Below are 72,089 nucleotides of genomic sequence, written 5' to 3' on the forward strand. Positions count from 1 at the left end.
GATTATCACATTTGATAAATGTCCATAGGTGAATTATTACAAAACAAAGCTGCAGAAAGCTTCTCTCACGGTGCTCGCTGTTTGTGTAGTTACTACAAGCCACGAACATCGCATTTCCTATATAACCATGTAAGAACGATTTCAGAAAGGAGCTGCAGAGTGCTTCTGTCCCACTGCTCTCTGAAGGTAGGGTTCGACAACGCAATGATTATCACATTTGATAAATAACCATTGGTGAGTTATTACAATTCGAAGATGCAGAAAGCTTCTCTCACGCTGTTCGCTGTTTTTGTAGTTACTACAAGCCACGAACATCGCATTTAATATATAACCATATAAGAACTATTTCAGAAAGGAGTTGCAGAGTGCTTCTGCCACACTGCTCTCTGAAGGTAGGGTGCAACAACGCCAGGATTATCACAATTGATAAATAACCATAGGTGAAATATTACAAACCGAAGCTGCAGAGAGCTTCTCTCACGGTGCTCGCTGTTTGTGTAGTTACTACAAGCCACGAACATCGCATTTCCTATATAACCATGTAAGAACGATTTCAGAAAGGAGCTGCAGAGTGCTTCTGTCACACTGCTCTCTGAAGGTAGGGTGCAACAACGCCAGGATTATCACATTTGATAAATAACCATAGGTGAAATATTCCAAAACGAAGCTGCAGAAAGCTTCTCTCACGGTGGTCGCTGTTTGTGTAGTTACAGCAAGCCATGAACATCGCATTTCCTATATAACTGTGTAAGAATTACATCAGAAAGGAGCTGCAGAGTGCTTCTGTCCCACTGCTCTCTGAAGGTAGGGTGCAACAACGCCAGGATTATCACATTTGATAAATGTCCATAGGTGAATTATTACAAAACAAAGCTGCAGAAAGCTTCTCTCACGGTGCTCGCTGTTTGTGTAGTTACTACAAGCCACGAACATCGCATTTCCTATATAACCATGTAAGAACGATTTCAGAAAGGAGCTGCAGAGTGCTTCTGTCCCACTGCTCTCTGAAGGTAGGGTTCGACAACGCAATGATTATCACATTTGATAAATAACCATTGGTGAGTTATTACAATTCGAAGATGCAGAAAGCTTCTCTCACGCTGTTCGCTGTTTTTGTAGTTACTACAAGCCACGAACATCGCATTTAATATATAACCATATAAGAACTATTACTGAAAGGAGCTGCAGAGTGCTTCTGTCACACTGCTCTCTGAAGGTAGGGCGCAACAACGCCAGGATTATCACAATTGTTAAATAACCAGAGGTGAAATATTCCAAAACGAAGCTGCAGAAAGCTTCTCTCACGGTGCTCGCTGTTTGTGTAGTTACTACAAGCCATGAACATCGCATTTCCTATATAACTGTGTAAGAATTACTTCAGAAAGGAGCTGCAGAGTGCTTCTGTCCCACTGCTCTCTGAAGGTAGGGTGCGACAACGCCATGATTATCACATTTGATAAATAACCATTGGTGAGTTATTACAATTCGAAGATGCAGAAAGTTTCTCTCACGCTGCTCGCTGTTTTTGTAGTTACTACAAGCCACGAACATCGCATTTAATATATAACCATATAAGAACTATTTCATAAAGGAGCTGCAGAGTGCTTCTGCCACACTGCTCTCTGAAGGTAGGGTGCAACAACGCCAGGATTATCACATTTGATAAATAACCATAGGTGAAATACTCCAAAACCAAGCTGCAGAAAGCTTCTCTCACAGTGCTCGCTGTTTGTGTAGTTACTACCAGCCACGAACATCGCATTTCCTATATAACCATGTAAGAACTTTTTCAGAAAGGAGCTGCAGTGTGCTTCTGTCACACTGCTCTCTGAAGGTAGGGTGCAACAACGCCAGGATTATCGCATTTGATAAATAACCATAGGTGAAATATTACAAAACGAAGCTGCAGAAAGCTTCTCTCACGGTGGTCGCTGTTTGTGTAGTTACAGCAAGCCATGAACATCGCATTTCCTATATAACCAAGTAAGAACTATTTCAGAAAGGAGCAGCAGAGTGCTTCTGTCACACTGCTCTCTGAAGGTAGGGTGCAACAACGCCAGGATTATCACATTTGATAAATAACCATAGGTGAAATACTCCAAAACCAAGCTGCAGAAAGCTTCTCTCACAGTGCTCGCTGTTTGTGTAGTTACTACCAGCCACGAACATCGCATTTCCTATATAACCATGTAAGAACTTTTTCAGAAAGGAGCTGCAGTGTGCTTCTGTCACACTGCTCTCTGAAGGTAGGGTGCAACAACGCCAGGATTATCGCATTTGATAAATAACCATAGGTGAAATATTACAAAACGAAGCTGCAGAAAGCTTCTCTCACGGTGCTCGCTGTTTGTGTAGTTACTACCAGCCACGAACATCGCATTTCCTGTATAACCATGTAAGAACTATTTCAGAAAGGAGTTGCAGAGTGCTTCTGTCACACTGCTCTCTGAAGGTGGGGTGCAACAACGCCAGGATTATCACATTTGATACATAACCATAGGTGAAATATTCCAAAACGAGGTTGCAGAAAGCTTCTCTCACGCTGTTCGCTGTTTGTGTAGTTTCTACAAGCCACGAACATCGCATTTTATATATGACCATGTAAGAACTATGTCAGAAAGGAGCTGCAGAGTGCTTCTGTCACACTGCTCTCTGAAGGTAGGGTGCAACAACGCCAGGATTATCACATTTGATAAATAACCATAGGTGAAAAATTCCAAAACGAAGCTGCAGAAAGCTTCTCTCACGGTGCTCACTGTTTGTGTAGTTACTACAAGCCACGAACATCGCATTTCCTATGTAACCATGTAAGAACTATTTCATAAAGGAGCTGCATAATGCAGCTGACACACTGCTCTCTGAAGGTAGGGTGCAACAACGCCAGGATTATCACATTTGATAAATAATTATAGGTAAAATATTCCAAAACGAAGCTGCAGAAAGGTTCTATCACAGTGCTCGCTGTTTGTGTAGTTATTACAAGCCACGAACATCGCATTTCCTATATAATCATATAAGAACTATTACTGAAAGGAGCTGCATAGTGCTTCTGTCCCACTGCTCTCTGAAGGTAGGGTGCAACGACGCCAGGATTATCACATTTGATAAATGTCCATAGGCGAATTATTACAAAACAAAGCTGCAGAAAGCTTCTCTCACGGTGCTCGCTGTTTGTGTAGTTACTACAAGCCACGAACATCGCATTTCCTATATAACCATGTAAGAACGATTTCAGAAAGGAGCTGCAGAGTGCTTCTGTCCCACTGCTCTCTGAAGGTAGGGTGCGACAACGCAATGATTATCACAATTGAAAAATAACCATAGGTGAAATATTACAAACCGAAGCTGCAGAGAGCTTCTCTCACGGTGCTCGCTGTTTGTGTAGTTACTACAAGCCACGAACATCGCATTTCCTATATAACTGTGTAAGAATTATTTCGGAAAGGAACTGCAGGGTGCTTCGTTCACACTGCTCTCTGAAGGTAGGGTGCAACAACGCCAGGATTATCACATTTGATAAATAACCATAGGTGAAATATTCCAAATCGAAGCTGCAGATAGCTTCTCTCACAGTGCTCGCTGTTTGTGTAGTTACTACAAGCCACGAACATCGCATTTCCTATATAACCATGTAAGAACTTTTTCAGAAAGGAGTTGCAGAGTGCTTCTGTCCCACTGCTCTCTGATGGTAGGGTGCAACAACGCCAGGATTATCACATTTGATAAATAACCATAGGTGAAATATTCCAAAATGAGGGTGCAGAAAGCTACTCTCACAGTGCTCGCTGTTTGTGTAGTTACTACAAGCCACGAATATCGCATTTCCTATGTAACCATTTAAGAACTATTTCAGAAAGGATCTGCAGAATGCAGCTGTCACACTGCTCTCTGAAGGGAGGGTGCAACAACGCCAGGATAATCACATTTGATAAATAATTATAGGTGAAATATTCCAAAACGAAGCTGCAGAAAGCTTCTCTCACGGTGCTCGCTGTTTGTGTAGTTACTACAAGCCAGGAACATCGGATTTCCTACATAACCGTGTAAGAACTATTTCAGAAAGGAGCTGAGGAATGCTTCTGTCACCCTGCTCTCTGAAGGTAGGGTGCAACAACGCCAGGATTATTACATTTGATAAATAATTATAGGTGAAATATTCCTAAACGAAGCTGCAGAAAGCTTATCTCACGGTGCTCGCTGTTTGTGTAGTTACTACAAGCTATGAACATCGCATTTCCTATATAACCATGTAAGAACTATTTCAGAAAGGAGCTGCAGAGGGCTTCTGTCACACTGCTCTCTGAAGGTAGGGTGCCAACAACGCCAGGATTATCACATTTGATAAACAACCATAGGCGAAATATTCCAAAACAAAGCTGCAGAAAGCTTCTCTCACGGTGCTCGCTGTTTTTGTAGTTACTACAAGCCACGAACATCGCATTTAATATATAACCATATAAGAACTATTTCATAAAGGAGCTGCAGAGTTCTTCTGCCACACTGCTCTCTGTAGGTAGGATGCAACAACGTCAGGATTATCACATTTGATACATGACCATAGGTAAAATAATCCAAAACGAAGCAGCGGCAAGCTTCTCGTGCGGTGCTCGCTGTTTGTGTAGTTACTACAAGCCACGAACATCGCATTTCCTACATAACTGTTTAAGAACTATTTCAGAAAGGAGCTGCAGAGTGCTTCTGTCACACTACTCTCTGAAGGTAGGGCGCAACAACGCCAGGATTATCACATTTCATAAATAACCGTAGTTGAAATATTCCAAAACGAAGCTGCATAAAGCTCCTCTCACAGTGCTCGCTGTTTGTGTAGTAACTACAAGCCACGAACATCGCATTTCCTATATAATCATGTAAGAACTAATTAAGAAAGGAGATGCAGAGTGGTTCTGTCACACTGCTCTCTGAAGGTAGGGTGCAACAACGACAGGATTATCACATTTGATAAATAACCATAGGTGAAAAATTCCAAAACGAAGCTGCAGAAAGCTTCTCTCACGGTGCTCACTGTTTGTGTAGTTACTACAAGCCACGAACATCGCATTTCCTATATAACCATGTAAGAACTATTTCAGAAAGGAGCTGCAGAGTGCTTCTGTACCACTGCTCTCTGAAGGTAGGGTGCTACAACGCCAGGATTATCACATTTGATAAATAACCATAGGTGAAATATTCCAAAACGAAGCTGCAGACAGCTTCTCTCACGGTGCTCGCTGTTTGTGTAGTTACCACTAGCCACGAACATCGCATTTCCTATATAATCATGTAAGAACTATTTCAGAAAGGAGCTGCAGAGTGCTTCGGTCCCACTGCTCTCTGAAGGTAGGGTGCAACAACGCCAGGATTATCACATTTGATAAATAACCATTGGTGAGTTATTACAATTCGAAGATGCAGAAAGCTTCTCTCACGCTGCTCGCTGTTTTTGTAGTTACAGCAAGCCACGAACATCGCATTTAATATATAACCATGTAAGAACTATTTCATAAAGGAGCTGCAGAGTGCTTCTGCCACACTGCTCTCTGAACGTAGGGTGCAACAACGCCAGGATTATCTGATTTGATAAATAACCATAGGTGACATATGCCAAAACGAAGCTGTAGAAAGCTTCTCTCACGGTGCCCGCTGTTTGTGTAGTTACTACCAGCCTCGAACATCGCATTTCCTGTATAACCATGTAAGAAATATTTCAGAAAGGAGCTGCAGAGTGCATCTGTCACACTGCCCTCTGAAGGTTGGGTGCAACAACGCCAGGATTATCACAATTGGTAAATAACCAGAGGTGAAATATTCCAAAACGAAGCTGCAGAAAGCTTCTCTCACGGTGCTCGCTGTTTGTGTAGTTACTACCAGCCACGAACATCGCATTTCCTGTATAACCATGTACGAACTAATTCTGAAAGGAGCTGCAGAGTGCTTCTGTCATACTGCTCTCTGAAGGTAGGGTGCAACAACGCCAGGATTATCACATTTGATAAATAACCATAGGTCAAATATTCCAAAACAAAGCTGCAGAAAGCTTCTCTCACGGTGCTCGCTGTTTGTGTAGTTACTACAAGCCACGAACATCGCATTACCTATATAACCATGTAAGAACTATTTCAGAAAGGAGCTGCAGAGTGCATCTGTCACACTGCCCTCTGAACGTAGGGTGCAACAACGCCAGGATTATCTGATTTGATAAATAACCATAGGTGACATATGCCAAAACGAAGCTGTAGAAAGCTTCTCTCACGGTGCCCGCTGTTTGTGTAGTTACTACCAGCCTCGAACATCGCATTTCCTGTATAACCATGTAAGAAATATTTCAGAAAGGAGCTGCAGAGTGCATCTGTCACACTGCCCTCTGAAGGTTGGGTGCAACAACGCCAGGATTATCTCATTTGATAAATAACCATAGGTGAAATATTCCAAAACGAAGCATCAGAAAGCTTCTCTCATGGTGCTCGCTGTTTGTGTAGATACAACAAGCCACGAACATCGCATTTCCTATATAACCATGTAAGAAATATTTCAGAAAGGAGCTGCAGAGTGCTTCCGTCCTACGGCTCTCTGAAGGTAGGGTGCAACAACGCCATGATTATCACACTTGAAAAATAACCATAGGTGAAATATTCCAAAACGAAGCTGCAGAAAGCTTCTCTCACGGTGTCCGCTGTTTGTGTAGTTGCTACAAGCCAGTAACATCGCATTTCCTATATAACCATGTAAGAACTATTTCCGAATGGAGCTGCAGAGTGCTTCTTTCACACTGCTCTCTGAAGGTAGGGTGCAACAACGCCAGGATTATCACATTTGATAAATAACCACAGGTGAAATATTCAAAAACGAGGCTGCCGGAAGCTTCTCTCACGGTGCTCGCTGTTTGTGTAGTTACTACCAGCCACGAACATCGCATTTCCTATATAACCATGTAAGAACTATTTCAGGAAGGAGCTGCAGAGTCCTTCTGTCACACTGCTCTCTGAAGGTAGGGTGCAACAACGTCAGGATTATCACATTTGATAAATAACCATAGGTGAAATATTAAAAGCAAAGCAGCAGAAAGCCTCTCTTTCGGTGCTCGCTGTTTGTGTAGTTACTACAAGCCACGAACATCGCATTTCCTGTATAACCATGTAAGAATTAATTCTGAAAGGAGCTGCAGAGTGCTTCTGTCATACTGCTGTCTGAAGGTAGGGTGCAACAACGCCAGGATTATCTCATTTGATAAATAACCATAGGTGAAATATTCCAAAACGAAGCTGCAGAAAGCTTCTCTCACGGTGCCCGCTGTTTGTGTAGTTACTACCAGCCACGAACATCGCATTTCCTGTATAACCATGTAAGAACTATTTCAGAAAGGAGCTGCAGAGTGCATCTGTCTCACTGCCCTCTGAAGGTAGGGTGCAACAACGCCAGGATTATCTCATTTGATAAATAACCATAGGTGAAATACTCCAAAACGAAGCTGCCGAAAGTTTCTCTCACGGTGCTCGCTGTTTGTGTAGTTACTACAAGCCACGAACATCGCATTTCCTCTATAACCATGTAAGAAATATTTCAGAAAGGAGCTGCAGAGTGCATCTGTCACACTGCCCTCTGAAGGTTGGGTGCAACAACGCCAGGATTATCTCATTTGATAAATAACCATAGGTGAAATACTCCAAAACGAAGCTGCAGAAAGCTTCTCTCACGGTGCTCGCTGTTTGTGTAGTTACTACAAGGCACGAACATCGCATTTCCTATATAATCATGTAGGAAATATTTCAGAAAGGAGCTGCAGAGTGCTTCGGTCCCACTGCTCTCTGAAGGTAGGGTGCAACAGCGCCAGGATTATCACATTTGATAAATAACCATAGGTGAAATATTCCAAAACGAAGCTGCAGAAAGCTTCTCTCACGGTGCTCGCTGTTTGTGTAGTTACTACCAGCCACGAACATCGCATTTCCTGTATAACCATGTAAGAACTAATTCAGAAAGGAGCTGCAGAGTGCATCTGTCACACTGCCCTCTGAAGGTTGGGTGCAACAACGCCAGGATTATCTCATTTCATAAATAACCATAGGTGAAATATTACAAAACGAAGCAGCAGAAAGCTTCTCTCATGGTGCTCGCTGTTTGTGTAGTTACTACAAGCCACGATCATCGCATTTCCTCTATAACCATGTAAGAAATATTTCAGAAAGGAGTTGCAGAGTGCATCTGTCACACTGCCCTCTGAAGGTTGGGTGCAACAACGCCTGGATTATCTCATTTGATAAATAACCATAGGTGAAATACTCCAAAACGAAGCTGCAGAAAGCTTCTCTCACGGTGCTCGCTGTTTGTGTAGTTACTACAAGCCACAAACTTCGCATTTCTTATATAACCATGTCAGATCTATTTCAGAGAGGAACTGCAGAGTGCTTGTGTCCCACTGCTCTCTGAACGTAGGGTGCAACAACGCCAGGATTATCACATTTGATAAATAACTATAGGTGAAATATTCCAAAACGAAGCTGCAGAAAGTTTCTCTCACAGTGCTCGCTGTTTGTGTAGTTACTACAAGGATCAAACTTCGCATGTCCTATATAACCATGTAAGAACTATTTCAGATAGGAACTGCAGAGTGCTTCTGTCCCACTGCTCTCTAAACGTAGGGTGCAACAACACCAGGATTATCACATTTAATAAATAACCATAGGTGAAATATTCCACAACGAAGCTGCTGAAAACTTCTCTCATGGTGCTCGCTTTTTGTGTAGTTACTACAAGCCACGAACATCGCATTTCCTATATAACCATGTAAGAACTATTCCAGAAAGGAGCTGCAGAGTGCTTCTGTCACACTGGTCACTGAAGGTAGGGTGCAATAACGTCTGGATTATCACATTTGGTAAATAAACATAGGTGAAATATTCCAAAACGAAGCTGCAGAAAGCTTCTCTCACGGTACTCGCTGTTTGTGTAGTTACTACAAGCCACGAACATCGCATTTCCTATATACCATGTAGAACTATTTCAGAAAGGAGCTGCTGAGTGCTTCTCTCACACTGCTCTCTGATGGTAGGGTGCAACAACGCCAGGATTATCACATTACATAAATAACCATAGGTGAAATATTCCAAAACGAAGCTGTATAAAGCTTCTCTCGGTGCTCGCTGTTTGTGTAGTTACTACAAGCCACGAACATCGCAATTCCTATATAACTATGTAAGAACTATTTCAGAAAGGAGCTGCAGAGTGCTTCGGTCCCACTGCTCTCTGAAGGTAGGGTGCAACAACACCCGCATTATCACATTTGATAAATAACCATAGGTAAAATACACTCCTGGAAATTGAAATAAGAACACCGTGAATTCATTGTCCCAGGAAGGGGAAACTTTATTGACACATTCCTGGGATCAGATACATCACATGATCACACTGACAGAACCACAGGCACATAGACACAGGCAACAGAGCATGCACAATGTCGGCAATAGTACAGTGTATATCCACCTTTCGCAGCAATGCAGGCTGCTATTCTCTCATGGAGACGATCGTAGAGATGCTGGATGTAGTCCTGTAGAACGGCTTGCCATGCCATTTCCACCTGGCGCCTCAGTTGGACCAGCGTTCGTGCTGGACGTGCAGACCGCGTGAGACGACGCTTCATCCAGTCCCAAACATGCTCAATGGAGGACAGATCCGGAGATCTTGCTGGCCAGGGTAGTTGACTTACACCTTCTAGAGCACGTTGGGTGGCACGGGATACATGCGGACGTGCATTGTCCTGTTGGAACAGCAAGTTCCCTTGCCGGTCTAGGAATGGTAGAACGATGGGTTCGATGACGGTTTGGATGTACCGTGCACTATTCAGTGTCCCCTCGACGATCACCAGTGGTGTACGGCCAGTGTAGGAGATCGCTCCCCACACCATGATGCCGGGTGTTGGCCCTGTGTGCCTCGGTCGTATGCAGTCCTGATTGTGGCGCTCACCTGCACGGCGCCAAACACGCATACGACCATCATTGGCACCAAGGCAGAAGCGACTCTCATCGCTGAAGACGACACGTCTCCATTCGTCCCTCCATTCACGCCTGTCGCGACACCACTGGAGGCGGGCAGCACGATGTTGGGGCGTGAGCGGAAGACGGCCTAAGGGTGTGCGGGACCGTAGCCCAGCTTCATGGAGACGGTTGCGAATGGTCCTCGCCGATACCCCAGGAGCAACAGTGTCCCTAATTTGCTGGGAAGTGGCGGTGCGGTCCCCTACGGCACTGCGTAGGATCCTACGGTCTTGGCGTGCATCCGTGCGTCGCTGCGGTCCGGTCCCAGGTCGACGGACACGTGCACCTTCCTCCGACCACTGGCGACAACATCGATGTACTGTGGAGACCTCACGCCCCACGTGTTGAGCAATTTGGCGGTACGTCCATCTGGCCTCCCGCATGCCCACTATACCCCCTCGCTCAAAGTCCGTCTACTGCACATACGGTTCAAGTACACACTGTCGCGGCATGCTACCTGTGTTAAAGACTGCAATGGAGCTCCGTATGCCACGGCAAACTGGCTGACACTGACGGCGGCGGTGCACAAATGCTGCGCAGCTAGCGCCATTCGACGGCCAACACCGCGGTTCCTGGTGTGTCCGCCGTGCCGTGCGTGTGATCATTGCTTGTACAGCCCTCTCGCAGTGTCCGGAGGAAGTATGGTGGGTCTGACACAACGGTGTCAATGTGTTCTTTTTTCCATTTCCAGGAGTGTATTGCAAAACGAAGCTGCAAAAAGCTTCTCTCACGGTGCTCGCTGTTTGTGTAGTTACTACAAGCCACGAACATCGCATTTCCAATATAACCATGTAAGAACTATTTCAGAAAGGAACTGTAGAGTGATTCAATCCCACTGCTCTCTGAAGGTAGGGTGCAAAAACCCCAGTATTATCACATTTGATAATTAACCATAGGTGAAATATTACAAAACGAAGCTGCTGAAAACTTCTCTCACGGTGCTCGCTGTTTGTGTAGTTACTACAAGCCACGACATTCGCATTTCCTATATAACCCTGTAAGAACTATTTCAGAAAGAAGCTACAGAGTGCATCTGTCACACTGCTCTCTGAAGGTTGGGTGCAACAACGGCAGGATTATCTCATTTGATAGATAACCATAGGCGAAATATTCCAAAACGAACCTGCAGAAAGCTTCTCTCACGGTGCTCGCTGTTTGTGTAGTTACTACAAGCCACGAACATCGCATTTCCTATATAACCATGTAAGAACTATTTCAGAAAGGAGCTGCAGAGTGCTTCTGTCACACTGCCCTCTGAAGGTTGGGTGCAACAACGCCAGTATTATCTCATTTGATAAATAACCATAGGCGAAATATTCCAAAACGAAGCTGCAGAAAGCTTCTCTCACGGTGCTCGCTATTTGTGTAGTTACTACAAGCCACGAACATCGCATTTCCTATATAACCATGTAAGAACAATTTCAGAAAGGAGCTGCAGAGTGCTTCTGTCAGACTGCTCTCTGAAGGTGGGGTGCTACAACGCCAGGAATATCACATTTGATAAATAACCATAGGTGAAGTATTGCAAAACGAAACTGCAGAAAGCTTCTCTCATGGTGCTCGCTGTTTGTGTAGTTACTACAAGCCACGAACATTGCATTTCCTATATAACCAGGTAAAATCTATTTCAGAAAGGAGCTGCAGAGTGCTTCTGTCACACTGCTCTCTGAAGGTAGGGTGCAACAATGACAGGATTGTCACATTTGATAAATACCCTTAGGTGAAATATTCCAAAACGAAGCTGCAGAAAGCTTCTCTCACGGTGCTCGTTGTTTGTGTAGTTACCACAAGCCACGAACAACGCATTTCCTATATAACCATGTAAGAACTATTTCAGAAAGGAGCTGCAGAGTGCTTCTGTCACACTGCTCTCTGAAGGTAGGGTGCAACAACGCCAGGATTATCACATTTGATAAATAACCATAGGTGAAATATTCCAAAACGAAGCTGCATAAAGCTTCTCTCGGTGCTCGCTGTTTGTGTAGTTACTACAAGCGACGAACATCGCATTTCCTATATAACCATGTAAGAACTTCTACGGATTGGAGCGTGGAATGTCAGATCCCTTAATCGGGCAGGTAGGTTAGAAAATTTAAAAAGGGAAATGGATAGGTTGAAGTTAGATATAGTGGGAATTAGTGAAGTTCGGTGGCAGGAGGAACAAGACTTCTGGTCAGGTGACTACAGGGTTATAAACACAAAATCAAATAGGGGTAATGCAGGTGTAGGTTTAATAATGAATAGGAAAATAGGAATGCGGGTAAGCTACTACAAACAGCATAGTGAACGCATTATTGTGGCCAAGATAGATACGAAGCCCACACCTACTACAGTAGTACAAGTTTATATGCCAACTAGCTCTGCGGATGACGAAGAAATTGAAGAAATGTATGATGAAATAAAAGAAATTATTCAGATTGTGAAGGGAGACGAAAATTTAATAGTCATGGGTGACTGGAATTCGAGTGTAGGAAAAGGGAGAGAAGGAAACATAGTAGGTGAATATGGATTGGGGGACAGAAATGAAAGAGGAAGCCGCCTGGTAGAATTTTGCACAGAGCACAACATAATAATAACTAACACTTGGTTTAAGAATCATGAAAGAAGGTTGTATACATGGAAGAACCCTGGAGATACTAAAAGGTATCAGATAGATTATATAATGGTAAGACAGAGATTTAGGAACCAGGTTCTAAATTGTAAGACATTTCCAGGGGCAGATGTGGACTCTGACCACAATCTATTGGTTATGACCTGTAGATTAAAACTGAAGAAACTGCAAAAAGGTGGGAATTTAAGGAGATGGGACCTGGATAAACTAAAAGAACCAGAGGTTGTACAGAGATTCAGGGAGAGCATAAGGGAGCAATTTACAGGAATGGGGGAAATAAATACAGTAGAAGAAGAATGGGTAGCTTTGAGGGATGAAGTAGTGAAGGCAGCAGAGGATCAAGTAGGTAAAAAGACGAGGGCTAGTAGAAATCCTTGGGTAACAGAAGAAATATTGAATTTAATTGATGAAAGGAGAAAATACAAAAATGCAGTAAGTGAAACAGGCAAAAAGGAATACAAACGTCTCAAAAATGAGATCAACAGGAAGTGCAAAATGGCTAAGCAGGGATGGCTAGAGGACAAATGTAAGGATGTAGAGGCCTATCTCACTAGGGGTAAGATAGATACCGCCTACAGGAAAATTAAAGAGACCTTTGGAGATAAGAGAACGACTTGTATGAATATCAAGGGCTCAGATGGAAACCCAGTTCTAAGCAAAGAAGGGAAAGCAGAAAGGTGGAAGGAGTATATAGAGGGTCTATACAAGGGTGATGTACTTGAGGACAATATTATGGAAATGGAAGAGGATGTAGATGAAGATGAAATGGGAGATACGATACTGCGTGAAGAGTTTGACAGAGCACTGAAAGACCTGAGTCGAAACAAGGCCCCCGGAGTAGACAATATTCCATTGGAACTACTGACGGCCGTGGGAGAGCCAGTCCTGACAAAACTCTACCATCTGGTGAGCAAGATGTATGAAACAGGCGAAATACCCTCAGACTTCAAGAAGAATATAATAATTCCAATCCCAAAGAAAGCAGGTGTTGACAGATGTGAAAATTACCGAACTATCAGCTTAATAAGTCACAGCTGCAAAATACTAACACGAATTCTTTACAGACGAATGGAAAAACTAGTAGAAGCCAACCTCGGGGAAGATCAGTTTGGATTCCGTAGAAACACTGGAACACGTGAGGCAATACTGACCTTACGACTTATCTTAGAAGAAAGATTAAGGAAAGGCAAACCTACGTTTCTAGCATTTGTAGACTTAGAGAAAGCTTTTGACAATGTTGACTGGAATACTCTCTTTCAAATTCTAAAGGTGGCAGGGGTAAAATACAGGGAGCGAAAGGCTATTTACAATTTGTACAGAAACCAGATGGCAGTTATAAGAGTCGAGGGACATGAAAGGGAAGCAGTGGTTGGGAAGGGAGTAAGACAGGGTTGTAGCCTGTCCCCGATGTTGTTCAATCTGTATATTGAGCAAGCAGTAAAGGAAACAAAAGAAAAATTCGGAGTAGGTATTAAAATTCATGGAGAAGAAATAAAAACTTTGAGGTTCGCCGATGACATTGTAATTCTGTCAGAGACAGCAAAGGACTTGGAAGAGCAGTTGAATGGAATGGACAGTGTCTTGAAAGGAGGATATAAGATGAACATCAACAAAAGCAAAACAAGGATAATGGAATGTAGTCTAATTAAGTCGGGTGATGCTGAGGGAATTAGATTAGGAAATGAGGCACTTAAAGTAGTAAAGGAGTTTTGCTATTTGGGGAGCAAAATAACTGATGATGGTCGAAGTAGAGAGGATATAAAATGTAGACTGGCAATGGCAAGGAAAGCGTTTCTGAAGAAGAGAAATTTGTTAACATCCAGTATTGATTTAAGTGTCAGGAAGTCATTTCTGAAAGTATTTGTATGGAGTGTAGCCATGTATGGAAGTGAAACATGGACGATAAATAGTTTGGACAAGAAGAGAATAGAAGCTTTCGAAATGTGGTGCTACAGAAGAATGCTGAAGATTAGATGGGTAGATCACATAACTAATGAGGAAGTATTGAATAGGATTGGGGAGAAGAGAAGTTTGTGGCACAACTTGACCAGAAGAAGGGATCGGTTGGTAGGACATGTTCTGAGGCATCAAGGGATCACCAATTTAGTATTGGAGGGCAGCGTGGAGGGTAAAAATCGTAGGGGGAGACCAAGAGATGACTACACTAAGCAGATTCAGAAGGATGTAGGTTGCAGTAGGTACTGGGAGATGAAAAAGCTTGCACAGGATAGAGTAGCATGGAGAGCTGCATCAAACCAGTCTCAGGACTGAAGACCACAACAACAACAACATGTAAGAACTATTTCAGAAAGGAGCTGCAGAGTGCTTCTGTCACATTGCTCTCTGAAGGTAGGGTGCCACAACGCCTGGATTATCACATTTGATAAATTGCCATAGGTGAATTATTACAAAACGAAGCTGCAGAAAGCTTCTCTCGGTGCTCGTTGTTTGTGTAGTTACTACAAGCCACGAACATCGCATTTCCTATATAACCATGTAAGAACTATTTCAGAAAGGAGCTGCAGAGTGCTTCTGTGACACTGCTCTCTGAAGATAGGGTGCAACAACGCCAGCATTATCACATTTGATAGATAACCGTAGGTGAAATATTCCAAAACGAAGCTGCAGAAAGCTTTTCTCACGGTGCTCGCTGTTTGTGTAGTTACTACAAGCAACGAACATCGCATTTCCTATATAATCATGTAAGAACTATTTCAGAAAGGAGCTGCAGAGTGCGTCTGTCACACTGCTCTCTGAAGGTAGGGTGCAACAACGCCAGGATTATCACATTTGATAAATAACCATAGTTGAATTATTACAAAACGAAGCTGCAGAAAGCTTCTCTCACGGTGCTCGCTGTTTGTACAGTTACTACAAGCCAGGAACATCGCATTTCCTATATAACCATGTAAGAACTATTTCAGAAAGGAGCCGCAGAGTGCATCTGTCACACTGCTCTCTGAAGGTTGGGTGCAACAACGCCAGGATTATCTCATTTGATAAATAATCATAGGCGAAATATTCCAAAATGAAGCTGCAGAAAGCTTCTCTCACGGTGTTCGCTGTTTGTGTAGTTACTACAAGCCACGAACATCGCATTTCCTATATAACCATGTAAGAACTATTTCAGAAAGGAACTGTAGAGTGCTTCTGTCCCACTGCTCTCTGAAGGTAGGGTGTAAAATCGCCAGTATTATCACATTTGATAAATCACCATAGGTGAAATATTCCAAAATGAAGCTGCAGAAAGCTTCTTACACGGTGCTCGCTGTTTGTGTAGTTACTACCAGCCTCGAACATCACATTTCCTATATAACAATGTAAGAACTATTTCAGAAAGGAGCTGCAGAGTGCTTCTGTCACACTGCTCTCTGCAGGTTGGGTGCAACAGCGCCAGGATTATCACAATTGACAAATAACCATTGGTGAAATATTCCAAAACGAAGCTGCAGAAAGCTTCTCTCACGGTGCTCGCTGTTTGTGTAGTTACTACAAGGCACGAACATCACATTTCCTATATAACCATGTAAGAAATATTTTAGAAAGGAGCTGCAGAGTTCTTCTGTCACACTGCTCTCTGAAGGTAGGGTGCAACAACGCCTGGATTATCACATTTGATAAATCGCCATAGGCGAATTATTACAAAACGAAGCTGCAGAAAGCTTCTCTCGGTGCTCGCTGTTTGTGTAGTTACTACAAGCCACGAACATCGCATTTCGTATATAACCATGTAAGAACTATTTCAGAAAGGAGCTGCAGAGTGCTTCTGTCACTCTGCTCTCTGGAGGTAGGGTGCAACAACGCCAGGAATATCACATTTGATAAATCACCATAGGTGAAATATTCCAAAACGAAGCTGCAGAAAGCTTCTTCCACAGTGCTCGCTGTTTGTGTAGTTACTACAAGCCACGAACATCGCATTTCCTATATAACCATGTAAGAACTATTTCAGAAAGGAGCTGCAGAGTGCTTCTGTGACACTGCTCTCTGAAGATAGGGTGCAACAACGCCAGCATTATCACATTTGATAAATCACCATTGGTGAAATATTCCAAAACGAAGCTGCAGAAAGCTTTTCTCACGGTGCTCGCTGTTTGTGTAGTTACTACAAGCAACGAACATCGCATTTCCTATATAATCATGTAAGAACTATTTCAGAAAGGAGCTGCAGAGTGCGTCTGTCACACTGCTCTCTGAAGGTAGGGTGCAACAACGCCAGGATTATCACATTTGATAAATAACCATAGCTGAATTATTACAAAACGAAGCTGCAGAAAGCTTCTCTCACGGTGCTCGCTGTTTGTACAGTTACTACAAGCCAGGAACATCGCATTTCCTATATAACCATGTAAGAACTATTTCAGAAAGGAGCCGCAGAGTGCATCTGTCACACTGCTCTCTGAAGGTTGGGTGCAACAACGCCAGGATTATCTCATTTGATAAATAATCATAGGCGAAATATTCCAAAATGAAGCTGCAGAAAGCTTCTCTCACGGTGTTCGCTGTTTGTGTAGTTACTACAAGCCACGAACATCGCATTTCCTATATAACCATGTAAGAACTATTTCAGAAAGGAACTGTAGAGTGCTTCTGTCCCACTGCTCTCTGAAGGTAGGGTGTAAAATCGCCAGTATTATCACATTTGATAAATCACCATAGGTGAAATATTCCAAAATGAAGCTGCAGAAAGCTTCTTCCACGGTGCTCGCTGTTTGTGTAGTTACTACCAGCCTCGAACATCACATTTCCTATATAACAATGTAAGAACTATTTCAGAAAGGAGCTGCAGAGTGCTTCTGTCACACTGCTCTCTGCAGGTTGGGTGCAACAGCGCCAGGATTATCACAATTGACAAATAACCATTGGTGAAATATTCCAAAACGAAGCTGCAGAAAGCTTCTCTCACGGTGCTCGCTGTTTGGGTAGTTACTACAAGGCACGAACATCACATTTCCTATATAACCATGTAAGAAATATTTTAGAAAGGAGCTGCAGAGTGCTTCTGTCACACTGCTCTCTGAAGGTAGGGTGCAACAACGCCTGGATTATCACATTTGATAAATTGCCATAGGCGAATTATTACAAAACGAAGCTGCAGAAAGCTTCTCTCGGTGCTCGCTGTTTGTGTAGTTACTACAAGCCACGAACATCGCATTTCGTATATAACCATGTAAGAACTATTTCAGAAAGGAGCTGCAGAGTGCTTCTGTCACTCTGCTCTCTGGAGGTAGGGTGCAACAACGCCAGGAATATCACATTTGATAAATCACCATAGGTGAAATATTCCAAAACGAAGCTGCAGAAAGCTTCTTCCACAGTGCTCGCTGTTTGTGTAGTTACTACAAGCCACGAACATCACATTTCCTATATAACAATGTAAGAACTATTTCAGAAAGGAGCTGCAGAGTGCTTCTGTCACACTGCTCTCTGCAGGTTGGGTGCAACAGCGCCAGGATTATCACAATTGAAAAATAACCATTGGTGAAATATTCCGAAACGAAGCTGCAGAAAGCTTCTCTCACGGTGCTCGCTGTTTGTGTAGTTACTACAAGGCACGAACATCACATTTCCTAGATAACCGGGTAAGAACTATTTCAGAAAGGAGCTGCAGAGTGCTTCTGACACACTGCTCTCTGAACGTAGGGTGCAACAACGCCAGGATTATCACATTTGATAAGTAACCATAGGTGAAATATTCCAAAACGAAGCTGCAGAAAGCTTCTCTCACGGTGCTCGCTGTTTCTGTAGTTACTACATGCCAGAAACATCGCATTTCCTATATAACCATGTAAGAACTATTTCAGAAAGGAGCTGCAGAATGCTTCTGTCACACTGCTCTCTGAAGGTCAGGTGCAACAATGCCAGGATTATCACATTTGATAAATAACCATAGGTGAAATATTCCAAAACGAAGCTGCAGAAAGCTTCTCTCACGGTGCTCGCTGTTTGTGTAGTTACTACAAGCCACGAACATCGCATTTCCTATATAACCATGTAAGAACTATTTCAGAAAGGAGCTGCAGAGTGCTTCTGTCACTCTGCTCTCTGGAGGTAGGGTGCAACAACGCCAGGAATATCACATTTGATAAATCACCATAGGTGAAATATTCCAAAACGAAGCTGCAGAAAGCTTCTTCCACGGTGCTCGCTGTTTGTGTAGTTACTACAAGCCACGAACATCACATTTCCTATATAACAACGTAAGAACTATTTCAGAAAGGAGCTGCAGAGTGCTTCTATCACACTGCTCTCTGCAGGTCGGGTGCAACAGCGCCAGGATTATCACAATTGATAAATAACCATTGGTGAAATATTCCAAAACGAAGCTGCAGAAAGCTTCTCTCACGGTGCTCGTTGTTTGTGTAGTTACTACAAGGCACGAACATCACATTTCCTATATAACCGGGTAAGAACTATTTCAGAAAGGAGCTGCAGAGTGCTTCTGCCACACTGCTCTCTGAACGTAGGGTGAAACAACGCCAGGATTATCACATTTGATAAATAACCATAGGTGAAATATTCCAAAACGAAGCTGCAGAAAGCTTCTCTCACAGTGCTCGCAGTTTGTGTAGTTACTACAAGCCACGAACATCGCATTTCCTATATAACCATGTAAGAACTATTTCAGAAAGGAGCTGCAGAGTGCTTCTGTCAAACTGCTCTCTGACGGTAGGGTGCAACAACGCCAGGATTATCACATTTCATAATTAGCCATAGGTGAAATATTCCAAAACCAAGCTGCAGAAAGTCTCTCTCACGGTGCTCGCTGTTTGTGTAGTTACTACAAGCGACGAACATCGCATTTCCTATATAACCATGTAAGAAATATTTCAGAATGGAGCTGCAGAGTGCTTCTATCACACTGCTCTCTGCAGGTTGGGTGCAACAGCGCAGGGATTATCACAATTGATAAATAACCATTGGTGAAATATTCCAAAACGAAGCTGCAGAAAGCTTCTCTCACGGTGCTCGCTGTTTGTGTAGTTACTACAAGGCACGAACATCGCATTTCCTATATAACCATGTTAGAACTATTTCAGAGAGGAACTGCAGAGTGCTTCTGTCACACTGCTATCTGAAGGTAGGGTGCAACAACGCCAGGATTATCACACTTGATAAATAACCATAGGTGAAATATTCCAAAACGAAGCTGCAGAAAGCTTCTCTCACGGTGCTCGCTGTTTGTGTAGTTACAACAAGCCACGAACATCGCATTTCCTATATAACCGTGTAAGAACTATTTCAGAAAGGAGCTGCAGAGTGCTTCTGTCACACTGCTCTCTGAAGGTAGGGTGATCCAACGATAGGATTATCCTATTTGATAAATAACCATATGTGAAATATTCCAAAACGAAGCTGCAGAAAGCTTCTCGCACAGTGCTCGCAGTTTGTGTAGTTACTACAAGCCACGAACATCGCATTTCCTATATAACCATGTAAGAACTATTTCAGAAAGGAGCTGCAGAGTGCTTCTGTCACACTGCTCTCTGAAGGTAGGGTGATCCAACGATAGGATTATCACACTTGATAAATAACCATAGGTGAAATTTTCCAAAACGAAGCTGCAGAAAGCTTCTCTCACATTGCTCGATGTTTGTGTAGCTACTACAAGCCACAAACATCGCATTTCCTATATAACCATGTAAGAACAATTCAGAGAAGAACTGCAGAGAGCTTCTGTCCCACTGCTCTCTGAACGTAGGGTGCAACAACGCCAGGGTTATCACATTTGATAAATAACCATATTGTGTAGTTACTACAAGCCATGAACATCGCATTTCCTATATAACCATGTAAGAACTATTTCAGAAAGGAGAAGCAGAGTGCTTCTGTCACACTGCTCTCTGAAGGTAGGGTGATCCAAGGCCAGGATTATCACATTTGATAAATAACCATATGTAAAATATTCCAGAACGATGCTGCATAAAGCTCCTCTCGTTGCTCGCTGTTTGTGTAGATACTACAAGCCACGAACATCGCATTTCCTATATAACCATGAAAGAAGTATTTTAGAAAGGAGCTGCAGAGTGCTTCTGTCACACTGCTATCTGAAGGTAGGGTGCAACAACGCCAGGATCATCACATTTGATAAATAACCATAGGTGAAATATGCCAAAACGAAGCTCCAGAAAGCTTCTCTCACGGTGCTCGCTGTTCGTGTAGTTACTACAAGACACGAACATCGCATCTCCAATATAACCATGTAAGAACTATTTCAGAAAGGAACTTGAGGGTACTTCTGTCACATGGCTCTCTGAATGTAGGGTGCAACAACGCCAGGATTATCACATTTGATAAATAACCATAGGTGAAATATTCGAAAACGAAGCTGCAGAAAGCTTCTCTCACGGTGCTCGCTGTTTGTGTAGTTACTACAAGCCACGAACATCGCATTTCCTATATAACCATGTAAGATCTATTTCAGAAAGGAGCAGCAGAGTGCTTCTGTCAAACTGCTCTCTGACAGTAGGGTGCAACAACGACCGGATTTTCACATTTGATAAATAACCACCGGTGAAATTTTCCAAAACGAAGCTGCAAAAAGTTTCTCTCACTTTGCTCGCTGTTTGTGTAGTTACTACAAGCCATGAACAATGCATTTCTTATATAACCATGTAAGAACTATTTCAGAAAGGAGCTGCAGAGTGCATCCGTCAGACTGCTCTCTGAAGGTAGGGTGATCCAACGCCTGGATTGTCACATTTAATAAATAACCATATGTGAAATATTCCAAAACGAAGCTGCATAAAGCTTCTCTCGTTGCTCGCTGTTTGTGTAGATACTACAAGCCACGAACATCGCATTTCCTATATAACCATGTAAGAACTATTTCACAAAGTAGCAGCAGAGTGCATCTGTCTCACAGCTCTCTGAAGGTAGGGTGCAACAACGACAGGATTATCACATTTTATAAATAACCATAGGTGAAATATGCCAAAACAAAGCTGCAGAAAGTTTCTCTCACGGTGCTCGCTGCTTGTGTAGTTACTACAAGCCATGAACAACGCATTTCTTATATTACCATGTAAGAACTATTTCAGAAAGGAGCTGCAGAGTGCATCCGTCACACTGCTCTCTGAAGGTAGGGTGCAACAACGCCAGGATTATCACACTTGATAAATAACCAGAGGTGAAATATTCCAAAACGAAGCTGCAGGAAGCTTCTCTCATGGTGATCGCTGTTTGTGTAGTTACTACAAGCCACGAACATCGCATTTCCTATATAACCATGTAAGAACTATTTCAGAATGGAGCTGCAGAGTACTTCTGTCACACTGCTCTCTGAAGGAAGGGTGCAACAACGCCAGGTTGATCATATTTGATAAATAACCATTGGTGAAATATTCCAAAACGAAGCTGCAGAAAGCTCCTCTCGCATTGCTCGATGTTTGTGTAGTTACTACAAGCCACAAAAATCGCATTTCCTATATAATCATGAAAGAAGTATTTTAGAAAGGAGCTGCAGAGTGCTTCTGTCACACTGCTATCTGAAGGTAGGGTGCAACAACGCCAGGATTATCACATTTGATAAATAACCATAGGTGAAATATTCCAAAACGAAGCTGCAGAAAGCTTCTCTCACGGTGCTCGCTGTTTGTGTAGTTCCTACAAGCCACGAACATCGCATTTCCTATATAACCGTGAAAGAACTATTTCAGAATGGGGCTGCAGAGTGCTTCTGTCACACTGCTCTCTAAAGGTAGGGTGCAACAATACCAAGATTGTTACATTACATAAATAACCATAGGCGAAATATTGCAACACGAAGCTGTAGTAGTCTTCTCTCATGGTGCTCGCTGTTTGTTTGTTACTACAAGCCACGAACATCGCATTTCCTATATAACCACATAAGAACTATTTCAGAAAGGAGCTGCAGAGTACTTCTCTCACACTGCTCTCTGAAGGAAGGGTGCAACAACGCCAGGTTGATCATATTTGATAAATAACCATAGGTGAAATATTCCAAAACAAAGCTGCAGAAAGCTTCTCTCACGGTGTTCGCTGTTTGTGTAGTTATTACAAGCCACGAACGTCGCATATCCTATATAACCATGTAAGAACTATTTCAGAAGGGAGCTGCCGAGTGCTTCTGTCACACTGCTCTCTGAAGGTAGGGTGCAACAATGCCAGGATTATCATATTTGATGAATAACCATATGTGAAATATTCCAAAACGAAGCTGCAGGAAGATTCTCTCTCGGTGATCGCTGTTTGTGTAGTTACTACAAGCCACGAACATAGCATTTCCTATATAACCATGTAAGAACTATTTCAGAAAGGAGCTGCAGAGTGCTTCTGTCACACTGCTCTCTAAAGGTAGGGTGCAACAATACCAAGATTGTTACATTACATAAATAACCATAGGCGAAATATTGCAACACGAAGCTGTAGTAGTCTTCTCTCATGGTGCTCGCTGTTTGTTTGTTACTACAAGCCACGAACATCGCATTTCCTATATAACCACATAAGAACTATTTCAGAGAGGAACTGCAGAGTGCTTCTGTCACACTGCTATCTGAAGGTAGGGTGCTACAACGCCAGGATTATCACATTTGATAAATAACCATAGGTGAAATATTCCAAAACGAGGCTGGAGAAAGCTTCTCTCACGGTGCTCGCTGTTTGTGTAGTTATTACAATCCAAGAACATCACATCTCGTATATAACCATGTAAGAACAATTTCAGAAAGGAGCTGCAGGGTGCGACTGTGACACTGCTCTCTGAAGGTAGGGTGCAACAACGCCAGGATTATTACATTTGATAAATAACCATGGGTGAAATATTCCAAAACGAATCTGCAGAAAGCTTCTCTCACAGTGCTCGCTGTTTGTGTAGTTACTAGAAGCCACGAACATCGTATTTCCTATATAACCAAGTAAGAACTATTTCAGAAAGGAGCTGCAGAGTACTTCTGTCTCACTGCTCTCTGAAGGTAGGGTGCAACAACGCCAGGATGATCACATTTGATAAATAACCATAGGTGATATATTCCAAAACGAAGCTGCAGAAAACTTCTCTCACGGTGCTCGCTGTTTGTGTAGTTACTATAAGCCACAAACAAAGCATTTCCTATATAACCATGTAAGAACTATTTCAGAAAGGAGCTGCAGAGTGCTTCTGTCACACTGCTCGCTGAAGGTAGGGTGCAACAACGCCAGGATTATCACATTTGATAAATAACCATAGGTGAAATATTCCACAACGAAGCTGCAGAAAGCTTCTCTCACGGTGCTCGCTGTTTGTGTAGTTACTACAAGCCACGAACTTCGCATTTCCTATATAACATTGTGAGAACTATTTCAGAAAGGAGCTTCAGAGTCCTTCGGTCCCACTGCTCTCTGAAAGTAGGGTGAAACAACACCAGGATTATCACATTTGGTAAATAACGATAGCTGAAATATTCCAAAACGACGCTGCAGAAAGCTTCCCTCACGTTGCTCGCTGTTTGTGTAGTTACTACAAGCCACAAACATCGCATCTGCTATATAACCATGTAAGAACTATTTCAGAAAGGAGCTGCAGAGTGCTGATGTCACCCTGCTCTCTGAAAGTTGGTTGCAACTACGCCAGGATTATCACATTTGATAAATAACCATAGGTGAAATATTCCAAAACGAGGCTCCAGAACGCTTCTCTCACGGTGCTCGCTGTTTGTGTAGTTACTACGAGCCATGAACATCGCATTTCCTATATAACCAGATAAGAACTATTTCAGAAAGGAGTTGCAGAGTGCTTCTGTCACATTGCTCTCGCAAGGTAGGGTGCAACAACGCCAGGATTATTACATTTGATAAATAACCATAGGTGAAAAATTCCACAACGAAGCTGCAGAAATCTTCTCTCACGTTGCACGCTGCTTGTGTAGTTACTAAAAGCCACGAACATCGCATTTCCTATATAACCATGTGAGAACTATTTCAGAAAGGAGCTGCAGAGTGCTTCTGTCACACTGCTCTCTGAATGTAGGGTGCAACAACGCAAGGATTATCACATTTGGTAAATAACGATAGCTGAAATATTCCAAAACGACGCTGCAGAAAGCTTCCCTCACGGTGCTCGCTGTTTGTGTAGTTACTACAAGCCACGAACATCACATCTCCTATATAACCATGTGAGAACTATTTCAGAAAGGAGCTGCAGAGTGCTTCTGTCACACTGCTCTCTGAAGGTAGGGTGCAACAACGCCAGGATTATCACATTTGATATATAACCATAGGTGAAATATTCCAAAACGAAGCTGCAGAAAGCTTCTCTCACGGTGCTCGCTGTTTGTGTAGTTACTACAAGCCACAAACATCGCATTTCCTATATAACCATGTAAGAACTATTTCAGAAAGGAGCTTCAGAGTGCTTCGGTCCCACTGCACTCTGAAGGTAAGGTGAAACAACACCAGGATTATCACATTTGGTAAATAACGATAGCTGAAATATTCCAAAACGACGCTGCAGAAAGCTTCCCTCACGGTGCTCGCTGTTTGTGTAGTTACTACAAGCCACGAACATCACATCTCCTATATAACCATGTAAGAACAATTTCAGAAAGGAGCTGCAGAGTGCTGATGTCACCCTGCTCTCTGAAAGTCGGTTGCAACTACGCCAGGATTATCACATTTGATAAATAACCATAGGTGAAATATTCCAAAACGAGGCTCCAGAACGCTTCTCTCACGGTGCTCGCTGTTTGTGTAGTTACTACGAGCCACGAACATCGCATTTCCTATATAACCATGTAAGAACTATTTCAGAAAGGAGCTGCAGAGTGCTTCTGTCACATTGCTCTCTGAAGGTAGGGTGCAACAACGCTACGATTATCACATTTGATAAATAACCATAGGTGAAATATTCCAAAACGAATCTGCAGAAAGCTTCTCTCACAGTGCTCGCTGTTTGTGTAGTTACTACAAGCGACGAACAACGCATTTCCTATATAACCAAGTAAGAACTATTTCAGAAAGGAACTGCAGAGTACTTCTGTCTCACTGCTCTCTGAAGGTAGGGTGCAACAACGCCAGGATGATCACATTTAATAAATAACCACAGGTGATATATTCCAAAACGAAGCTGCAGAAAGTTTCTCTCACGGTGCTCGCAGTTTGTGTAGTTACTACAAGCCATTAACATCGCATTTCCTATATAACCATGTCAGAACTATTTCACAAAGGAGCTGCAGAGTGCTTCTGTCACATTGCTCTCTGAAGGTAGGGTGCAACAACGCCAGGATTATTACATTTGATAAATAACCATAGGTGAAATATTCCAAAACGAATCTGCAGAAAGCGTCTCTCACAGTGCTCGCTTTTTGTGTAGTTACTACAAGCCACGAACAACGCATTTCCTATATCACCAAGTAAGAACTATTTCAGAAAGGAGCTGCAGAGTACTTCTGTCTCACTGCCCTCCGAAGGTAGGGTGCAACAACGCCAGGATGATCACATTTGATAAATAACCACAGGTGATATATTCCAAAACGAAGCTGCAGAAAGCTTCTCTCACGGTGCTCGCTGTTTGTGTAGTTACTACAAGCCACGAACATCACATCTCCTATATAACCATGTAAAAACTATTTCAGAAAGGATCTGCAGAGTGCTGATGTCACACTGCTCTCTGAAAGTCGGTTGCAACAACGCCAGGATTATCACATTTGATAAATAATCATAGGTGAAATATTCCAAAACGAAGCTCCAGAACGCTTCTCTCACGGTGCTCGCTGTTTGTGTAGCTACTACGAGCCACAAACATCGCATTTCCTATATAACCATGTAAGAACTATTTCAGAAAGGAGCTGCAGAGTGCTTCTGTCACACTGCTCTCTGAAGGTAGGGTGCAACAACACCAGGATTATCACATTTGATAAATAACCATAGGTGAAATATTCCAAAACGAAGCTGCAGAAAGCTTCTCTCACGGTGCTCGCTGTTTGCGTGGTTACTACAAGCCACGAACATCGCATTTCCTATATAACCAAATAAGAACTATTTCAGAAAGGAGCTGCAGAGTACTTCTGTCTAACTGCTCTCTGAAATTAGGGTGCAACAACGCCAGGATGATTACATTTGATAAATAACCATAGGTGATATACTCCAAAACGAAGCTGCAGAAAGCTTCTCTCACGGTGCTCGCTGTTTGTGTAGTTACTACAAGCCACAAACATCGCATTTCCTATATAACCATGTAAGAACTATTTCAGAAAGGAGCTTCAGAGTGCTTCGGTCCCACTGCTCTCTGAATTTAGGGTGCAACAACACCAGGATTATCACATTTGATAAATAACCATAGGTGAAATATTCCAAAACGAAGCTGCAGAAAGCTTCTCTCACGGTGCTCGCTGTTTGCGTAGTTACTACAAGTCACGACCATCGCATTTCCTATATAACCATGAAAGAAGTACTTTAGAAAGGAGCTGCAGAGTGCGTCTATCACTCTGCTATCTGAAGATAGGGTGCTACAACGCCAGGATTATCACATTTGATAAATAACCATAGGTGAAATATTCCAAAATGAAGCTGCAGAAAGCTTCTCTCACAGTGCTCGCTGTTTGTGTAGTTACTACAAGCCACGAACATCGCATCTCCTTTATTACCATGTAAGAACTATTTCAGAAAGGAGCTGCAGAGTGCTTCTGTCACACTGCTCTCTGAAGGTAGGGTGCGACAACGCCAGGATTATTACATTTGATAAATAACCATAGGTCAAATATTCCAAAAGAAATCTGCAGAAAGCTTCTCTCACAGTGCTCGCTGTTTGTGTAGTTATTACAAGCCACGAACATCGCCTTTCCTACAAAACCAAGTAAGAACTATTTCAGAAAGGAGCTGCAGAGTACTTCTGTCTCACTGCTCTCTGAAGGTAGGGTGCAACAACGCCAGGATGATCACATTTGATAAATAATCATAGGTGAAATATTCCACAACGAAGCTGCAGAAAGCTTCTCTCACGGTGCTCGCTGTTTGTGTAGTTACCACAAGCCACGAACTTCGCATTTCCTTTATAACAATGTGAGAACTATTTCAGTAAGGAGCTGCAGAGTGCTTCTGTCACACTGCTCTCTGAAGGTAGGGTGCAACAATGCCAGGATTATCACATTTGATAAATAACCATAGGTGAAATATTCCAAAACGAAGCTGCAGAAAGCTTCTCTCACGGTGCTCGCTGTTTGTGTAGTTACTACAAGCCACAAACATCGCATTTCCTATATAACCATGTAAGAACTATTTCAGAAAGGAGCTTAAGAGTGCTTCGGTCCCACTGCTCTCTGAACGTAGGGTGCAACAACACCAGGATTATCACATTTGATAAATAACCATAGGTGAAGTATTCCAAAACGAAGCTGCAGAAAGCTTCTCTCACGGTGCTCGCTGTTTGTGTAGTTACTACAAGCCACGAACATCGCATTTCCTATATAACCATGTAAGAACTATTTCAGAAAGGAGCTGCAGAATGCTTGTGTCACATTGCTCTCTGAAGGTAGGGTGCAACAATGCCAGGATTATCACATTTGATAATTAACCATAGGTGAAATATTCCAAAACGAAGCTGCAGGAAGATTCTCTCACGGTGATCGCTGTTTGTGAATTTACTAAAAGCCACGAACATCGCATTTCCTATATAACCATGTAAGAACTATTTCAGAAAGAGCTGCAGAGTGCTTCTGTCACATTGCTCTCTGAAGGTAGGGTGCAACAACACCAAGATTGTTACATTACATAAATAACCATAGGCGAAATATTCCAAAACGAAGCTGCAGTAAGCTTCTCTCTGGGTGCTCGCTGTTTGTGTAGTTACTACAAGCCACGAACATAGCATTTCCTATATAACCATGAAAGAAGTACTTTAGAAAGGAGCTGCAGAGTGCTTCTGTCACACTGCTTTCTGAAGGTAGGGTGCAACAACGTCAGGATTATCATATTTGATAAATAACCATCGGTGAAATAGTCCAAAACGAAGCTGCAGAAAGCTTCTCTCACGGTGCTCGCTGTTTGTGTTGATACTACAAGCCACGAACAACGCATGTCCTATATAACCATGTAAGAACTATTTCAGAAGGGAGCTGCAGAGTGCTTCTGTCACACTGGTCGCTGAAGGTAGGGTGCAACAACGCCAGGATGATCACATTTGATAAAAAACCATTGGTGAAATATTCCAAAACGAAGCTGCAGAAAGCTTCTCTCACATTGCTCGTTGTTTGTGTAGTTACTACAAGCCACAAACATCGCATTTCCTATATAACCATGTAAGAACTATTTCAGAGAGGAACTGCAGAGTGCTTCTGTCCCACTGCCCTCTGAACGTAGGGTGCAACAACGCCGGGATTATCACATTTGATAAATAACCATAGGTGAAATATTCCAAAACGAAGCTGCAGAAAGCTTCTCTCACAGTGCTCGCTGTTTGCGTAGTTACTACAAGCCACGAACATAGCATTTCCTATATAACTATTTCAGAAAGGAGCTGCAGAGTCCTTCTGTCCAACTGCTATCTGAAGGTAGGGTGCAACAACGCCAGGATTATCACATTTGATAAAAAACCATAGGTGAAATATTCCAAAACGGAGCTGCAGAAAGCTTCTCTCACAGTGCTCGCTGTTTGTGTAGTTACTACAAGCCGACAACATCGCATTTCATATATAACCATGTAAGAACAATTTCAGAACGGAGCTGCAGTGTGCTTTTGTCCCACTGCTCTCTGAAGGTAGGGTGCAACAACGCCAGGATTATCACATTTGATAAAAAACCATAGGTGAAATATTCCAAAACGGAGCTGCAGAAAGCTTCTCTCACAGTGCTCGCTGTTTGTGTAGTTACTACAAGCCGACAACATCGCATTTCATATATAACCATGTAAGAACAATTTCAGAACGGAGCTGCAGTGTGCTTTTGTCCCACTGCTCTCTCAAGGTAGGGTGCAACAACGCCAGGATTGTCACATTTGGCAAATAACGATAGCTGAAATATTCCAAAACGAAGCTCCAGAAAGCTTCTCTCTCGGTGCTCGCTGTTTGTGTAGTCATTACAAGCCACGAACATCGCATCTCCTATATAACCATGTAAGAACTATTTCAGAAAGGAGGTACAGAGTGCTTCTGTCCCACTGCTCTCTGAAGGTAGGGTGCAACAACACCAGGATTATCACATTTGAGAAATACCATAGGTGAAATATTCCAAAACAATGCTACAGAAAGCTTCTCTCACAGTGCTCGCTGTTTGTGTAGTCATTACAAGCCACGAACATTGCATCTACTATATAACCATGTAAGAACTATTTCAGAAAGGAACTGCATAGTGCTTCTGCCACACTGCTCTCTGAAGGTAGGGTGCAACAACGCCAGGATTATCACTTTTAGTAAATAACCATAGGTGAAACATTCCAAAACGAAGCTGCCGAAAGCTTCTCTCACAGTGCTCGCTGTTTGTGTAGTTACTACAAGCCAACAACATCGCATTTCCTATATAACCATGTAAGAAGTATTTCAGAAAGGAGCTGCAAAGGGCTTCTGTCACACTGCTCTCTGAAGGTAGGGTGCAACAACGCCAGGATTATCACATTTGATAAAAAACCATAGGTGAAATATTCCAAAACGAAGCTGCAGAAAACTTCTCTCACAGCGCTCGCTGTTTATGTAGTTACTACAAGACACGAACATCGCATTTCCTATATAACCATGTAAGAACTACTTCAGAAATAGCTGCAGAGTGCTTCTGTCACAATGCTCTCTGAAGGTAGGGTGCAACAATGCCAGGATTATCACAGTTGATAAATAACCATAGGTGAAATATTCCAAAACGAAGCTGCAGAAAGTTTCTCTCACGGTGTCGCTGTTTGTGTAGTTACTACAAGCCACGAACATTGCATTTACTATACAACCATGTAAGATCTACTTCAGAAAGGAGCAGCAGAGTGCTTCTGTCACCCTGCTCTCTGACGGTCGGGTGCAACAACGCCAGGATTATCACATTTGATAAATAACCATAGGTGAAATTTTCCAAAACGAAGCTGCAGAAAGCTTCTCTCACGGTGCTCGCTGTTTGTGTAGTTACTACAAGTCACGAACATCGCATTTCATATATAACGATGTAAGAATTGTTTCAGAAAGAAGCTGCAGAGTGCTTCTGTCACACTGCTCTCTGAAGGTAGTGTGCAACAACGCCAGGATAATCACACTTGATAAATAACCATAGGTGAAATATTCCAAAACGAAGCTGCAGAAAGCTTCTCTCACAGTGCTCGCTGTTTGCGTAGTTACTAAAAGCCACGAACATCGCATTTCCTATGTAACCATGTAAGTTCTATTTCACAAAGGAGCAGCAGAGTGCTTCTGTCACACTGCTCTCTGAAGGTAGGGTGCAACAACGCCAGGTTTATCACATTCGATAAATAACCATAGGTGAAATATTCCAAAACAAAGCTGCAGAAAGCTTCTCTCACTGTGCTAGATGTTTGTGTAGTTACTACAAGCCACGAACATTGCATTTTCTATATAACCGTGTAAGAGCTATTTCAGAAAGGAGCAGCAGAGTGCTTCTGTCACACTGCTCTCTGAAGGTAGGGTGCAACAACGCCAGGATTATCACATTTGATAAATAACCATAAGTGACATATTCCAAAACGAAGCTGCAGAAAGCTTCTCTTACAGCGCTCGCTTTTTGTTTAGTTACTACAAGCCACCAACATCGCATTTCCTATATAACCATGTAAGAACTATTGGAGAAAGGAGCTGCAGAGTGCTTCTGTCCCACTGCTCTCTGAAGTTAGGGTGCAACAACACCAGGATTATCACATTTCATAAATAACCATAGGTGAAATATTCCAAAACAAAGATGCAGAAAGCGTCTTTCACGGTGCTCGCTGTTTGTGTAGTTACTAGAAGCCACGAACCACGCATTTTCTATATAGCAATGTAAGAAGTATTTAAGAAAGGAGCAGCAGAGTGCTTCTGTCACACTGCTCTCTGAAGGTAGGGTGCAACAAAGCCAGCAATATCACATTTGATAAATAACCATAGGGGAAATATTCCAAAACGAAGCTGCAGAAAGCTTCATTTAAAGTGCTCGTTGTTTGTGTAGTTACTGCAAGCCCCGAACATCGCATTTCCTATATAACCGTGTAAAAACTATTTCAGAAAGGAGCTGCAGAGTGCTTCTGTCCCACTGCTCTCTGAATGTAGGGTGCAACATCGCCAGGATTATCAAATTTGATAAATAACCATAGGTGAAATATTCCAAAACAAAGCTGAAGAAAGCTGCTCTCATGGTGCCCGCTGTTTGTGTAGTTACTACAAGCCACGAACATTGCATTTTCTATATAACCATGTAAGAAGTATTTCAGAAAGGAGCTGCAGAGTGGTTCTGTCACACTGCTCTCTGAAGGTAGGGTGCAACAACTCCAGGATTATCACATTTGATAAATAACCATAGGTGAAATTTTCCAAAACAAAGCTGCATAAAACTTCTCTCACGGAGCTCACTGTTTGTGTAGTTACTACTAGCCACGAACAACGCATTTTCTATTTAACCATGTAAGAAGTATTTCAGAAAGGATCTGCAGAGTGCTTCTGTCACACTTCTCTGTGAAGGTAGGGTGAAACAACGCCAGGATTATAACATTTGATAAATAGCCATTGGTGAAATATTCCAAAACAAAGCTGCAGAAAGCTTCTCTCACGGTGCTTGCTGTTTGTTTAGTTACTACAATTAACGAACAACGCATTTTCTATATAACTGAAGCGGGAACGTGTTGTATCCCCGCTTACAGTCGCTCATGTGCAGTGAACCGGCATTTATCGCCGCGCCCACGCACAATGCTCATGGGAGAGGCTTTGTGGCAATAAATGACTAAAGCGGTTTCTGGACAGGACACATTTATTTTTCCTGCCATTACAATAAATGACAAATAATATGCTTCGCTAATGTCCGCCTATATAGGCGCGTTGCACTGGTGGCACGGCTCGGTCACCGATCCCAGAGGGTGCACACTCCAGTGACGAGCCGTGGCGCGGCCGCGTGGACCGAGCGAGACAAAAGGCCGCGTCACAGAATGTTCTGCTCTTGGCGCGACCGGAGGCGCCGTAACGTCCGTGAAGAAGCGAAGGCAATTTAACGGCGGCTGCGTTTACGACCGCGCGTACGCATTTACGGCGGAGTCACGTTGACTCGACGCACGTGGTCCGCGGCGGAAGAACTGGGGAGACGTGTGTCGCGTCGGGTCGACTAGCTCGCACTGGTGGCAGCTTCGTTCCCGTGCGGTCCGGTGTGCTACGCACCGTTGCCGAAATTCCGCATAACGGTACAGCTGCCCCTACTTGTGTCGGCAGTGCCGTAGTTCAGCCCTTCGTGCGTTGGACGGTGCTGCCGCCACACAGATCCCCCCTTGGAGAGCGGAGCTCCGTAGCTGCAAAAACGCGGCGATCGTTTGGTGGTGCACGTGTGTTTAAAGTTCGCGCACTGCGTGATGGCAGTGCGGCAGCTTTGGCGGGGGTCGGTCGGCGTCGGAAGGGCGGCGGCCCGTGACGTCAGCGCGCCGGACCGGCGAGCGTGCGGTGGGCGTGTCCTCGCGCTGGCGGCTAGTGACAGCGGCAGCAGGCACTGGCTGCGACTGTCCGTAGCGATGCGCGTGAAGGCGCGCGTTGCAGGTCATTGGTGGTGACGTCTCGAAGGCGCTTGCGCGAGTGCGGTAACGTCGGAACTCTAACGCGGGTCCGGGAGCTACTACGGACAAGCCGGGCGGTGTGGTGCGCGATGTCCGGAGCTCGACGGAGAAGCGAATGAGGTAAGCTGGCGCGGGTGCCGATCCGGCCTCAACGCCCGACGCGGCGGAGGCAAAAGACGCGAACGCGGGTCCAGGAGCTGTGACGAACGCTCGACTGGAGCTACCGGCCAAAGGCACTTGCAGCTGGAGGTCGGGTCTCTACAGCGGACGGTGGCTCGTGGGCGCCGAATTCTGACTGCGTTCGGTGGCTCGGGCGCGTGATTGCCGGTTTGGGTGTCGTGGCGCGCTGGCGACGTAGCACGGCCGTTTGAATCGGACGCGGCGGCCGGCGCGCGTGGCGTAGTCCGCTGGCGGCTGTGGTGGGGGCGACCGGTGCGCCTGTGGTGGGCGCGGTCCGGGCGGCCGTACCAGCTGCCTGGGCGTGGTGGAGGGAGGCGGACGTGGCGGCGCGATGACAGCAGGCTGCGGCTGTGCCTCACCGGCGGCTCCGGGTGCGGGTTCCGTCTGACCGCTGGCAGAGGGAGTGTCGTCCGTGAACAGATCTTCTGCCGGGTCGAAGAAATGCGTGGCTGATGGAGCGGGCAAGACGTAGGCTGGTTTCACGCGGTCGACTGACACTGTTGACGGCTTTCCGTTGCACTCGAGGACCAGCGTTTTGTCTCCTCGGGCCATCACGCGGTGCGGTCCACTGTAGGGCGGTCGGAGAGGTGGCTGTACTGCGTCGGTACGCAACATGACGTGCGTGCAGCGCTGTAGGTCGGCGTGGACGAGTATCTTCCAGGTGCCGTGCCGCGTCGGTGCGTTCGCTCGGAGGCCGGCCATGTGACTGCGCAGACGTTCCGCCAGAGTGGGTGCCACGGCGTCGCGTGGGAGTCTTGCATCTTCGACAAAATCGCCCGGGATTGTCAGAGATTGCCCGTAAACGAGGTCGGCAGGTGACGCGCCGATCTCCTCCTTCGGCGTGACTCGCAGGCCGAGCAGCACCAGTGGAAGCGCCTCTGGCCATGAGGTGTCGTGGCAGGTTAGAGCGGCTTTGAGAGTCCTGCGGAACCGTTCGACCATGCCATTCGACGCCGGATGGTAGCTGGTTGTCCTGTGTAACCGGGTGCCACACAGTCTAGCGACGTGCGTGAACAACGCGCAGTCAAACTGGCGGCCGCGATCAGTTGTCACGTGACTGGGACATCCGAAGCGTGCCACCCAGGTGTCGACGAATGCGGTGGCGACGGTCTCGGCTGTGACGTCCGCGACGGGCGTTGCTTCCGGCCAGCGAGTGAAGCGGTCCACCATAGTTAGGAGGTACCGCTTGCCTTGTGAGAGAGGAAGCGGGCCGACGAGGTCCACGTGAACGTGCGCAAATCGGCGTGTCGCGTCCGGGAAGGTGCCCACGGGTGCGTGGGTGTGCCTCCCGACTTTGACATGCGGTGCAAGTGCGCGCCCATTCGCGACAGTCCTTCCGAAGCCCGGGCCAGACGAAACGCGCAGCCACGAGCGTCGCAGTGGTGTTGATGCCGGGGTGTGACAGTCCGTGGACACGGTCGAAGGCACTGCGCCGGAATTTCCCCGGAAAGAACGGTCGGTGCGTGCCGGTTGAGGTGTCACACCAAATCTTCCGTGCGGAGCCGGGGATAGGCACCAGCTTCAGTTGCAGGCCGCTGGAAGTGTCGTGACGGAAGCGGTGCAGTTCTTCGTCACTCTCCTGTACTTGGGCCACGTCCTCAAAGTTCACAGGGGGTGAAATAACGGCACACGCTCGGGACAAACAATCGGCGACGATATTGTCTATCCCCGAAATGTGTCGAATGTCAGTCGTGAATTGCGACACGTACTCTAACTGCTGGAGTTGGCGCGGTGAACACAGTGTGGTTGTTCTCGAACGCGTGGGTAATGGGTTTGTGATCGGTGAAAATGATGAACTGTCTGGCTTCTATGGACGGTCGGAAGTATTTCACCGCCGCGTACACCGCAAGCAACTCTCGGTCATAAGCGCTCCAAGCACGTTGCGAATCGGAAAGGTTTTTAGAGAAAAAACCGAGAGGCTGCCAACTCCCGCCGACGCGCTGTTGTAACGCCGCGCCGATGGCGGCCTGGCTGGCGTCCACGACTACAGCTAAGTCCGCGTCATGTACCGGGTGCGCGAGTAGCGTCGCTTCCACGAGATTCCTTTTTGAGTCCGTGAAGCTCTGCTCCATTGCGTCTGTCCAATTCACGAGGGTCTTCCCTTTTGAGGTAGGACCTTGTAACGCCTTAGTCATCGGCTCTTGCACTGCTGCGGCGTTGGGCAGGTGTCGACGATAAAAGTTCAACATGCCGAGGTAACGTCGTAATTCTTTGTGCGTCTGCGGACGCGGCATGTTCTGTATTGCCTTCACTTTCTCCGGTAGCGGTGTCGATCCGGTGGGCGTAATTAAATGGCCGAGGAACTCAATTTCCGTCACGCCGAACTCGCATTTAGCGGGGTTAATGACGATGTCGGCTTCACTCAGGCGCTGAAAGATGGTCGTTAAGTGGCGGCGGTGGAGTTCGGGCGACTTGGAATACACCAAGATGTCGTCGAGGTACGCGAAGCAAAATGGCAAGCCTCGCAAGATGCCGTCCAGCAACCGCTGCCAAGTCTGGGCAGCATTCCGAAGACCGAAAGTCATAAACAGGCTTTCGAAAAGCCCAAAGGGCGTTACGATGGCTGTTTTTTCGATGTCTTCGGGCGCCACCGGAATTTAGGTGTACGCCTTTGCGCAGTCAATCTTGCTGAACACCGCGCAGCCCGCCAAGGCGTAGCTGAAGTCTTGAAGGTGTGGGACTGGGTATCGGTCCGCCACCGTTCGCGAATTAAGGGCGCGATAGTCCCCACACGGGCGCCACGAATTGTCTTTTTTGGGCACTAAATGCAACGCCGATGACCATGGGCTGCTCGATGGTCGCACGATGCCTTGCCGCAGCATGGCCTCGAACTCTGCCTTTGCTGCTGCGAGTCTGTCCGGCGCGAGTCGACGTGGGCGACACGATGTGGGGGGTCCGGGTGTGGTTATTATGTGGTGCACCATCGAATGTTTGATGTCTCTCGATGCACCGGCTGGGCGGGTGAGGTCTGGGAATTGTTCAAGAATGTCAGCGTACGGTCCGGGGCACTTCATGGGTTTAACGCTGTAGTATGCAGCCTGCTGGCGCTGTCCCGCTATCTTTAACTTAGTCGTGGCGTCGATGAGCTGGTCGTTTGCGATGTCGGCTAGTAGCCCGTAGTGGCCGAGAAAGTCTGCGCCCAGGATCGGCTCATTGACGTCGGCCACAATAAAAGTCCACGAGAACGTGCGCCGTAGGCCTATATCTATATTGCGGCTGTGTGTGCCGTAAGTTTTAATGGCGGAATTGTTCGCCGCTGTAAGGCAGAGTGCCTCGGCCCGCCTGCGGTCTCGTAACATAGAACGGGGGAATATCGAGAGGTCCGAACCCGTGTCGACGAGGTACCTCACGCCTGCCCCCCGTTCTGCAACAAACAGATGCTTCGATATCATATTGCAGCTGGGTGTGCCTAGGTCCGGTCGCAGCTGGCGTTTGGGTGCGAGCAAGGAGCGCGGCACCTGGTTGCTTCATTGCCGAAGCGGGCGTGGTACCAGCAGTAGCCGCTTTGTGCGTGCTGTGACGTCGGTGGGGTACCGTTGGAGTGGCTGTTGCTGCGTTGCCGGCTGCGCGAGCCACGCCGCCTGTCGCCCGGTCTGCTGCCGCTGCGGCGCGTGCTGCCCTCTTGCTGCGAGCGCGCCAACCGGTCGACTTGCGTCGAGAGAGCTGCCACCTGTGCGGTCAAGTGTTGCACTAGCTGGTACAGGTCGGCATCCGATGCGGGTGCGGGAGGCACTTGCCGCCACGGAGGTGGAGGGACGGAGTCGTAAGCTGCCGCAGCCACGGTGCTAGGCGCCGTTGTCAGCACGTCGTGCACCCTGTCGGCCAAGTTAGCGACGGCGTCCAGCTGCATCTCCGTCTGTGCGGCTATCACTGCCTGCACCTGAGCTGGGAGGCTGCGCACCCAGATAGTGCGCAACAGCGAATCTGGCACCATATCGGACTGCGCGAGGCTCCGCAAGTGGCGCAGGAACTGCGAGGGTCTCCGATCGCTGCATTCCTCTTGTCGCAGCAGTTGGTGCACACGCTGTTCCTCTGACGACGAAATCCGCCGGATCAGCTCTTCCTTGAGCCGTTTGTAGCTCGACTGCATCAGTGGGGCGGTGATTATATCCCGCACTTCGGCCGCATAGTTCTGGTCCAGTTGGCTCACTACGTGCCCAAATTTCGCCAGGTCGCAGGTCACGTGGTTGCTCATAAATACCGCCTCAACCTGGCAGAACCACATTACAGGGTCGCGCGGCCAAAAGGGAGGCAGCCTGATCAGTGCCCGCCCAGCGCCTGTCGGCGTTCCAGCGGTCGTAGGAGGCGTCGCTGTGGCAGGGATTTGCGCGCCAACATTGTCCTGAGCTGTCTGTGGCTGCGCGGCGTCCGCGCGTGTAGTCCGTGCCTGTAGCTCACTCTCTAACCTCGTGTTGCGTGCGAGCAGTTCCTCGACGGTCTTTTGCAACTCCTCTAGTGTCGCCATCCTAGTTCAGAGTCGAATCCTCGTACAAGAGGAAAATACACAATGAATATAACACAAGGGAAACACACGAAAAGGAAAAAAATAACACTAAGCAGTCCGCGATCAAAATATACGCACACAAAAACAATACAAAAAAAGTAAGTTAAAAAAAATTTACTACGGAGCACTCTTCGGTGCGGGCATATGCGCGCAAGCCTACTCGCGGTTCCACGTCTCTCGTACCGACGAACGTTTGCCACCACGTGTTTTTTTAGCCTCAGATCACGTCGGGGTCACCAGTGAAGCGGGAACGTGTTGTATTCCCGCTTACAGTCGCTCATGTGCAGTGAACCGGCATTTATCGCCGTGCCCACGCAATATGCTCATGGGAGAGGCTTTGTGGCAATAAATGACTAAAGCGGTTTCTGGACAGGACACATTTATTTTTCCTGCCGTTACAATAAATGACAAATAATATGCTTCGCTAATGTCCGCCTATATAGGCGCGTTGCACTGGTGGCACGGCTCGGTCGCCGATCCCGGAGGGTGCACACTCCAGTGACGAGCCGTGGCGCGGCCGCGTGGACCGAGCGAGACAAAAGGCCGCGTCACAGAATGTTCTACTCTTGGCGCGACCGGAGGCGCCGTAACGTCCGCGAAGAAGCGAAAGACAATTTAACGGCGACTGCGTTTACGACCGCGCGTACGCATTTACGGCGGAGTCACGTTGACTCGACGCACGTGATCCGCGGTGGAAGAACTGGGGAGACGTGTGTCGCGTCGCGTCGACTAGCTCGCGCTGGTGGCAGCTTTGTTCCCGTGCGGTCCGGTGTGCTACGCACCGTTGCCGAAAATCCGCATAACGGTACAGCTGCCCCTACTTGTGTCGGCAGTGCCGTAGTTCAGCCCTTCGTGTGTTGGACGGTGCTGCCGCCACATAACCATGTAAGAAGTATTTCAGAAAGGAGCTGCAGAGTGCTTCTGTCACACTGCTCTCTGAAGGTAGGGTGCAACAATGCGAGGATTATCACATTTGATAAATAACCATAAGTGAAATATTCCAAAACAAAGCTGCAGAAAGCTTCTCTCACAGTGCTCGCTGTTTGCGTAGTTACTACAAGCCACGAACATCGCATTTCCTATATAACCATGTAAAAACTATTACAAAAAGGAGCTACAGAGTGCTTCTGTCCCACTGCTCTCTGAAGGTAGGGTGCAACAACGCCAGGATTATCACATTTGGTAAATAACCACAGGTGAAATATTCCAAAACAAAGCTGCAGAAAGCTTCTGTCACAGTGCTCGCTGTTTGCATAGTTACTACAAGCCACGAACAACGCATTTCCTATATAACCATGTAAGAACTATTTCTGAAAGGAGCTGCAGAGTGCTTCTGTCACACTGCTCTCTGAAGGTAGGGTGCAACAACGCCAGGATTATCACATTTGATAAATAACCATAGGTGAAATATTCCAAAACAAAGCTGCAGAAAACTTCTCTCATGGTGCTCGCTGTTTGTGTAGTTACTACAAAGCCACGATCATCGCATTTCCTATATAACCATGTAAGAGCTATTTCAGGAAGAAGCTGCTGAGAGCTTCTATCACACAGCTCTCTGAAGGTATGGTTGCAACAACGCCAGGATTATCACATTTGATAAATAACCATAGGTGAAATAGACCAAAACAAAGCTGCAGAAAGCTTCTCTCACAGTGCTCGCTGTTTGCGTAGTTACTACAACCCACGAACATCGTATTTCCTATATAACCATGTAAGAACTATTTCAGAAAGGAGCTGCAGAGTGCTTCTGTCCCACTGCTCTCAGTAGGTAGGGTGCAACAACGCCAGGAATATCACATTTGATAAATAACCATAGGTGAAATATTCCAAAACAAAGCTGCAGAAAGCATCTCTCACGGTGCTCGCTGTTTGTGTAGTTACTACAAGCCACGAACAAAGCTTTTTCTATATAACCATGTTACAACTATTTCAGAAAGGTGCTGCAGAGTGCTTCTGTCACACTGCCCTCTGAAGGTAGGGTGCAACAACGCCAGGATTATCACATTTGATAAATAACCATAGGGGAAATATTCCAAAACGAAGCTGCAGAAAGCTTCTCTCACAGTGCTCGCTGTTTGTGTAGTTACTACAAGCCACGAACATCGCATTTCCTATATAACCATGTAAGAACTATTTCAGAAAGGAGCTGCGGAGTGCTTCTGTCCCACTGCTCTCTGAAGGTAGGGTGCAACAACGCCAGGATTATCACATTTGATAAATACCCAGTCGTGAAGTATTCCAAAACAAAGCTGAAGGAAGCTTCTCTCATGGTGCCCGCTGTTTGTGTAGTTACTACAAGCCACGAACATTGCATTTTCTATATAACCATGTACGAACTATTTCTGAAAGGAGCTGCAGAGTGCTTCTTTCACACTGCCCTCTGAAGGTAGTTTGCAACAACGCCAGGATTATCACATTTGATAAATAACCATAGGTGAAATATTCCAAAACAAAGCTGCAGAAAACTTCTCTCACGGTGCATGCTTTTTGTGTAGTTACTACAAAGACACAATCATCGCATTTCCTATGTAACCATGTAAGAATTATTTCGGTAAGAAGGTGCAGAGTGGTTCTCTCACACAGCTCTCTCAAGGTACGGTTGGAACAATGCCAGGATTATCACATTTGATAAATAACCATAGGTGAAATATTCAAAAATGAATCTGCAGAAAGCTACTCTCATGGTGCTCGCTGTTTGTGTAGTTATTACAAAGCCACGATCATCACATTTCCTATATAACCATGTAAGAACTATTCCAGAAAGAAGCTGCAGAGTGCTTCTGCCACACTGCTCTTTGATGTTACGGTTGCAATAACGATATGATTATCACATTTTATAAATAACCATAAGTGAAATAATCCAAAAAGAAAATGCAGAAAGCTTTTCTCACCATTCTCAATGTTTGTGTACTTACTAAAAAGCCACGATCATCACATTAAATAAATAACCATGTAAGAAGTTTTTCAGTAAGTGGCTGCAGAGTACTTCTGTCACACTGCTCTTTGAAGGTAGGGTTGCAATAACGCGAGGATTATCACATTTGATAAATAACCATAGGTGAAATATTCAAAAATGAAGCTGCAGAAAGTTTCTCTTATGGTGCTGGCTGTTTGTGTAGTTACTACAAAGCCACACATCGCATTTCCTATTTAACCATGTAATTAACTATTTCAGAAAGAAGCTACAGAGTGGTTTTGTGACACTGCTCTTTGAGTGTACGGTTGCAACAACGCCATGATTATCACAATTGTTTTATAGCAATATGTAAAATATTCAAAACCGAAGCTGCAGAGAGCTTCTCTCACCATGCTCACTGTTTGTGTAGTTACTACAAAGCAATAATCATCGCATTTCCTGTGTAACCATGTAAGAGCTATGTCAGAAGGAAGCTGCAGAGTGCTTCTGTCACACTGCTCCTGGAGGTATGGTTGCAACAACACCAGGATTATCACATTTGATAAATAACCATAAGTGAAATATTCGAAAAAGAAGCTGCAGAAAGCTTTTTTCAGTGTGGTCACTGATGGTGTAGTTACTAAAAAGCCACGATAATCGCCTTTCCTAAATAACCATGTAAGAACTATTTCAGAAAGAAGCAGCAGAGTGCTTCTGTCACACTGCTCTTTGAAGGTACGGTTGCAACAACACAATGATTATCACATTTGTTATATATAACAATATGTAAAATAGTCAAAATCGAAGCTGCAGAAAGCTTCTGTCATCGTGCTCACTGTTTGTGTAGTTACTACCAAGCCACGATCATCTCGTTTCCTATATAACCATGTAAGAACTATTTCAGAAAGAAGCTGCAGAGTGCTTCTGTCACACTCCTCTTTGAAGAAATGGTTGCAACAACGACATGATTATCACATTTGATAAATAACCATAAGTGAAATATTCCAAAAAGACGCTGCAGAAAACTTCTTTCGGGGTGCTTGCTGTTTGAATAGTTACAGCAAAGCCACGATCATCACATTTCCTATATAAACATGTATGAACTATTTCTGAAAGAAGCGGCAGAGTGCTTCTGTCCCACAGCTCTTTGAAGGTACAGTTGCAACAAAGACATGATTATCATAAATGATGATTACTATATGCGGAGTATTCCAAAAAGAAGCTGCAGAAAGCTTCTTTCAGGATGCTCGCTGTTTGTGTAGTTACAACAAAGTCACTATCATTGCATTTCCTATATAACAACGTAAGAACTATTTCTGAAAGAATCTCCAGAGTGCTTCTGTCACACTGCTTGTTGAAGATAGGGTTGCAAAAAGACATGATTATCATAAATGATACATACCCTGTCTGAAACATTCCAAAAATAAGCTGCAGAAAACATCTTTCAGGGTGCTCGCTGTTTGTGTAGTTACTACAAAGTCACGATCATTGCATTTCCTATGTAGCAATGTAAGAAATATTTCCGAAAGAAGTTGCAGAGTGCTTCTGTCACACTGCTCTTTGAAGGTACAGTTGCAACAAAGACATGATTATCATAAATGATGATTACTATATGCGGAGTATTCTAAAAAGAAGCTGCAGAAAGCTTCTTTCAGGATGCTCGCTGTTTGTGTAGTTACAACAAAGTCACTATCATTGCATTTCCTATATAACAATGTAAGAACTATTTCTGAAAGAATCTGCAGAGTGCTTCTGTCACACTGCTTGTTGAAGATAGGGTTGCAAAAAGACATGATTATCATAAATGGTACATATCCTATATGAAACATTCCAAAAAGAAGCTGCAGAAAGCTTCTTTCAGGGTGCTCGCTGTTTGCGAAGTTACTACAAAGCCTTGATCATCTCATTTACTGTATAACCATGTAAGAACTATTTCAGAAAGAAGCTGCAGTGTGCTTCTGTCACACTGTTCTTTGAAGGTTCCGTTGCAACAAAGACTTGATTATCATAAATGTTACATGCCCTATCTGAAACATGACAAAAAGAAGCTGCAGAAAGATTCTCTCAGGGTGCTCGCTGTTTGTGTAGTTACTACAAAGCCACGGTCATCGCATTTGCTCCATAACTATTTCAAGAAGTAGCTGCAGGCTGCTTCTGTCTCACAGCTCTCTGAAGGTTTAGTCACAACAAAGCCATGATTATTACATTTGATAAATAACCGTAAGTGAAATATTCCAGAAAGAAGATGCAGAATGCTTCTCTCACACTGCTTACTGTTTGTGTAGTTAATACAAGGCCAGGATCATCGCATTTGTTCCATAACCCTCTAAGAACAATTTCAGAAAGAAGCTGCATGATGCTTCTGTCACACTGCTCCCTGAAGGTACAGTGGCAAGAAAGCCGTGATTGTCACATTTGATAGAGAACCCTATGTGAAATATTCATGAAAGGAGCTGCAGAAAGCCTTTCTCACGCTTCTTGCAGGTTCTGTAGTTACTACAAAGCCACATTCATCACATTTGCTCCATAACCCTCAAAGAACTATTTCAGATATAAGCTGCAGAATGCTACTGTCACACTGCTCTCTGATGGTACAATGGTAACAAAGCCATGTTTATCACATTTGATAAATAACCCTCTGTGAAATATTCCAGAAAAAAGGTGCAGGAAGTTTCTCTCACGCTGCTTGCTGTTTGTGTAGTTACTTCAATGCCACGATCATCGCATTTGCTCCATAACCCATTATGAACTATTTAAGAAAGGAGCTGCAGGACGCTTCTGTCACACTGCTCTCTGAAAGTACGGTTTCAACAATTCCATGATTTGATAAATAGCCCTATGTGAAATATTCATGAATGAAGCTGCAGAAAGCTTCTCTCACACTGCTATCTATATGTATAGTTGCAACAAAGCTGTGGTTATCACTAGACCAACCAACTTTTTTTCCTGTTTGCTTAAAAATTTGTACTTATGCGTTTCATGACTATATACACTTAGTAGTGTTAATTCTATAGAACCTAAGAATGCCTATTTCGACGTTAGTGTCTATTTTTCCTATCAGCTGTAATATCCTCAAAAATGCCTATTTCATAATATAAGATGGTTGCTCCAAGTTTTTCCATACTATACGACAGATGGAAAAAAATATTTTCTGCCCAGCGTGCAGCACGTTGGCTAGTTGATATGCGCTCATGCTTTGTATTTGCCTAACACTTCGGTCTTTTTTAATTTTTTTATATTGCTATCCCTGTTAATACCAAATAGTGTTTATAGCTGTTTTATTATTCATATGTAAAAAATATGTTGATGGATCTTGAGGTTAGAACCTACATTTTTTTTCCTAAGCTCCAATTTGCATATAAGTTGGTAGTTATGCATTTCATGACTAACTGATCTGAATACCCTTAGTTCTACAGGACCTAAAATTGTGTATTTCGATGTTTACGCCCAATTTTGCCTATTTTGGCATCAAAATCCTAAAAATTACCTATTTCGTTAACCTGACAGTTCTTGTGTTTTCAAAGATTGGAAAAAGAAAGTAAACTTAGGGCTTTATGTCTCGTCAAATGTGAAGGTCTTTAGATACTGTTTACAATTCCTTTGCTTGCCTCACTACCAACAGCACTCAGCACAGTTGAATGCTCATCCATCCAAGTACGCGCCGAGTGTGACAGTGCTTAACATAGGTGAGCGAATGGGTACCGGTAAAAGATTTGAGTTACACATTAGAATTTAACATAGGAGTACTAAATGTTATATTTGAAAATATTTCGTTCGTAGAATTCTGGTCAGCTGTGTATTTTCACAAAGAAACTGTTTCATAGGCCTTAAGTTGAGCACTGATTAAAAAATCACAATGTTAATCGTAGACACCCTCTATAGCTAAATTATTGTCATTCGCGCATTTTCTCTCTGCTGTATACAGGTAGTCCTATCAAACTACTCTGTTTAGTGAAAGGTTTTATACGTGAATTTTCCGGTTTGAAAATTAATTTGCCAGTAGTGAGATGTTTTCATCTGAAGCACCAGTAGATTCCATTTGCTCGTCCAGAAGGGGCGGCCATCTTTCAGGTGCTATATGTTCAGCAACAGGTACAGTACTTCCCTACTGCTCCCATGCAGCGAAAACAAATCAGTACATTGTACATCGACTGACGTTTTAAGCGTTACTGATGTTCTAAGTGCAAAATAAATTCTAGTTTCTGTGTGAGAATACTACGCCATGCCAAAAACAGCTAGTTCAATGTCTACTCATATAAGGCAGTGACTGCCAGATTTTCCGCATTATACAACAGATAGGAAAACTATTTTCTGTCAAGCATGCAACAAGGAGGTTAGTTGATATTTTTTTTAGACTTCTTATTTTCCTGTCACTTAAGATTATTTTTTATCGCTATCCTTTAGTAATATGAAATATTCTTTATATGTAATTCTAAACTGCATTTCCCTTTTCTCTCATACTAGGTTTCAAATGTTAAGAAATCTTACTTAACTCAGCATGCTCCATCCACAGCTCATTTTATTTACTCAAAACAGCTTGCAAAACCTAATGTTGATCGAAAGTCAAAATTGAAGCAAACTCTTTTAAACAATAAATCTGGTGAATTCTGTGAGAGATACAAGTTCTGCAGTGATTCGTGTCATGCACTTGTGGCCACAAACATCCCTTTCAGAAACTAGAAAACCCTATTTTCAGAGGTTTTCATGTGAAATACTGCCATCGATGTATTCCTGCAGAGTCAACTTTATGTAAGAATTGTGTGGATTCAGCTTACAATGCTGCATTGCACAGAATCCGAGATGATGTTGGAGAATCTTGTATATGGATTTCTGTGGATGAAACTACTGACAATCTTGGCTGTTAAATTGCAAATCTGATTATTGGGAAGCTATATCCAGATGCTCCATCCACAGCTCATTTTATTTACTCAAAACAGATTGCAAAAACTAACCAACAAACAATAGCACAGTTTGTGAAAAATGGGCTTAAGGTGCTATACCCAAATGGAGTGGATGAGAATAAGGTGCTTCTGGCCGTCACTGATGCTGCTGCATATATGATAGCAATGTTTCAAATATGAAAAATATTCTACCCATTGATGCTTTACATAACTTGTATAGTGCATGGGATCAACCGCAAAGCAGATCAAGTAAGGCTACAATTTTCTTAAGTAAATAAAGTAATATCTATGGGGAAGAAAATTTTTGTTAAGGCACCAACAAGGATTCAGGCATTCAAAGAACAGCTTCCAGATGTCCCATTGCTGTCAAAGCCTGTTGTCACTGGCTGATAGCAGCAGAATACTATAGTATGCATCTCTCAGCTGTCCAGAAGATGGTTGAAAATATACCGGAGGATGCTGCATCCGTAACTGTAGCAATGGAGTTACTCAAAGATTCTTCTTTAAAACGGGACTTATCTTACATTAGGGCCCACTACACATTCATGGCAAGAATGATTTCACAATTAGAAGGCTCATGGAGACCTATCTACATCAACATGTCTTTGCTTGAAGAAGTCAAAATGAAAATTAATGAAGCACCAGTAGAAGTAGGAGAAAAAGTATGGGCAAAAATGCAAACGGTTTTGCAGATGAACACTGGCCTGAAGGAGTTGTGTGCAGCTGCCGACATACTTAGTGGAAAATCCAGCACTCCTGACTGCAGCATTCCTGTCCAACATGTGCTGAAAATGAAGTACATCCCTGTCACATCTGTTGATGTAGAACGTTCTTTTTCAGTGTATAAACTGATTCTGACTGACAAGTTCCAGAGTTTTTCACTAGGAAACCTAGAAAAGATTTTGGTTATTCATTGTGAAGCCAACTATGGTCAGATCAGAATATGTGAAACTACGAATGTATTAATTAAACCATTGCCACATCTTTTTTACGGAGATCTTTACCTTGCAGGAACTCAAAAATATTAGGAGTTATGTTCAACATTAATGTGCTCTGTAACTATGTAAATATTCATTCTCCTTGTTTTGATGACTAATAAGATGTTCATACTGTCAAAACTGTGTATTTTAATTTACTTTTATGTTTTCTGCATGATTTTTATTAGAGCCTAATTCAGGTTTTATATAGCCTAAAAGAACTACTGAAGGAGCCTACATTAGGTGGCTAAAAAACACTTTTATATGACCTAAAAATGAGTGGTTTGGTTATCACAATTGATAAGTAGCCCTATGCGAATGATTCCAGAAAGAAGCTGGAGAAAGCTTCTCTCGCACTAATCTCTGTTTGTGTAGGTACTAAAAAGTCACGATCATCATATTTGCTTTAGAATCCTACGTGAAATATTTCTGAAAGAGGCTGCAGAAAGCTTCTCTCACACCGCTCCGTGTTTCTGTTGTTACTACAAAGACATGATCATCGCCTTTGCTCCATAACCCTGTGTGAAATATTTCTCAATGAAGCTGCAGAAATATTCTCTCACACGGCTCTTGGTAGGTACGGTGACAACAAAGCCAAGATTATCACATTTGATAAATAACCCTATGTGAAATATTCTAGAAAGAAGATCCAGAAAGCTTCTCTCACAATGCACCCTGTATGTGAAGGTACTACAAAGCCACAATCATCGCATTTACTCCATAACACTATGTGAAGTACTTCTGAAAGAAGCTGCAGGAATCTTGTGTCACACTGCTCTCTGAAGGTACGGTGGCAACAAAGCCATGATTATCACATTTGTTAAGAAACCCTATGTGAAATATTCCAGAAAGAAGCTGCAGGAAGCTTCTCTCGCACAGCTCTCTGAAGGTACAGTGGCAACAAAGCTCTGAATATCACATTTGACTAACAACCCGATGTGAAATTTTCCAGATAGAAGTTTCAGAAAGCTTCTCTCAGACTGCTCTCAGTAGGTACGGTGGCAACAAGGCCAAAATTATCAAATTTGACAAACAACCCTATGTGAAATATTCCAAAAATAAGCTGCAGAAAGCTTCCATCACACAGTTCTGTGTTTGTGTAGATACTAAAATGCCATGATCATCGAATTTGCTCCATACCCCTATGTGAAATATTTCTGAAAGAAGCTGCAGGAAGCTTCTGTCACACTGCTCTCTGTAGGTACGGTGGCAACAAAGCCATGATGATCACATTTGATAAATAACCCTATGTGAAGTATTCTAGAAAGAAGCTGCAGAAAACTATGTGAAATGTTCCAGAAAGAAGCTGCAGGAATCTCCTCTCACACTGCTCTCTTTTTGTGTATTTACTACAATGCCAATCATTGCTTTTGCTGCATAACCATATGTGAAATATTTCTGAAAGAAGCTGCAGAAAGCTTCTCTCACACTGCTCTCTGTTTGTGTAGTTACTACCAAGTCATGTTCATCGTATTTGCTCCGTAACCCTATGTGAAATATTTCTGAAGGAAGCAGCAGAATGTTTATCCCACACTAATGTCTTTGTTGGAAGAGTAACTAAAATCTGTGATCCTCCTGTTTGATCCACAACTCTATGTGACAAATATCTGAAAGAAGCTGCAGAAAGCTTCACTCACACTCCTCTCGGTTGGTATAGTGACTACAAAGCTACGATCGTCAGACCTGACAAATAACCCTACATGACATATTTCTATAAGAATTTGGAGAAAGCTTCTCTCACACTTCTCTTGGTAGGTAAGGTGACAACAATGCCATGATCATCAGATTTGATGAAAAATGCTGTGTGAAATATTCCAGAGAGTAGCTGCAGGAGCTTCTCTCACACTGTTTCCTGTTTGTATACTGAATACAAATACGATCACTGCATTTGATCCATAATCTTATGTGATGTATTTCTGAAAGAGGCTTCAGAAAGCATCTCTGTCACTGCTTTCATTTGATGTTGTGACTACAAAGCTATGATCATCACATTTGATCCACAACGCTATGTGAAATATTTCTGAACGAAGCTGCAGAATGCTTCTCTCACAGTCCTCTCAGTAGGTACAGTGTCAACAAAGCCATGATCATCACATTTGATAATTAACCGTATGTGAAAAATTTCTAAAGAAAATGCAGATCATTTCTTTCACACTACTTTCTCTTTTGGAATATATACAACAAATCTGTCCTTGTTGCATTTGATCAATAACGCTATTTGAAGTATTTCTGAAATGAACTGCAGTAAGCTTCTCTCCCACTCATCTTGGTAGTTACAGTGATTTCAAAGCCACAGTCATCATATAATATCCGTAAGCCAACGTGTAATTTTTGTGAAAGAAGCTGGAGAAAGCTTCTCTCCCACTAGTGGCTCTTTGATGGGACAGTTGCTACAATGTCGTACTTGTTGGAACCCTGGGTGCAGTATTTCTGAAAGAAGCTGCAATAAGCTTCTCACCCACCAGGGACTCTTTGTTGGCATAATTACTAAAAAGCCATACTCATGGCAAGACATTATGACGCCCATCTTAATAACATCTGCAGCCCCATATAACATCTGCAGCCCCATATAACATCTGCAGCCCCATATAACATCTGCAGCCCCATATCACATCTGCAGCCCCATATCACATCTGCAGCCCCATATCACATCTGCAGCCCCATATCACATCTGCAGCCCCATATCACATCTGCAGCCCCATATCACATCTGCAGCCCCATATCACATCTGCAGCCCCATATCACATCTGCAGCCCCATATCACATCTGCAGCCCCATATCACATCTGCAGCCCCATATCACATCTGCAGGGTTTGTGCACGGTCTGAATTTGTCGAGTGTTCTGTATGTTTCTATATGAATGGTTCATCTGATGTATATATACAGGTCCCAGAATGTCATAAATTAAGTGTCCCTCTTTCATGGGTGCAGAGATGATCTGCAAAAGTACTATAGATGCGTTCCATCAGTTCTACATCGGCGAAATTTATTAGCATTGACAGCAGTGTCAGTTCAGTATCTCGCTCCACAATTTGGCACTGCAGCACAAGTCTGGCATCTTAACACAGACAAAAATCCTGCTGACAAACATTCCTAATTTTTTGAGCACCATCTCACCCATATGACGACACACCTGCACACGTTTACTGTTCCAGGGTAACATGTAATATGTGTTGTCTGATTGGGCAACAAGTTTACCTCAAATCACGTTCCCATCTCTATGATCTTGTACCCACTGTTTATCATAATCCAAATGTCATCGGGTTGACACAGGAGCTTTTATATGTGGTCTGCTACAAATTGCTGTTCTTGACAATGTACACCAAATTGAGTGCTCTTAAAAACTTGTCTTTGTGCCAATGCTATACTCTGTCACCATATCTGCTACAGGCTGCCACCTCTTCTTTTCTACACAGTGGGTAAGTATCTGACCTCCATATTTTATGAAAATGCAAGGATATGCAACACTTTGCCTCCTATTCGATGTCTCACCTCGACGACATTCCACAGACACTCACAACAGCAGCAGCATACTTACAGCACACTAGCTTTACTGTTTCTGAGAATTAGCTATAATAAACTGCTCCCTTTCAAAGCCATTTTCCCCAGACAATATCCTCATTTACGATCCCCGTCACCACCAGAATGATTCCCCATTCATTTCTGCCCTCCTGATACACTTCCCTCACCATATTAAATGCCAGAAACACCACCAGGCAACATTCAGTCTCATCCTGAACAGAGATAATTACGTTTTGGCTTATCTGTGCAGAGATATAGGTGGACTGGCAACTCTTGTGGAACTAAAGTTGAATGAAACTATACATAGTGCACAACAGAGATTGCTACAGATTCTCACCATCTGTGTTCTCTGCTCCAACACGAGTTTAATCTGGTCAGTCCTCTCTCAGATCCGCTCTCTTTCCTTGGGTGCTCAGCTCTGATTTGCATAGCCTCCTGCTGCAGGGAGTCCACCACTGCCCAAGTAGTGGCCAGATCACGCTCTGTGCCGGACAACCAATGCTGTAATGAGACATGTCACATGGTAATCTCAAGGCATGTACTGAATGATAAAGTCACTGTTTAAAGTACTCTTATAGTATCATCAATGTACAGAAAATTCAAATACCAAAATTAATAATTAACTTGGAAGTAGCAGCCCATCTAAAGTGATACACGTGAATACTGCCCCCTGTGAAAGTCATTTATCTCAATGAATTTCCCCATTTTCAACCTGTATCTTCACTTGCATACCTTTGTTAGTGTGTCGTGTGCCTGTAATGTCATTAGGTGACATCCAGCATCGCAGTGGGCAGTGGTCGTAATGTTTTGGCTTATCACTGTATAGGGGGTCTATACCAGGGAGATATAATTGAGGGCAACATTATAGAAATGGAAGAAGAGAGAGATGAAGATAACATGGGAGCTATATTGCGAGAAACATTTGACCAAGCACTTAAGACCTACACTGGATCTTGATGATGATATCTCAATAGTTCAGTGGGTTCTGAACCTGCAACATGAAATAGTTGAGGATTACAAATATGACAGAGGGAACTTCTCTTCAGGGCCATTTGAAAGATCATGCACAAAAATCCTTGTAGGATAGTGTTGCTGACAACTAATGTTTTGTTTTAGTGAATTGCAGTACTACTAAACAGCCATTATTGCTCAATATACACTCCTGGAAATTGAAATAAGAACACCGTGAATTCATTGTCCCAGGAAGGGGAAACTTTATTGACACATTCCTGGGGTCAGATACATCACATGATCACACTGACAGAACCACAGGCACATAGACACAGGCAACAGAGCATCCACAATGTCGGCACTAGTACAGTGTATATCCACCTTTCGCAGCAATGCAGGCTGCTATTCTCCCATGGAGACGATCGTAGAGATGCTGGATGTAGTCCTGTGGAACGGCTTGCCATGCCATTTCCACCTGGCGCCTCAGTTGGACCAGCGTTCGTGCTGGACGTGCAGACCGCGTGAGACGACGCTTCATCCAGTCCCAAACATGCTCAATGGGGGACAGATCCGGAGATCTTGCTGGCCAGGGTAGATGACTTACACCTTCTAGAGCATGTTGGGTGGCACGGGATACATGCGGACGTGCATTGTCCTGTCGGAACAGCAAGTTCCCTTGCCGGTCTAGGAATGGTAGAACGATGGGTTCGATGACGGTTTGGATGTACCGTGCACTATTCAGTGTCCCCTCGATGATCACCAGTGGTGTACGGCCAGTGAAGGAGATCGCTCCCCACACCATGATGCCGGGTGTTGGCCCTGTGTGCCTCGGTCGTATGCAGTCCTGATTGTGGCGCTCACCTGCACGGCGCCAAACACGCATACGACCATCATTGGCACCAAGGCAGAAGCGACTCTCATCACTGAAGACGACACGTCTCCATTCGTCCCTCCATTCACGCCTGTCGCGACACCACTGGAGGCGGGCTGCACGATGTTGGGGCGTGAGCGGAAGACGGCCTAACGGTGTGCGGGACCATAGCCCAGCTTCATGGAGACGGTTGCGAATGGTCCTCGCCGATACCCCAGGAGCAACAGTGTCCCTAATTTGCTGGGAAGTGGCGGTGCGGTCCCCTACGGCACTGCGTAGGATCCTACGGTCTTGGCGTGCATCCGTGCGTTGCTGCGATCTGGTCCCTGGTCGACGGGCACGTGCACCTTCCGCCGACCACTGGCGACAACATCGATGTACTGTGGAGACCTCACACCCCACGTGTTGAGCAATTCGGCAGTACGTCCACCCGGCCTCCCGCATGCCCACTATACGCCCTCGGTCAAAGTCCGTCAACTGCACATACGGTTCATGTCCACGCTGTCGCGGCATGCTACCAGTGTTAAAGACTGCGATGGAGCTCCGTATGCCACGGCAAACTGGCTGACACTGACGGCGGCGGTGCACAAATGCTGCGCAGCTAGCGCCATTCGACGGCCAGCACCGCGGTTCCTGGTGTGTCCGCTGTGCTGTGCGTGTGATCGTTGCTTGTACAGCCCTCTCGCAGTGTCCGGAGCAAGTATGGTGGGTCTGACACACCGGTGTCAATGTGTTCTTTTTTCCATTTCCAGGAGTGTATATATTAAAACTGGAAAGAAGTTAATTTTAGGAAATCTGTTGAATTTGATCACAGGCAAAAGAAAATTTGAATAATCTTATACATATGTTCTTGAATATTAACATTATGTACAGAGAGAGATAACAGAAATAATATGGAGATTCACATTGTTTTAAATGCTTCAAAGCGAGAAGCTACATCAAGGAAGTGCCCCAAACTGTGGAGCTATTCTTTGAAGGTAGACAATGATAATCCCATTCTTTAATAGCTAATGTTGGTACCTTGCAGATTGGCTGCATATTAATGATCATAACAAATCTTTATCAGAGCAAAGAAAAACACAAAAACACACAGTCTCAGGCACCCAAGACCAGACTGCAAGCAGCAGCACATTACGGGGGAATCAAACTGGTGGTGGTGGAGATGGTGGTGGTGGTGGTGGTGGGGGGGGGGGGGGCGGGGGGGTAAGGAGGCTGGGGCACAAAGGGATAGCAGGGTAGGGTGACAGTTAAATGCTGCTTGTGGGTGGATAAAGGGACAAGGTGGGGAGAGAACAGGGCAGCTAGTTCGATACGAGAGATAGGGCCATCAGAAAAGGAGATAAGTATAAGAAAAGTATAAGAACTGTGGGTGCATTAGTGGAATTGAGTGCTGGAATGAGATAGGTTGGTGGAAGACAGTGACTGATCTGGGATGAGGCCAGGAGGGTCACTTAAACATAGACTATACTGTAGAGAGAGTTGCCACCAGTGCAGTTCAGGAAAGTTGGTGTTGGTGGTAAGGATCCAGATGGCACAGACTGTGAAGCAGTCATAGAAATTAAGAATGTCATGCTGGGCAGCATGCTCAGAAACTGACTGGTCCAACTGTTTCTTCATCACAGTTTTTTGGTTGTCATTTGTGTGAACACACAGCTTGTCAGTTGTCGTGTCCATATAAAATACAGCTCAGTGGTTGCAGCTTAGCTCATAGATTACATGACTGGTTTCATTGGTAGCATTGTCTTTGATGGGACGGATGATGTTTGTGACTAGTCTGGAGCAGGCAGTGGAGAGAGGATATATGGGACAAGTCTTGCATCTGTGTCTATTCAGGGGTATGTGCCGCGAGGTAAAGGGCAGTGGTGTAGGGATGGGCAATGATATTGTGTAGGTTCAGTGGGCAGTGGAATACTACTGTGGAAGGGGTGTAAAGGATAGTGATTAAAACATTCCTCATTTCCAGGCACAATGATATATAGTTGAAACTCTTTTGGGGAACATGATATAGTGGCTCCAGTCCTGATTGTGCTACAAAGTCATGAGGGGAATGCTGCTCTGTGGCTAGACACTGCGACTTGGTGAGGTGGTGGGTGACTGGAGAGATAAGGCACGAGGGATCTGTTGTTGTACAAAGCTGGGAAGGTAATTACAGTCTGTGAAGGCCTCAGTGAGACCCTCAGCGTATTTTGAGAGGAACTGTTCATCACTACTGATGCAACAGCCATGGATGGCTAGGCTGTATGGAAGGGACTTCTTGGTATAGAATGGGTAGCAGCTGTCAAAGTGTTCTAGAAACATGAACTGTGACCTAGACATTTTTATAAATAAGATTGAGACACTACTGAGCATCTTATGTGATGAGAAAAAGACAGTAATTGTCAATATGTTGGTAGACAGTCCAATTAAAGTTCAATTCTTTAATTTTCTAAGTAGTTTCAACTTTTATTCTAATGCAAACATCAAAAAAAGTTTTGCATAACCTCGGTCCCTAGAGTTCCGGAACCTGTACAGAAAGTTGGAATAGAAATCAACATAAACATCATTTCCACCCTTTTTATTGGTCATGAAATCCACATTGTATGTTGAACCAATATACAGCAATACCTTCAGTGGTAGTGGTCCAGATTTCTGTACACACTGGTACCTCTAATACCCAATAGCACATCCTCTTGCATTGATGCATGGCTGTATTTGTCATTGCATACTACCAACAAGTTCATCAGGGCACTGTTGGTTCAGATTGTCCCAGTCCTCAATGGCGATTTGGCACAGATCCCCTGAGAGAGGTTGGTGGGTCACGTCAATCATAAACAGCCCTTTTCAATCTATCCCAGGCAAGTTTGATGGGTTCATGTCTGGAGAACATACTGGCCCCTCTAGTCGAGCAATGTCATTATCCTGAAGGAAGTCATTCATGGGGGCGTGAATTCTCATCCATGAAGACGAATGCCTCACCAATATGCTGCCAATTTGGTTGCACTATTGGTCGGAGAATGGCATTCACATATAATACAGCCATTATGGTACCTTCCATGACCACCATCAGTGTACATTGGCCCTACATAATTAAACTGCACTCGCTGGACAGTGTGTCTAAGATGTTCAGCCTCACCGGGTTGCCTCCAAACATATCTCCAACGATTGCGTGGTTGAAGGCATATACGACACTCATTGGTGAAGAGAATGTGATGCCAATCCTGAGTGGTCCCTTCAGAATGTTGTTGCACCCATCTGTAAGGCACTGCATGATGTTGTGGTTGCAAAGGTAGACCTCATCATGGACACCAGGAGTGGAGTTGCATATCATGCAGCCTGTTGTGCACAGTTTGAGTCATAACACTATGTCCTGTGGCTGCACGAAAAGCATTATTCAACCTGGTGACATTGCGGTCAGGGTTCCTCTGAGCCATAATCCATTAGTAGCAGTCATCCACTGCAGCAGAAACCCTTGGGCGGACTGAACGAGGCATGTCATTGACAGTTCCTGTCTCTCTGTATTTTCTCTATGTTTGAACAATATCACTTTGGTCCACTCCGAGATGCCTGGACACTTCCCTTGTTGAGAGCCCTTCCTCGCACAAAGTAACAATGCGGACATGATCAACTCATGGTATTGACCATCTAGGCATGGTTGAACTACAGACAACACAAGCCATTCCTGGTGGAATGTCTGGAACTGATAGGCTGTCAGACCTCCTCCCTCTAACAGGTGCTGCTCATGCATGGTTGTTTACATCTTCGGGCAGGTTTAGTGACATATTTGAACATTCAAAGGGACTGTGTCTGTGATACAACATCCGCAATCAATGTCTGTCTTCATGAGTTCTGGGAACTGAGGTGATGCAAAACCTTTCCTGGCATGTGTATAAGTAGCACATATAGGCTAACAAACTCTCCAAAAAGTTTCATATCTAGAAACCTCAGATATAGAAGTAATGAAAGCAGACCTAGGTTTATCTGACCACAATGCACTCATTGTGGTTCTCACACTTCCAGTAAATACAAAAATAGTACATCATATATACAAAAGAATTTTCTCCCCTGAAAACTGCTACCAGTTTACTGCCACACTGACTAACCAGTCACAAACAAATACAAATGCAATGTTCTCTCTTTTCATGATAGATTTGGAAATTTGCTTTCCTAAAATGAACTCACCTATGCTGACACACACTAAGGCCTGGAAAAGACTCAACACCAAAATGAAAATTTCTACTGACACTAATTTTTTTTTTAAAAAAGTATGAAAATACAAATATGTGTCTATAGAAGGATATTTAATGTAGCAGAGGTATTGCATAATTATAGACTGGTAAGGGAGTCAGACAATAAACCAAGCACTACATGGTAAATTGTTAAAAGAGAACTGAGAAAAAGCAGTAAGGAACAGGAGACTGTACTTATATCCTGTGATAACATTAAAACAAAAAAGAAGCCTTGTCCTATTACATTATTAACCACTTTCTAAGTGTACTTGAGAAACTAAGCAAGAACTATAGGAAACAAAAGAAAATAACAGCACCAAAGTAGTCATCAGTATGATAATAAGTTCCAGTAATGAATATGAAATGTGGAAGTAATTAATAGTCTGAGACCAAAAATGTCTGCAGGAATGGATAAAGTGGCAGTGTCACTAATAAAAAAGTTGCTTCACAAATTTTGTAGCCATTGGTGCATACTGCCAATTTCTCATTCAGTGATGGTGTGTTTGCACAAAGGATGAAAATTTCTAAGGTTACAACTCTGTTCAAAAATGGATATTCATGTTAGGTAGAAAACTCCTTCAATCTCTTTCAAAAATCTTTAAAAAGCTGATGAAAATCAGGATCTTAAACTATCCTGACACCTCCAATCTTCTGAATTGTAATCATCACAGCTTTCGTGCAGGTTATAACACAGGAACAGCTATACAAGTCTCATGCAGGGGCCAGAAGGAATTTGGACTGTAATTTAAGTATTATAGGAATCAACGAAGATCTTATCAAGGCCTTTGATACAGTAAACCACCAAATTCTCCATGAGCAATTGGAAGCTATAGCATCAGAGAAATTGGCAAGAAACTAAGTGAATCTTATCTACAAGACAGAATTCAGGTTGTGTAACTGAAAGTGTCTCAAAACGGGCAAAAAATAAAGTGGCTATCAGATGCCAAGAGGGTGGAAACAGGTGTCCCGCAGGATACTGCTCATGGCCCTCTATTATTTCTTATCTATATAATTGAAATTAAAAGCCCCAACAATTTGTCAAAAATTATGTTATTTGCAGATCATACAACCATAATTATGGTGATGGAAAATCCTTATTATTACTGCTGAAAAAGTTCTGAAGTATGTGCTGCAGTGGTTTCTTGCTAATAAATTAGCACTGAAATTAGACAAAACAAACTACCTACAGTACAGTAAAGCAAATGAGATGGATATCCCCCACTTATTATTGAGTGACCATGTAATAGAGAAAGTACAGTTTACAAAATTATTGGTGCATGCACATTGACAATGACTTCAGCTGGAAAAGCCACGACATTTACATGTCCAAAAACTCAGTTCAGCATGTTTTGCACTGAGAATAATTTCCAGGCTTTGTAACACACAATGTACAAGATTAGTGTATTTTGCTTATTTTCTGCCCACTGTATCTTATGGAAGATTGCTCTGTGGTGTCAAAAAATCTCACTTGCAGACATTTTCAAATGACAGGAAAAATCTTTAAAATTATTCAATACCACTCTCCACAAACACACTGCAGGCCCTTATTCATGCAGTTAATTATAATTACAGTATGAGCTTTGTTCATATTTGGAAGTATACGTTACAAAAGAACACAATGAAAAAGTTTACATATGAATTCCGATTTACAGAATTACAACACACATGTCAGCAAGAATCTGCATGTAGAGAGAGCTATAAAAACAAAAACTCAAAACAGGTGAGCCATTATGGAATAAAGCTGTATAATGCTCAGTTTGCATCAAGGGAATTGAAGATGAGAGAAAATTTCAGTCAGAAATAGAACTTACATTTTAAATTAGTGTTTTTATAACATGGATGAGTATTTTTAATCCCTGAATGACTAATAACCTCTTGTTTTTTCTTCATTGTCATTCAAGCATGTTGTTCTCATTGTAAATTTTATATATTGTTTGTATACTCTTGTTTCTTGAAGTGTACTGCTTGTATTTCAGAATTATTAGAGAGCACATCTAATACCAACCCATTAGTTCATTATGAAATTTCTTAAACACATTGTAAAATGGTGATTTCATATTAGTTATATTAATATCTAGAATTGTGCCGTGCATATGCTGTATCATATTATGACAATACCTACATCATGTAAGTGATGCAGAGGATGCTATGGTGGACAGGAATTGCTAACTTAAATCTCAACACTTTTTTTTCTTTTTGTAAATAATAAAGAAAAAGACCAAACTTGGAAATGTTCAGAAAGTAATTATATGTAAAAATTAATGTGAATGTAAAATGACTTGTTCCACATCATTATAATCTATCAGGTAAAATTGTCTATGAAATATGTAACTAACTAATTAACTTTATTACAGGTCACTACTGAAGACTGAGTACTTCCTTCTTTTATATCTTTGTTTCCTGCAGCAATACACTAAAAGTAACACACAAATTGGAACAACATGAAGCAGTTTTCATGATTTTTAGTGTTATATAGGGAGAAAATGGAACAATCTGATGACTTGGTTCAGTTATAGATAATATTTTTTGTGTTTTGTCTACAAATGGGTAATGCTCCTATCTGAACACAAAAAGGTGTATATGCTCGTGTTTAAATGATTGACTGAAAAATTTGATTCCAGCTGCCCCATTCTACTTTACTCAACACCTTCCCAAAAATTTCCCAAAACTTTTGGTACACAAATATATTTGTTGTCTTCTCACTACTCTGTCACTCATACTCCTCCACCCCCACTTGCCCATTCTCACTCACTCACTCACTCACTCACCCAAACTCTCCGTGTCTCTCTAAATGTCACTGTCTCCGGTCAGAGTCACAGTGCCTTTTGCTGTGTACTACTACTACTACTACTACTACTACTACTATTATTTCCTCTTGCTGCAACCGTCTCTGTCTTGCTCTCTCTTACTGCTACTATCTGTTTCACTCCTTCCCACTGCTGCTGTATGTTCTCACTGACATTATCTCTCTTCTTTGTTGCCATTGTTGAAGACTCTGTGTTGCATCATCACTGGCTCACCTACTTCCACTTCCCCATTTTCTTTATTCCTCTCCAACTATCCCTATCTGCTTCACTCTTTTGCTTGCACTGTTTTGTCACACTCAATATATTCCATTGTCTCTCTCTCTCTCTCTCTCTCTCTCTCTCTCTCTCTCTCTCTCTCTCTCTCTCTCTCTGTCTGTCTGTCTGTCTGTCGGAGATGAATGCAGAGCTACACATGGACTATGTATGAACATATAACTATAGACAATTATGAAGCACTTTCTAATTTTTCTGAGGAGGAGAATCGTTTGGTCTTCTACTGCTGCAGAGGAAATGTTGGGAACTTCAAATATGGATACAACCAGTACTTTTACTCATTATACCTCTGCAGATCAACACAAAGATCTATTTGATTTTAAGGATCCAGGTATCTGGCCAGTGGGGAGTTTCATTTCCAGAAAGATGCCCTGTTTTTCAAAAAATTATGAAGCAAACACAAAATTGATGCAGACATAAGCAGTTGTCTGGGAGACAGAATAAAATAGAAGACTGCTTTTAGAAACAGCTTCATACTGTATAAATTCTTTGTTAATGTAAAGTAAATAAAAAATGCTTTGTTTTGCATATCAAGCAAAGTATTTAAAGGCGACTTATCTGAGAAAAATTTTTCCCATGTGGCCAACTACGGTCTCACTCAGTGGAAAAAGTTAAATGGATAGGTTACAGAACACAAAAATGTATCGAGCCACAAAAAGTAGTTTTGCTCTTTCTAAGCTTTAGAGACATCTTGAAATAAATTTGGCATTGACAAAGAGTTGCAGCAACAAATGTCAGAGGTGAAGAAGCATTGGAAACCAGTTTTAGTTGTCAGTCTTGAAGTGATTCTGCATTTGTGAAAGTGGAGCAGCCCTTTCAGAGGTTTAAATGAAAGCCTTTACATTTGTGTGTCAAAATGTGTGACATTCTTAAACACAATCGACTCAATTGCCTTACCACTACCTGACACTGATGGATCACTTAAGTTGTCATGAAAAAGGTCAAGTCAGCTGCTTCTCACATGGCATCCAAGATGAATTTTTGGTAATAATTGTATCTGAAAAAAGGATCAAATAGTGAGTGATATTAATATAACAAGATAATTTTTTATCATCTTTCATCACACTCATGATGTTTGGAGCAGATGTCACAAATTATCAAATATGAAAAATTTAATGAAAGTGGTACAGATTTCTGTGAAAGCTTCACTGACATTTTAACAGTCAGGCATAAGATGGGCCAGGCACTTTGTAAGTTAATACTGCAGAAAATCAGAAGTGATGGGTTGGATTTTTGAAATTGTTGACACCAATCTTAGGACAATGGTGCTAAAATGGCTGGAGTGTTCCAAGATGTCCAACCGTCTTTACAAGAAAATAAGTTAGCATACTGCATGTCATGCACTGCACATTCATTAAATTTGACTGACGTAAACACTGCAAGTGCATTGTGCAATGTAGTAAGTTATTTTGGGATACCAAATGTCTCTATTTATTTTTTGTATCAACTAATGGGAAATTATGCTGAAGCATGTGTCATTTCTCTCTAAAGTTACAAGAATTCTAGTAGATGGCCAACAAAGAGGGAAGCAGCAACAATTGTGTATAAACATCTTTAAAAAGGTACTCAGAGCTTAAATTAGCTTTTATCTAGATCATCATCCATCATTGAGACCAAACCAGAAGCTACAAAACTTTTGAAAAATGTCATTAAGGTTGAATTAATTGCAGCTCCTTGTTCTTGGTTCAAGCAGCTAGTGAAAATTGATACTGAAAACACAAGATAACAAAAAGAAAGTGCCACCACTGACCCATCTGACAACCATGTCAATAAAGTTATTGAGGTGTTTCAGAAAACTTCACAAAAAATTACAATTTTAATAGATATAATCTCAGAAGCTAAGACTGTAGTTGGAAAACCTCACTTTGGATCCTCAATTCAGGGAATTGTGGAAACAGAAATAGTAGAGGATACACAATAAAGAGAATTGTGGAAACAGGAATAGAAGAGGATAGTCAATAAAGAACTTTAAGATTACAGCTCAGATTGGACATCTGAAAAAGGTTCCATAACATAGTCTAGAAATAACAGACATGTCTTTAGTTAACATAGGGACAGGTTTAGTGCATCATGGATTATAAATAATTTGTTTGGGCCTCTACATGGGGCTCAGCTGCAGACATTAAATAATGATGACAATGTTTGGGAAATGCAATTAGTGGACATGAATAATAACCACCTTGATAAGGATGAATTAATAACAGAACTGCAAAGTTTTGAATACAATGCTCTTAATTTACTACCAACCATGAATATACCAAACCCTGCAAAAATATTGACCTCAGTTTGTAAAAATGGACTACAGGAAGCACATATAAATGTGACAATGGCACATTTGTAGTGGTTTTTTTGTAACAATGCCCATTTCAGACTTATGAAATAAAAGCAGTTTTAGTAAACTGTGTGGAGACTATCGATAGCGGATAGACTATTTAGAACAGAGGTTCCCAACCCTTCTTAGACCATTATCCATGAGTGCAAACAGTCATTAGCTACTATGGCCCCTGGCATCTGTTGACCCCCACCCCACCCCACATTATCACCAACTATAGAACCTTACTAAACTGTAAAATGGAAATCTTTTATTGGAAGTGTTATTTTTAAAATAATGAATGAGGAATGAATTCATGGTGCATCACAAGTGCTATCCAAAATTCATTCTCAGATAAGAAAGCTAACTATCTGTGGTGAGGGAATACACCGTTACAAATCTTACTTATCTTTATTACTCCACTCCATTATGGTACTTGCTTGACCTGTGCACTGCAACTCTATTTAAAATCAAACAAGTTCAGATGTGTGGACTATACTGACCGTTAATAAACCACTTGATTGCTATGCTCCTTGCTTCTGAACTGGCAGAAGCTTGATGACTTCAGGCTGTTAATGCTTTGTGTCTAACCACTTCAATAATAATAATAACAATAATAATAATAATAATAATAATAATAATAATATCAGATAAAAAACGAAAAAGGTTGGGTAAAATCTCACAACAAGAAGCGATAGAGTAATTAAATGAAAAGAATCAGAAATTATAAGCATTGGCCAAACGTCTTAAAAAAAAAAAAAAAAAAAAAAGAATATAGAAGGAACAAAACCAAACATTCAACACAAACCAAAAGAAATTTTACCAGACAATAGATAACACACACATTAAAATAGACAATCCACCAAACATAACAGACATGGAACACTTCTGGGGCAGCATATGGTCAAACCCGGTACAACATAACAGGCATGCACGGTGGATACAAACAGAAACAGACACATACAAGATGATACCACAAATGCCTGAAGTGATAATTTTGCAACACCCAAGCAATTAATTCTACTCACAATAGGAAAGCCCCTGGAAAAGATAAAACAGAAAATTTCTGGCTAATGAAGTTCACCTCAACACATTCACATCTAACTAAATTATATAATAGTTACATTGCAGACCCATACACATTCCCTGATACACTTACACATGGAATAACTTGTCTTAAAACTAAAGATCAAGCAGACACAGCAAACCCAGCTAAATATTGCCCCATAACATGCCTACCAACAATATACAAAATATTGACTTCAGTCATTACACAGAAATTAATGACACATACAACACTGAACAAAATTATAAATGAAGAACAAAAAGGCTGTTGCAAAGGAGCACGAGGATGTAAAGAGCAACTGATAATAGATGTAGAGGTGACATATCAAGCTAAAACTAAGCAAAGGTCACTACACTATGCATACATTGATTACCAAAAAGTTTTTGATAGTGTTTGATAGAATTGGAAAACTACACTTAATATCCAAACAAATTCAAATAATATCACATCACAGCCAATACAGATTAGGTGTGGAATATACCAAGGAGACTGCCTGCCTTGCTCTGATCCCACTATCCAACATCCTAAATAATACAAATTATGGATACAATATTACTGGAACATACCAGCACAAAATCACACATTTTCTATACAAGGATGATCTAAAACTACTGGCAGCAACAAATCAACAACTCAACCAATTACTAAAGATAACAGAAGTACTCAGCAATGATGTAAATATGGCTGTTGGGACTGACAAATGTAAGAAAAATAGCATAGTCAAAGGAAAACACATTAAACAAGAAGATTACACATTGGATAACCACAGTGACAGCATAGAAGCGATGGAAAAAACAGATGCCTATAAATATCTAGGATACAGACAAAAAATAGGATTAGATAATACAAATATTAAAGAAGAACTAAAAGAAAAATATAGAAAAATACTAACAAAAATACTGAAAACAGAATTGACAGCAAGAAACAAGACAAAAGCTATAAATACTTGTGCTATACCAATATAGAACGTGTAACAACCTTGCAGGAGTAGTCACTACTGAAGATTTAATGAACACACCAGCCAAAGTCGAAAAGTTACAAAATGAACCACAAAAAGTAAACAAACCGTTGCTCAATGAACTTCTGACTGCCAACATTGTAAAATATGGAAAAATGTGTGTGTTAGGTGACAGCCACGGCTGTGGAATTGCTGCAGAGCTAACAGAAAAATACAATTACAGGGAAAATAGTTTCATGAAGCCTGGTGCTCCATTAAGTGAACTGAAAAACCTTACAAAATTACATGAAGTAACTAGTTTGTTTAAGGACGACTTCGTTGTAATGCTGGGAAGATTAAATGATGTATATAGAAATGAGTCATTCAAGGCTAGCACAGAATTGAGAAATTGCCTCAATAATTTATCTCGCATGAATGTACTCTTTGTAAATATCCTGCATCGTCATGATTTACTGAGATGGTCATGTGTAGACAGTGAAATTCATGCAGCAAACAAGAGTTTCAGTGAAATGTGTACTCACTTCGTAAATGCAGACGTTATTGACATAAACAGTTTGGAGTGAAGGCTCTATACAGTTCATGGTCTTCATTTGAATGCATTAGGAAAGGAGGTACTTACAGAAAAATTTTTCACTCGTATTTCGCGGTGCTATGAAGTACCCAGGACAAGTGGAAATCAATCGCAAGTAACAAAGCATTCTTTTCATGCAGCGAACAATATAACCATCAATCAGTGTCAAATCATGAAATGGTTTAAAACCAATAGGTCAGAAAGTAACATTCAATCTGGGGAACAAACTCAAATTATGAAACGTTCAAGCCAAAACGAAATGTAGCACAAATTCTGCAAGCTCCAAAAATACTGGAAGACAAACAAGCTGCTGTACATGTGTCTTCCAGAACAAGGAAAGTTCCAGAGAGGAACAGTGATTTTTTTTATGGCTGGCACCAGGGAAATCACTTCAGCACCATACAGATCCAGTGCCATCAAGAATGTAACTATGGATTTATTTATTAATTTTTTTTTTGTGGTTTTAGGGCGCACAACTACAGTGGTCATTAGCGCCCAGACTAAGTTATGAATGCAATGCGAGGCACAATGTTAAAACAGCAACAAAAAAGGACAACACAATAAAAGGCACATTAACAGGCAAGGAATTAAAAGAAAACAGCATAATCAAATGTCCTGAGACAGATTTGTGAAGCGGATGAAACAAAGAATGCGAGCAGCTGCTCCTGGGTCATCCATTAAAATGTCATCCAGAGTACATGGCAGGCCAAGATCAACGCACAGTATATTAAAATTCAGACAGGACGTTGAAAGGTGGCATACCATCAGCAATTGCCCACATGGGCAGAACAGTGCCGACGCATCCGTCAGCAGATGGAGATGGCTGAACCGGCAGTGTCCAATCTGTAACTAGGCCAAAACAAGCTACTCCTACCGATAAGGGCGTGAAGAGGTCGTCCATGCCGTGGGGAGAGGTTTCAAGGCCTGAAGCTTGTTTTCAGTACGTGTAGACCAATCAGTATGCCACAGCGATAAAATGCGCTGACAAATGACCGTGCTAAAATCCGATGAAGTCACACAACAAGAAGCTGTCTGAGGCTGGAGGACTGCATCCTTGGCCGCGGCATCTGCAGCTTTGTTCCCAGGGATACCGACATGGCCAGGAACCCACATAAAGGTAACCGGAGAACCATCAGCTGATGAAGAGAGCGGTGGATCTGGTGCACGAAAGGGTGAACCACATACGGATCACTGAGGTTCTGGATGGCGCTCAGGGAATCAGAGTAGATGATATAAGCAGAATGTCGGTGGCGCGGATGTAAGGAACAGCCTGATAGAGGGCAAATAGCTCAGCTGTGAAGACCGAACAATGGCCATGGAGCCAGTATTTGAAACTGTGTGCCCCAACAATAAAAGAACACCCTACACCGTCTTTGGTTTTAGAGACATCTGAATAAATGAAGATCATATTAATGAACTTTGAATAATGTTCGACAAACTGAGAGCAGTATACCAAAGCTGGGGTAACCTCCTTTGAGAGCGAGCTGAGGACAATGTGAACGTGAACCTGAGCATGGAGCCGAGGTGGCGTTTGGCTCTCGCCCACCCTAAATGTTGCAGGGAGTGAAATATCAAGGTGCTGAAGTAGGCGACAAAAGCGAACTCCATGGGGTAGCAGGGCAGATACATACATCCCGTATTGACGGTCGAGAGAGTCATCAAAAAAGGAACGTTAAGAAGGGTGTTCAGGCATTGATAATACCTGACAGGCATACCAACAAATCAGTATTTCATGCCGGTAGGTTAATGGCAATTCACCGGCTTCAGTATAAAGGCTCTCGACGGGACTAGTATAGAATGCTCCTATCGCAAGACATAACCCCCGATGTTGTGTAGAGTTGAGGCGGCGTAAGATGGACGGCCATGCAGAGGAGTATACAAAGCTCCCATAATCCAGCTTTGAGCGGGCGATTGACCAATATAGGCGAAGTAGCATGGTTCGATCCACTCCCCACGATGCACTGCTGACAACACAGAGGACATTTAGGGAATGGGTACAATGGGCAGCCAAATATGACATGTGGAGACCAGCTAAGTTTCCTGTCTAATGTAAGACCTAAAAATTTCGTTGGCCCCACGAATGGGAGAGCAACAGGACTGAGACGTAAGGACGGTGGGAGAAACTCTTTATAGCACCAGAATTTAATACAGACTGTCTTCTTGGCAGAAGAAGCCATTGGCGACACTCCAGGAGTAAAGACGGTCATGACAACGCTGAAGACAGCGATCCAGGAAACATGTATGCTGCACACTGCAGTAGATGGTAAGATCTTCCACGAAAAGGGAGCCTGATACATCAGCTGTGAGGCAATCCATTATTGGATTGATCGCTATGCTGAAGACAGCGACACTCAAAACTGAGCGCTGTAGAACCCCATTCTCCTGGCGAATGGTGTTGGACAGGAAAGAACACACACTTACCCTGAACTGTCAATCCATTAAAAATGCACAAATAAAAAGAGGGAGGTGACCACGATGGCCCCATGTATGTATGGTGCGGAGAATGTTTGCCCTCCAACAGGAGTCGTAAGCCTTCTCCAAATCAAAGAACACAGCCACTGTCTGGCGCTTCCAGAAGAAGTTATTCATAATGAAGGTCGACAAGGTAACAGCAGAGCAGCGCCTCCGAAATCCACATTGTACATTGGTAAGTAGGCATCGAAATTCGAGCAGCCAAATCAAATGAGAGTTAACCATTCGTTCCATCACCTTACAGACACAGCTGGTAAGGGAAATGAGTCGATAACTGGAAGGCAAGTGCTTGTCTTTCCCCAGATTAGGAATTGGGACAACAATAGATTTGCGCCAGCATGTGGGAACATGACCCTTAATCCAGATGCGATAATAAGTACGAAAAAGAAAACCTTTACCCACAGGAGAAAGGTTCTTCAGCATCTGAATATGAATAGAATCAGGCCCTGGAGCGGAGGACCGTGACCGGTCAAGTAAATTTTCGAGTTCCTTCATGGTGAATGGGGCATTATAACTTTCATGATTCGAGAAGTGAAAGTTAGGTGGTCTTGCCTCCTCTGCCTGTTTTAGGGGGAGGAAGGAAGAGTGGCAATGAGTGGAGCTCGAAACCTGTACAAAAAAATCAGCCAAAGGGATTGGAGACATCCTCAGGGACCACAGACGTCATTTGCGACTGTCAAGCTAGAAACTGGTGAGTGGACCTTAGTGCCAGATAGCCAGCCCAAGCTACCCCAGACAACAGAAGGAGTAAAACTGTTGAAGGAACTTGTGAAAGCAGCCCAGCTGGCTTTATTGCTTTCTTTAATAATATGACAACACTGCGCATGTAATTGTTTAGAACTAATACAATTCGCCATCGTATGGTGGCGTTTAAAGGTGTGTAAAGCCACCCACTGTCGAGTTAATTTTTCACTCGATGTTGCAACTGGAGCAGCTGGCAGTGGGTGGCTTACACATGCAATTGTCTGCTGTGAGAATGCATCGCTACCTAAACTAGAATCTTTTGCCTACCGAGATGTCATCGCCTACAAGACCTGGCACTGTGGAATTGACCCAAAGAAACAAAGTAGACCTAGTGTTGTTTATAGTGAAGCGTCTCTACATGCTGTGGTCTACCAGGGGACTGGTACGCAACGTGGAGAAGAAGTAGTATGAGGGATGGAATTTTCAGCAGCAGTGAGAATGACTTTGTGAGGTGTGCGACCTGACTATCACAGCTGGCAAAGATTTGATCCTGAAATGTCGCTCTGGAAGAGAAGAGCCAACAGTCTGCATTGGACATGTTCCAGCTAGTTGAGCATGGAGATGGGGTATGATGCAGGAGATGGATAACACAAGGAAGTGCTCGCTCGAATACATATCAGAAAGAGCTTACCACTCAAACTGGCGTGCAAGTGGGGTAGTACATATAGAGAGGTCTAAGTGGGAATAGGTGTGAGTTGTGTCTGAAAGAAAAGTAGGGGTGCCAGTATTGAGGCAGACAAGACTGAGGTGGCTGAAAAGTTCTGCTAACAGCGAGCCTCTCGGGCAGGATGCTGGAGAGCCCCAAAGGGGATGGTGGGCATTGCAGTCTCCAGTCAACAAAAATGTTGCAGGTAGATGAGCAATAATTTGCATCATGTCTGCCCTAGTAACGGCAGCCGACGATGGGCTGTTAACTGTACAAATGGAGAGTGTAAAAGTGGGGAGAGTAATTCAGACGGCAACTGCCTGCAGATCTGTGTGCAATGTGATGGGATCATAGTATATATCATCCCGGACCAGCAACATAACCCCTCCATGAGCCGGAATACCTGCCACAGGGGGTAGGTCAAAACGCACAGAGGCATAGTGTGCCAAGTCAATTCGATCGCATGGCTGTAGCTTCGTTGCCTGGAGAGCTACTATGAGTGGACAGTGCAATTGTAGCAGAAACGTTAAGTCCTCTCGGTTGGAGCAAATGCCACGAATATTCCAATGAAGAAGTGCCATCATAAGAAGAAAAAGAAAAATGAGAAACAAGAAGGGGTCACCTCGAAGGCCGCTGAGGGTCTGGCTTCGAGTGAGCACTTCTGCCGCTATCAATAGGTGGAGAGTCATGGTCCACTTTTTTCAATAAGTTTGTCGGCCACCATATTAAGATGGCCAGGAGGGGGAGCTTCCTCCACCGGCAAACGGCCAGATGTTCATCTACAAGCGGTGCGGCCAGGCGAAACGGCCTGGGGTGGCAACCGCTGGGTGGCGCAGGAGAAGAAACATACCATGGTGGAGAAGGGGAACTTTGCTTCCTATGAGCCTTCATGGAAGGTTGTTTAGTCAAAGCACTGGTTGATGGCTGGGAGTTCGGGGTACGTAGGAAGTCTTCATGGCACGGTTCCTCCTTGAAGGCCTGTGCATCTGACTTCTGGGTCTTAGTCGTGGCAGAAGCTGAAGAAGGTGCTTGTGTCTTAGGGATGATGGGAGGAAGAGGAGACATTGACCAGGTGATTTTAGCACTGGCCGAACGGATGACTGTAGCACTAAAGGTCAGATCGCATGTCTGCGTCGACACCTCCCTGGTAGGCCAAGGAGAGGCGAGGACGGTACTGTATTTCCCCACTGGGAGCAGCATGGGCTTCCTACTAATAGCAAATAGCTTGCGAGCAGCTGAGATCGACACTTTCTCTTTGACCTGAATTTTCTGTATACAGTGTTCATCCTTGTAGATGGGACAGTCGCGGGAAGACGCTGCACGGTCACCCTAACAGTTCACACAACGAGGGGATGGAGGTGGACAGTTGCCCCCATGGGCATCCCTGCTAGAAGTGACGCATTTAGCTGCATTAGAACAAGACTGGTGGGTGTGATTAAAATGCTGCCACTGGTAGCAGTGCATAGCTGTCGGGACGTAGGGGCGAACAGAAATAACCTCATAGACCACTTTAATGCACGACAGCAGCTGATCACTATCAAAGGTCAAGAAAAGTGTCTGAGTCCCTACAAGGTCATTGTCGACCTATTTCATGACCCTATGGACAGCCGTCATGCCCTGCTCAGCAGGGAAAGACTGAATCTCCTCGTCAGTCAATCCGTCGAGCGATCTAGTATATACCACACCACGCAATGAATTCAAAGTGTGCTGAGCGTCCACCCGGACAGGGAATGAGTACAGGAGTGTGGCCCGAAGGAGTTTTTGTGACTGAAAGGTGCTCTCAGTTTCTAACAACAAGGTACCTTTACGCATCCTGGTACAAGACTTGACAGGTCCGGCTATGGTATCTACGCCCTTCTGAATAATGAAAGGGTTGACAGATGAAAAATCCTTTCTGTCCTCAGATCTAGAAACTACGAGGAACTTTGGAGAAGGTGGTAGTACTTTTGTCACTGGTGGCTGGAGAAGTTTCCGTTTTTGGGCAGAAGTCGAGAGAGAAGAAGAAGAGAAATCCATTGCGGATCAATCCCCCATAATTGCCAGCATCTCCGATGGCACGTTCCTTCCTTGTGGGGACCTTCTCAGATGGCGCTCCCACCTTAGGTGAATGTTTACACTTCCGGTCACACTCCCGAGAAATGGACGGAGGGAACAATGGTCGGAAGGTGTCAGCTTGGGCAATACTCCCTCCCTGGGCCTGGCCTTTACCAAGGGGTACGTGCGTGGCTTACTTGTCTACTCAGAATAGGGAATTACACGTTACCCCATCACTGGCTACATGTGTGAATGCGTGGGTCGGCCTTCAGGCATGCACAGGGTGGAAAGAAGAAGAGGGGAAAAAAAGGAGAGGAGGAGGGAGAGGACAGACTGTCTCAAATGCCAAGGCGGAGACCATAGTGTGGACAAGAAGGCAAGGAGAAGAAGGCAAGGAAGACAGTGAGAGAGGGAGAAGGACAAAGAAAGGAAACAAACAGGAAGGAAGAAACCAGAATAAGCGTAAAACCAAAATGACCACAAATGTAAGTCATTGAACTGTCCATCTCCGGACGCAGGCACAAACTACCCCTTTGAGGGGCAGGGACTCCTTTTAGTCACTCAGGCCTTTTCTTACCCCGGACCTGCAGGTGGAGTAATTATGGATGTAAGTACACAATATTGAAATGACAAAGAAATGTACAAGCCAAGTGAGCAAGCTGATGGCCTGCTACAGAAGAATCCAGACCTACCCTTTTGTGAGGACGGCTTGTTATTAAATATTAGGTCATTAAAAAATAAAATTGATGATCTTAGTAGTAACTATATAATGCATTGTAATATAAATTGTTTAAGTGGTGAATACTCATGTGACAGAAGCTCTAAGTTAGATGAGCTACAAGTTTTTTTATCTGAATTTCTAAATATTGATGTAATTTGTTTAAATGAACATTGGCTTAGTAGTGATAACATAAAAATCTTAAATAAAATCGAAAACTTCAAGGTAGCTACCAGCTTTTGTAGGATAAATAAGTCACGAGCAGGTTCATGCATACTCATTCATTCTGCTTTAGATTACCATATAAGATGTGACTACAATTGTTTTAATGAAGAGTGTATTTTTTAGGGTTGCGGTGTTAAGGGACTTAAATGTTGTTATAATATCAAAATTATAGAATCCCAGGGAAGGTGACAACTGAGGACTTCGTACATAAATTTCAGAGTTTGTTAGAATACCTCAGTAAAGGAAAGAGGAAAAAAATTGTAGTTGCTGCTGATTTCAACATCAATGTGTTGAATGAAACATGTGAGGTATCAAAATTTACAGACTTAATAGAAAATATGACTTTAAATTAAATTTTTCTGAATCTACAACAGAAAATGCTCAGTCAGCTATATGTATTGACAATGCTTTAATGAATTACATACTTGAAGATGGATATAAATTTTGTCTAGATCTAGGAATTTCTGATCATTCAGCATTATTCATTGAGCTACCTAGAGCAAGTAGAGAAGACACATGTAATAAAGTTTATGTAAGAAGGATCATCAAACAAGAAACTTTGACTATTCCATGATAAGCTGAAGGAGATAGAATGGCACTTTGATAAAAATATTTCATACACAGCAAATTTTGAAGCATTTCTAAGGGATTTTCTAAGTGTTTTCAATGAAATGTTTCCACAAAAAACTTATAATAAAATGACAAAATTAGAACGGATCACTAAAGGTATAAAAATCTCCAGTGCTAAGAAAAGGCAGCTACATAAGGAAATGTGTTGTTTGTTGTTGTGGTCTTCAGTCCTGAGACTGGTTTGATGCAGCTCTCCATGCTACTCTATCCTGTGCAAGCTTTTTCATCTCCCAGTACCTACTGCAACCTACATCCTTCTGAATCTGCTTAGTGTATTCATCTCTTGGTCTCCCTCTACGATTTTTACCCTCCACGCTGCCCTCCAATACTAAATTGGTGATCCC

Source organism: Schistocerca serialis, chromosome 8 (assembly GCF_023864345.2).
Source record: "Schistocerca serialis cubense isolate TAMUIC-IGC-003099 chromosome 8, iqSchSeri2.2, whole genome shotgun sequence".
NCBI lineage: Eukaryota > Metazoa > Arthropoda > Insecta > Orthoptera > Acrididae > Schistocerca > Schistocerca serialis.